Source organism: Chenopodium album, chromosome 1, assembly GCF_948465745.1.
Source record: "Chenopodium album chromosome 1, dcCheAlbu1.1, whole genome shotgun sequence".
Lineage (NCBI taxonomy): Eukaryota > Viridiplantae > Streptophyta > Magnoliopsida > Caryophyllales > Amaranthaceae > Chenopodium > Chenopodium album.
Window position 1 is genome coordinate 10397664 of NC_137834.1, and position 72089 is coordinate 10469752.

Sequence of the window (72089 nt, forward strand, 5' to 3'; positions counted from 1 at the left end):
ATTAGTTGACTTACATAAAATAATAAAAAATTATAAAAGAAAGATAGTGGGGTAGGTGGAATATTAAAAAATTATAAAAGAAAGATAGTGGGGTTAATAGTTTATTGAAAAGTAATGAATGTGAAAAGAAAGATATAATAAAAAAAAAGTACTAGTGGATTTGGGTGGGGAGCATGAGAGGAAAAAGATATACTATTTTAATGTAGCTTTTTACTATAAAAAAAAAAGTATAACACTTATTAAAACACAACCGGATTTGGTAAGTGTAACACTTATTAAAACATGGAAGGAGTAGCAGATTATGGGGCAGATGCATTTTCCTTCACTGACAATCACAAGAAGTTTACAAGAAAAAACAGATTTTTTTGTTTGTTTGTTTTTATTTATTTTTTTATTTTTTTTATTTTTTTTATTTTTTGGCAATGCTAGTGACTTAATGAGGATACTATCCAAAGAAGAAAAGAAAAGCAACGACAGAAAACAAAACTAAAAGAAATAACCAAATAAACTAAGCGAGGAAGAACAATACCTCATAAAACCTCATATGTAATTCTGCAAATACAAGGTCAATGAATCAACAAGCTCCTGCAAAATTCGATCAGGTTGAGTCACTCCTTGATCAGAAATTGATTTCATGTGCTTTTTTTTTTTATGATTTATACAGAAGTGATACTTCAACACTCAATACACTAAAATTCTCTACAAACGCTCTCAAATTAAGTGATTGTCTGTCCAACAAGATTCAGGTAGCAGCAATAAACAATGAGCTTATACATACGCCTCATACATAGCGAGTGGAATATATCAATATAATAGAATTGAACAAGTCCTTGAAGCTGTAGGACACATCAATAACTTCTCCACCTCTTCTTCGTCCAGTCCATAAGATTCAATCATCATTTGCTCCAATACTCGAGCATTTTTTAACAAATACTCTACTACTTCTACTTCGTCATTGTTTCCTGTATACCAATCAACTCCAATTATCCGGAGATTTTCTAGCAAACAAACAGGAACTTCATCGGGTGGAGTCCACACACATGGTTGACGTTCATCAGGGACACTATTCATCCTTCCCTGGAAGATTAAGCTTCATTTCAGCTTCAATATTTTTAAAGGACAATAGCAACAAGCGTACTAATTAAGCTTGTACCTACCAAATCCAAAAGAAGAACTTTTAAGTTGGGAGCAGAATGGAGCAATCTTGGAAAACAGGTCCAACCCAATGATTCATCGGTTAAACAGACTTCTAACATCATCAAATTAGAAAATGTGGGCCACGTATAGCTGAGAGCTGATCCGAGAACCTTCACACAGCAATAAGAGAAACTTGACTAAGTAAATACAATTAAACTTAATAAACCAATGCTTATAGCATAGAACATGCTGTCCTAGGTATAGAATAGAACGAACTGAAATACTGATTGCATAAACAAAGAATGGAAAGAATCTTACAGCTGTAGTGTGAAAATGTAATATCATCAGATCCGTAGCAGCAATCCCATTCAAAAGCTCAAGCAAGCTTTTTTTATGCTTAGGCTTTAAACCTTCAACACCCCAGGGGTCATACATGATATCAACATGATGGACTCGTGATAGATTTTTCACCACAAATTGAGAGCACGAGTTACCCTCTATTTTTAGGTATTCAAGATTTGGTGTATCAATGGTAATATCATACTCATCACCTCTTTTATACTCGAGAAACAGGCTTAGTCTTTTCAGAGTCGGAATGCATATATCAATTTTTCGTACTTTCCCAAAATCAAGGAGGCCAGTCAGGGACAGTTCTTCTAATAACGGACAGGAAGACAAAAGCTGATGCATAACCCTATCCTGATTAGGGAGTATAACATTGAAACCAAGTGACTTAATATGAGGAAAACAAACTATTGACTCGGGTATGCGTATATCAAAACATGAATCTAACTTAAGCACTACCAACGTGCTGCAATCAAGAATGCATTCTGGCAGGGGAGGTGCAGGTAAATCCGGAATCCATTTTTGAAAGTAGAGGAATAGCTTTTCAATTCTACAGCTAAGAGCAGTGGAAACCCAAGCATTCATATGTGTTAAGCCTATTTCATCTGGACTGGAAAGGTCAATTGAAAAAGAGTTGATAAATTTACAATTGTCAAGCACATGCTCCACAAGGTTTGCAAATCTATCAGGATTAGACTCACCACCCTCTAAGCAAATCCTGTGAATTCCTCTCCAAAGATACTTCCACTTCGAAGACAAAATGCTAGTTCTAATTGCCTCATCTGTCGGAAGGAAAGAAATGATGTGTGCAACTACATGGTCTGGTAAATTACTAAATATGTCTGATTGTTCGTCTTGATTTTCCCTTTCCATCTTACCTTTCCTGCACAAAAGACTGCTTGTATATCAGCTCTTGACACCAATAATAATCAATCATGAAAAATACAATTCATCAATTCACCAATAATAATCCATCATGTTCAAATCCAGTCAAAATGCTCACAAATTAAACCATAACAAGACGTATCAGTTCTTATAAAACTATATGAAGTATATCAGATGAATTTGCAAGAAATGAAACTCATAATTAAATTCCAACAATATGCTCAAAACAATTTGACAATGGCAACAACAAAGTCAGTTATCGGAAATCTATTACGATTCTCAAAAGTAGGAACATTTCAGTCTAATAAAATCAAATAAGGGCAGAATTTAAAAAAATAAATAAATAAATAAATAAATAAAAATGGTGTAAATTTCTTAGATTAATCATGTATTTTAACAAATATTAGTGAGCAATTAGAAGAATAATATGACGTAACGTATAAACAAAGTAAATTCATCAAAATGAACATGTTAATTGACTGGAAAAAATAAAATTGAATAACTGGATTGGATGAATTGTTCCCTAAATCAAAACCCTAACCTTTTAGACTTAATTTGCATGCATAAAACAAGTAGCAATAACATAAAAAACACAATTGGAAATATAATTAACAGAAAAGAAAAGATAAAATATAGAAGAATCATACCTGGGTAATTGATGAATGTAGATGATTTTTACATCAATGAACTTTCAGGTAATTTAGAAGTAAGAGTGAGATGTGTCTGCATATTTTACCAATTGGTGTTTCGTATTATACTTCCTTAGTGTTTTTAGTTGACATCGTTACACTATCGCTTTATATTTTATTAATATCCACTTTTTATAATTTTACAATGTTGATAATTAAGGATAGTAATCGTTTATAACATGCGTTGGCAATCGTGATACGGAGTAATAGATTAGTGTCAACTAAAAAAAACAAAGGAAGTATAATCGTGTAGTATATGACTCCATAATCAATATGCTTGAATTGTTTGGGAAATTCCTAATTAACTTATCAAGTGGCAAAAATGAAAATAAAATGAACTTTTGTATTGTAAAATAATACTCCGTAATAAAACAAAAAAAAATAAAAAACGAAATTACAAATGTACCCCTTAAACTGTTAAGTGAGCAAAGTAGGTTTTACTATGCAATTACAAATATACCCCTTGATAAGTTTTACGGAGTATAAAATTATCAAGATTATTTTCTTTAGACCTTGTGTTAGTTTGCTTAAAATTGTTAATTTTTTGTATTTAAAACCAACTTATGTGTTCTCATTCATTTGAGAGGATTAAATATTACATGAAATATTGTTAAGAGTATAGAATATTCAAATTAACACAAGAGCTTTATACAATGAAATGATCAATTTTGAATATAAAAACAGCATGCATGTATAAAATAACATGTTTATATATATATATATATATATATATGGAGTAAGAAATTGACATCAAAATATCATGAATTTTATAAACCTAGATTACCTTGTGCGTGGTACTCCAATAGTACAATAGAAATTGCGACTAGCTTAGCTCGAAATTTTCGTCCTTTAATATTGGGTTTTGCGCAAATTCTTAGTTGTATCATTATGCATAGGCCATAGAGTGAAACTAATACAGTTAAAAACCGAACTAAGCCGCAAACCAAATCAAACCAAGGGCCTATTCAGTTCAACTTAGACCTGGCAATCCTGACCCGACTTGATTGACCCGACCCGAATGACCTGACCCGTAACCCGAAAGTTGACTCGGAATTATTGACCTGAACCTGAACTAACCCGACTCGACCTGAACCCGACCCGAAATAGAGTTGACCCGGACATGACCTGATTACCCGAAGTGACCCGACCCGAATGACCTGACCCAAAATTGGCCCGAAACCCGAACTTGTCCCGATCCAAAATGACTAGAAACCCGAAGTGACCCGACCCAATTTTAACCCAAATTGATTGACCCGAATCGACCCGACTCGTAGTGACCTGACCCGAATCCTAAGTGAATACGGTGAAATAGTGAATTACTTAGTTTAGGGCTTCTTTATTTCCTACGTAATAGGTACTCATGATTTTTTTTCTATTTTTTTTAACAATTTAACTTTATTTTTTAACTATTATTTTAAAATGAATACACCCGACCCGAATTGACTCGATTCGAATTTGACCCGTCCCAAAATTGACCCAAAAATTGATCTTAAAAATTAACCTGATCCGAACAGACCCGACCCGAATTGACACGACCCGAACTTAACCTGACCCGAACTTGAAAACCCGAACTTGACCCGAGGTGCTGACTCGATTTTGACTTGAAACCCGAATCGACCCGAACCCGACCTGAACATTTGCTGACTCGAACTTGACCAGACCCGAACCCGACCTAAATGACCTGTTTGCCAGGTGTAGACACCCATTTGTGTCTCCCCAAAACCAAACCCAGTGATGAGTACCGTTTCGCGTCTAATCATAATCGAATGAAGTGAAAGTGTGGAAAGTCTAGTGTTGCGGATAGTTTTTATTCTTTTCTTTCTTTCTGTTTTTGAAAACCTATTTTAAGAAAACAGTCAATCCAATTTAGTTTGGTCCATGGCAAGGGTCCAAAAATAGTGTAGTTGGATGGGGCTTGAAAAGAGCTTTCCAACGATATATTATAAGCCCATCCAATTCCGATGAATAATGAGGAAGTTATGGCTAGATTACTAAACTGGGCCCGGTTTGATCTTTACGTGCGGCCCAATGATCTAGAGGAGGGCCTAATATGGATTTATCATTCCTAATGCAATTAAAATTGATTTTAGTCTTCTAGATTCTTCTAGAAGTTCTTTTCATTCCTAATTCAATTAGCATTGATAAATTAACTTTGGTTGACGTTTTAGAGTTTTAATCAGAATAAAAGAGTGTTTTTAAGGAAAATACGATTTTGCCCTTCTGTACGGCTAAATTTTATCAAAACTAAGAAAACGTGTAAAGTTAATTACTAGCGCCTAACAACAGGGATTAGCGCCTGGCGCTAATGCTTGGCGCCTGGCGCTAATGTCCAGCGTCTGACGCTAACTTGTTTCATTCTCGTCGAAACTCTGATTTGTTTTTCTATCTGTCCGGCTGATTTTCTCTATAAATAGCCTCCTAAAATCTCCGTTTTCGATCATTAACTCTCTAGTTTTCTAATTCTCTTTTCTCTCTAAGCTAAAGCTTACTCTCTCTCTCTTTTTCTAAACAACCCCTTTTGCATACACAATTCCGCATTCACAAGATCTAGAAACACCTAGCCAAGTTCGAAGTTGCCTTCGCCCTAGACGTGAAAGGTTTTAATTTCTGAGGGTTTGGTCCCAAATCTCTCTTTCAATTATTATTTAATTTAATTGTTTTATTTATTATTTTCCTTGAAGTTACTAACGAGTGTATTTTGTTATTAGAAAGAGATACGAGGCATCCAAGTAAGTGCTTTAATTGTTTGCATTGTTATTATGATATAGAAATCATGATTAGATTATTTTATTGATTCCTAGTATCATGTTTAGGGTAATTTCTAATATCAAGTATGATTAAAAGAATGCTTCCTAGTATCATGTCTAGGGTAAAGAATAAGTTTCTTAAATCAATTATGATTTCTATGATGCTTCCTATTTCTTTCCTAATAGCATGTTAGTATCATATTAGGGTTAAAGTTTTGATTTTTATTGTTTAGTGACATGCTAGGGTTTGTTATTAATCTTGTTAGTATCATGCCTAGAATCTTGCTATTATTATGCTTTAACATGATTATTTTTATAATTGTTATAATTATAATTTTAATTGTTATGATTATTATTATGTTGCTTGATTATATTTGTTGTTATTGCTTGATCACGCCTTTTATGCATGTTTAAAGATAATTAATAATCTTGTTTAGGGTTAATTTTATTATAATTCAAGTGATCGTCAATAATAGTTTTATTTATGCATTAATATTCAACCAACATAGATAAACAGGTTTAGGCCGGGTTAATCCTATTGATTGCATGTTAGTCAGAAAGCGCACATGAATACGATCAGAATAAAGTAGAGGCCTATTATTAGGGCAGGTTCAATCTCTTTTAGGTTGGATTTGTACCTTCATCCCCGAACTACCAGTCATGGTTCCAAACCTATTGGAGTTGACGATCTCCTGGATCGTTAAGGGGTGTAACCTTCACCTCGTAAACGGTTTACAAGTTCCTAAAACTTGTTGGCGGCTTTTTTGCTCTATTTTCCTTCCCTTTGGACGCCACCATGCTTAAGTGTATGATCACAGTGGGGTTCAAGCTATGGATAATGCTTGAAATATTCCCTATTGTTTTTTGGCGACTCCGCTGGGAGGATTTCTATTTTAATTCATGAAATTTATTTCGGCAATGATTTAGAATGAGTGGATGAGACTCGAAAAGTTCTAAGTATTTCATGTGCATAATTTTGATTAACATTATTGTCATATGCATAAAAAAGATTTCATTGGAAAGACCATCCGTAACGAGTTAAAACTTAGAGCTGTTCATGGACGGGTCAACCCACTAAATCCGCCCAACCCGACCCGTAAAATAAGCGGGCTTGGACAACCATTTTGAAAAAAATTGAAAATTTGGGCGGGCTAAACTCGACATGTTAATATAAATGGGCGGACACGGACAAGCCCAATATGTACCGTGGGCTAGCCCGCCCGACCCGTTTATTTCAAAAAGTAATAGTTTAATGATTTTTTAGTTAGTTGATTATGTAGTATATTTTAGAAAATAAATACAAAGTGACTATATTAGACTTTAACCTATTATTAGCTACAACTATTTATTTCAATTTTATATTTAATCATTATGCTTGTATTAAATAAGTTCATTCTTTCCTTTTTTTCACTAACATATGTCACAAGTTAAATATGTTTTTTTTCTAGTATCATTAGTGATCAAGAAATTTTTAAGATAACTAAATCGAAATAATATTAACATATGTAAATGATAAAAAATAATAACTAGTGTTAGATATATGTAAAACAAATATTTTAGGCCTATGAGCCCGTGGGAAAGCCCGCCCCGTTAATAGAGGGGGCTTGGATAATTTATGAAGCCCGCATAAAAGGGCTCGGGTTAGCTACAATTAGCCCGTTGGACAAAAAATGAAGTATAGGCCCGGCCCGTTTCCCGTCCAAGCCCGCAAACGATCACCTCTAGTTAAAACATAGGATTTTTACACGTAGGAAATTTGAGGAATATCTTTCACAACTAGGATCGAAATAATGCTGTGTGAAACTGAAAAATTTTATCGAGCACAGAAAGCTGCTGAGGCATGTAGGAACTAGCGTCAGAAAACAGAGTTTAGCGCCACTAATTTGACTCTGGCGCCAGGCGACAGTTTCTGTCGCCAGGCGCCAAAGCTAAATTGTTGGCGCCGACCTCTGTTTGTTGGCGCCAAGTTCTTCCAATACCGAGCCAGAAATATGCGTTCTAATTTCGACCAGATTTTAGCACTGTTTGCTCGATCCTACTTCCTGATTGAGTTTTTCTCACTTTTCTGAAACCCATATGTGTTCTACATATGGACATAATCCTCTGGGAATTCATGCTCCATCTACCTGATTGAACGCTCTGTGCAACAAAGGGTACATCCGAGAATGTTGAATTCAGCAAACCATGGAAGCGAGTTTTTGTTTAAATTCGCGGTGTCCCATCCACTTGCGCCAACCCTTCACAGTTAGGCTTCTACGCGGTGCATCCGGACAATTAACCATGGACCCTCTTTGACTAACCCATATCCCGAACTTTAGAGAACTAGAGCCATGGTTAGGTTGCAAACTCATTGCATCATATTGTGCCTACTTGACTAACTGTGCATTATTTGTTGTGCATACTCTATGTGTTTTTCCTAACCGTTTGTTTGACTTGTGTTAAGACTAAATAAACTGATTAATGACTAAAGGAATTTGCTTAATTAATTAATTAATTAATTATTTGAGCTAATAAATATGTCTAAAATCGAGTCATAGTTCCTTTAAGTCAACCCGGATTTTTATTCCCGTATACTGCACAAGAGTCAACTTGTTTTGGTCATAGCCGGAGCTATAGGAATAGTTACGAGTCGTAAAGCCTATGGATCTGTAGCCCCGAGTTTTATCTTTAATTTGGCGTTGGTTTCATCACAATCAGAGTCACAGATCAAAAGTTATGACTAAAATACCACAGCCTGTCCGGTTTAATGCATATACGCGAGGTCTTAACTTAGTCTTTGTTCGAGTCTAGTAACATAGTCTAGCCACATGGTCATGACACGAGTCTTAACATGTCACCTACACTCACTAGTCTTAGCACACACTTTGAGTATATGTCACCATGACCATGTCTTAGGTTCATGCATGAGTCAGTTTTTTCCGTCATTTGAGTTCGTTGGGGGTACATTCTATTCCTAATTTTTCACATCTCTCCACCTACATCACCTTTCCATTTTCTACATGATCCCTTCATATCACAACCTTAATTGTTCTTGACTTCTTCCATCTATGCATGTTGAATAGAGTTGAGTCAAATAATTAACAATAAATATCCCTAATTTCCTTTTCCACAGTACTTAGCTTGGTTAAGGAGAGAAGGGCGATTAATCAAGACAACACCTTTGTTCAGGTCTTACTTTTTTATAAACCGATTTGTCAAAAGAGGAAAGCTAAGAAGATAATGGTAACTCAAGAAGAAGTCAACGAACTTAGGAATCAATTGACTACCGTGACTGAGGCATTGAAGGCTCTAACCCTCAAGATCGATGACCCTGTGAAGCAACAACAGATGGACCTCATGCAAGAAAGCTTGAGCAAGTTGTCTAGTGACTACAAATTTCAAGGCATCAGTTCACAAGGGGTCTCGCTGGACAAGGACCTTCTTCTGCAGAAGTTCAATGCCATTGACATCCCGAAATTCAAGGCAACAGATAACCCTTATCTTCACTTAAGAGCCTTTGAAACTATAATGAACATTAAAGGTATTGATAAGAAAGTCTTTCATTCCTTGTTTTCCTTGTCTCTTGAAACCATTTTCCAATAATGGTTCTTCTCCCTTGACGAAGAGAAAACCTCTACCTGAGAATCGATAGTAAACACTTTCATTGATAGATACAAGTGTAACATTCAAGTCGAAACCGATTATAGACAACTCGAGATACTAAGACAAAAAGAGAATGAAGGCTTTACTTCTTTCTTCAATAAGTGGAGGGAAACTTCCGCTAAGATGATTGAGGTGCCCACCGAAAAAGAATCCGTGAGGATGTTTGTAAAAAATCTCCAAGAAAAGTATTTAAAGCATTTAAAATATCAACATAATTTGAATACTTTCAAGGCCGTTTATGACATCAGAATCAAGATCGAAGACGACCTCGCAAAGCAAAAAGCTACTAACAATAGTAACCACGGTGGCTGGAAAGGAAAGAAGAACGACAATCCTTCTTCTTCCGAAAATGCCCACTCTAGTAACAATGTTAGTACCTATGATATCAGTGAAGTTTTAGCCATGGATAACCAAGGACCTAAGAAGCAACTAAGGAAAGACTTCACCCCCATTGGGATGAGCTACGATACTACCTTCGATCGACTCAAGGGACTCATTACTCCCATTGGACCTATTCAAGATCCTACACCTGAAAAGAGATTGCCTAGTTGGAATCCAGATGCACATTGCAAATATCACTAAGGAAGGGTCATATTACTGAGATATGTTGGACGCTAAAGGAGGCTATCCAACATTTGGTCGACAATAATAAGCTTCCTATGCCTCCAGCTAGTAAGAAGAGCGAGTGATGATAAAGCGAACGACACAAGATAAGAGACGAGCTTCAACGACGAGATTTCGTGACCTCCTCTTTTCTTGTTTCTTTTATTACCCTTTCCCCAATAAGTCTAGCATAGACACCTTTCTTTTCCCTTAGATTAATTTTGTAGATTCTTTTTCTCTTTTAATAAAATGAGTATTTATTTCCTTGCATATGATCATTGCATTGCATTGCATTAAAAAAAAAAATCTATGTCGAACTAAGCACAAGGTATACCAATGATTTGAGGCACCCCTTGTAGCCACATCATATCACCTTTCACCCTTCAAATATGCAATCATTTTTTGGTAAACCACTTTGAGCCTCGTCTAACGACAAACCTTTCATTTTTTAACCCATATCTACCTAACCTTGGGATGGGATGGTGTGCAACTTATGCAACTTCAAAAAGCTTGAGTGACCAAAATAGCAAAAAATAAAAAATAATAAAAATAAATAAAAGTGTACAAAAGGGCAAGTGTTCCAATGTCTTTGACATGAATATGTCTTCGATATGAACACGTCTCAGATTGCGTCTCTTATCGAGTGCTCGGTACCGTGCCTGAGAAACATGAATACCAAGTGAGTGATAGACCGCATGATCAGGATTGTCCACACTTATAAAAATAAAAAAATGCAAAAGTAAAAAAAAAAGAAGAGAGCAAAAATAAATAAAGCAAAAAAACGAGAACTAAACCTCAAGCATGAAAATACAAATATTCTGAGCCAAAAGCAAAGTTGCACACCTTGGGGGCTTATCTAGGGTCTTGAGCCTTTTATCCCCTTCTCCTTCAACCTTTAGCCTAACCACGTTACAACCCTTAAAAAGACCTTTTTGAGGTATACACACACTTGTGCGAGGTTCGGCTAGAGCCTGATTCCTAACGGATACGTAGGCAACCTCACATCGAGGTGCGGCCGTAATAAACATGCATTCATATTCACATTCACACACCATGATCATATCAAGGGATCTCCAATGCTCATCCCTATCTACTTAGAGCTAGACTTGGGGGCTTGATCCTTACATCATTAGCTTACCTAGCCTAAGAGTCACCATCATTTGACTCTTCTTGAAATAATATCTTTCTACACACTTAGCCCTTGAAGCCTAACTTTAGTACCACTTTCACACACCGCACAGATACATGACCAAATATACTTTCCCTTAGGAACCCTTTGTCATGAAATCTTAACATAACGCTGAAGCATGCCTTGTCATATCAACATCAATCATCATTGCATCACAAAGTATGAATTACTTAGCCTGTGCGCCTAAGTTACCTAAATACTTTCATTATCGAGTCAACTAGGATAGTCTAAGATGTTACAATCCTTGCACTATGAGAGATAACATTTGATTAAGCTCATTCAACATGCACCTTCAAAAACTTCGCTTCTTTCTTTTTTCGCGTCTTTCTTTTTCGGGAGAAAGTCGGTACCCTCCACAAAAATGACGGAAATTTTTTGCATTTTTTTGCATTTTCGAGTCGAGCGATCACAATACAATGCACACACGGGTCATGATTCACACGTGTCATTTCACTTCGAGTCGAGTCAACCTCCAGTCAATCACAGCGAATCAAGTTTATACCTTGAGTCGTGTCAAGTCAATGAGTCAAGCGACATTAAACCTTAGGTCAACCCTAAAATAATTAAAGAAATTAGCAAAGTCCTATAGTCAAAGATAAATACAGGTTCATCACAGCGGCATCAAGAGCAGAATAGGGAAGACCCAACTCCAGCGCTAGACGACAACATCTAGCGTCTAGCAACATATTTCAGCGCCTGGCGACAGAGCAAAATCGCGGCGCCAGAGGCATTGCAGCGGCAACAAGACGTTCAACCACTCAGAATGGTTATTTCGACCTCATACAACAATTTCGGGTTCCTTGGTACGCCAGTTAGCCCCTATAAGCAATTTGACATAATTAAGTAATCGGCTCGGTTACAATCGCATTAAGTGATCAACCTGATGAATGATCGTCTCACTTAGCGTAAAGCGCCTAAGCATTAGCTCAGCAAAGGCACTGACATACTGGTTCAGAAAACACCAACATACTGATTCAAAAGACACTGACAACTGGTTTAGAAGCACCGACATACTAGTTCATAAACAGTAGAGGCACCGACATAATGGTTCACAAGAAGCAAAAGCGCCGACGTACTAGCATAGTGGAAGCAAAGTTCAAGCGAGCTTTAATGATCAACAAGCGTTGGTCTTCGGTAGTTTTCTTCGGAATATTATCGCAACAACTGAGGATGACTTCAAGAGAGGTTATTTTAGACAGCGTTCGCTAAGATTGTGGAGGTTGTCACCAAGATTTGAGAAGATAGTACGAGATGGGCGGTCTTCGACAGCATTCGCTAAGATTGTGGGGGTTGTCACCAAGATTTGAGAAGATAGCACGAGATGGGCGGTCTTCGACAACATTCGCTAAGATTGTAGAGGTTGTCATCGATATTTGAGAAGGGCGGTTCGTGATGAGGCGGTCTTCGGCGACTTTTGCTATGATTGGGAAGGTTGTCACTATGACTCTTTGTTCAGACACGCGTGGACACATATAAAAAAAGCTCTATTGTTCATAGACGAGTGAACATCAAAACAGCGGGATGACGTTCCCTGGCTTGCGAAAGGTTATCACAAATATAGCAATACATCAACAAATCGGTTACCCCAGATACGTGTGCTCGATGGTGCAAGATACGCGTTTCTTAACTCTTTTATCTGTTTGACTAATGCTAGTTTGCAGGTATCGGCATTACAAGAGTGATTTAGGATTGCAGAACGTTCTGAATCATTCTTCGTCCCTATCGCTACTTTGACTTTTGTTTTCGAAACTTGCGTTTCTCCAAACTCAGTCAAAGTGGGGGCTTCTGTAGACACCCATTTGTGTCTCCCCAAAACTAAACCCAGTGATAAGCACTACTAAAAATTAAGGTTTTTGCGACCGCCTCTAACGGTCGCAGAAAATACAAAAAACGGTCGTAAAGGGGGTGTCATTATTTACTTGGTCGCAAAAAAAAAAAATTTCGACCGGTTGACGGTCGCAGATTTTTTTGCGACCGTTTTTAATATTTTCAACGACCGTTAGGGGAACGGTCGCAAATATTAATAATTGCGACCGTTTTAATCGACGGTCGCAAAATTGGATTTTAGCGACCGCTTAAAGTTGTCGCTAAAAGTTATCAAAAAAACCAAAAAAAAAAGCACCCACAGCCAGCCTGTACTTCACAGCCATCCCTGTACTTCACAACCTCCCCCATCACCAATGTCCACCTAAAACACTACTAGCCACCACCGATACACCACCCAACCACCTCGAAAGCACTAGCCCACCCCATACAACTCACCTTGCCACTCTCGTAACTCCACCAGCCACCCCCATAAATCTCACCCAATAGAAAAAAAATAAAACTGAAAAAAATAACGTTCTTAGCAAAACAAATTATACCAAAAATCAAACAAAACCAAAAAAATCAAACAATAGCAAACAAAAAATCAAACAAAACTCACTAAAATTAACTAAATAAAAAATTCGAACATTCTTCAAAAAAAAAAAAAAAAATTCGAACAAGCAAAAAAAATCGAAGGACATTCAAACACACAAAACCCACAGAAATCCAGAAAACAAAGGAAAAAAAACAAGAAAATCAAGCTATAAAAATCCAGAAAATCAACCCCCAAAATATGAAAAAATTTACAAAGTAGACGAAAACTAAAATCAAACTCAAAATCAACAAAATTCGAACATCAACGAAATTGAAAATCAAACCCAATATCAACGAAATTCGAACAATATATGAACAAAAGTCATGAAAATCGAACAAAATTATCAAAAAAATATAATCAATCCCCAATAACTGAAAATCAAATAATATATGTAAAAATTCATGAAAATTCGAACAAAATTAACAACAAATCAGAATCAAACCCAAATCAAAGAAATTCGAATACAAACTCCAACAAAAATCACAAAAATCGATTAAAACACAAAACAAAACCACAAAAAATAGAAAATAAACAAAAATTTTAGAAAAACCAACATACCTTTCCCAATATTTCTTCCTCTTTGGGTTTATATGTTCAAATTCGACCATAAAAACTCCAGATCTGGAACTTTTATGGGCGAATTTGACCATGAAACCAATAATTCATTTGTTGAAGATAAACCCTTTTCCATAACTTGCTTGTTGACAAAAAATCCGAACACCAAAACTCAAGATCTGAAAAGAATGAAGAAAAAAAAAAGGAAGGTCGTGAGATCGAAGGAAAGAGGAAGGAAAGAATGAGGAAGGAAAGAGAAGGAGGAAAGAAAGAAGAAGGAGGAGGAACGTGAGATTGAGAAAGGAAAAAGTAGAAAGAGAAAGAAGAGAGAAGAAAGAGGAGGACGTGAGATGTGAGCGGCTATCAATATATTAGGGTTAGGAGTAGAGCTCTTTTATACCCTTTTTTAAAATAAAATAAAAAAATACTTTTGCGACCGTTTGAGAAGCGGTCGTAATTGTCGCATTTTGCGACCGGTATAACGGTCGTAATTTTGCGACCGTTTGAGAAACGGACGTAATTGTTGCATTTTGCGACCGCCACTAACGATCGTAACGAAATTTAATTTAATTTTGAATTATTTTTCACATGAATTTTATTTTAAAAATATATTAATACCTTTGCGACCGTTTTATAACCCAAAAACGGTCACAAAATTGCGACCGCCTTAAAAACGGTCGCACCTATCATATTTTGCGACCGTTTTCATGACGGTCGTAGAAAAACGGTCGCAAAACGACCGAATTTTAGTAGTGGAGTACCTTTCTCGTCTAATCAGAATCGAATGAAGTGAAAGTGTGAAAAGTCTAGTGTTGCGAATAATTTTTATTCTTTTCTTTCTCTCTATGTTTGAAAACCTAGTTTAAGAAAACAGCCAATCCAATTTGGTTTGGTCCATGGCAAGGGTCCAATAATAGTGTAGTTGGATGGGGTTTGAAAAGAGCTTTCCAACGATATATTATAAGCCCAATTCCGATGAATAATGAGGAAGTTATGGGCAAATTACTAAACTGGGCCCGATTTGATCTTTATGTGCGGCCCAATGATCTAGAGGAGGGCCTAATATGGATTTATCATTCCTAATGCAATTAGAATTGATTTTAGTTTTCTAGATTCTTCTAAAAGGTTCTTTTCATTCCTAATTCAATTAGCATTGATAAATTGACTTTGGTTGACTTTTTAGAGTTTTAATCAGAATAAAAGAGTGTTTTTAAGGAAAATACGATTTCCCCTTCTGTACGGCTAAATTTTATCAAAACTAAGAAAACGCGTGAAGTTAATTACTAGCGCCTGACGACAAGGATTAGCGCGTGGCGCTAATGCTTGGCGCGTGGCGCTAGCCTTAGCGCCTGGCGCTAATGTCCAGCGTCTGACGCTAACTTGTTTCATTCTCGTCGAAACTCTGATTTGTTTTTCTATCTGTCTGACTGATTTTCTCTATAAATGGCCTCCTAAAATCTCCGTTTTCGATCATCAACTCTCTAGTTTTCTAATTCTCTTTTCTCTCTAAGCTAAAGCTTACTCTCTCTCTCTTTCTAAACCAACCCTTTTGCATACACAATTCCGCATTCACAAGATCTAGAAACACCTAGCCAAGTTCGAAGTTGCCTTCGCCCTAGACGTGAAAGGTTTTAATTTCTGAGGGTTTGGTCCCAAATCTCTCTTTCAATTATTATTTAATTTAATTGTTTTATTTATTATTTTCCTTGAAGTTACTAACGAGTGTATTTTGTTATTAGAAAGAGATACGAGGCATCCATGTAAGTGCTTTAATTGTTTGCATTGTTATTATGATATAGAAATGATGATTAGATTATTTTATTGATTCCTAGTATCATGTTTAGGGTAATTTCTAATATCAAGTATGATTAAAAGAATGCTTCCTAGTATCATGTCTAGGGTAAAGAATAAGTTTCTTAAATCAATTATGGTTTCTATGATGCTTCCTATTTCTTTCCTAATAGCATGTTAGTATCATGTTAGGGTTAAAGCTTTGATTTTTATTGTTTAGTGACATGCTAGGGTTTGTTATTAATCTTGTTAGTATCATGCCTAGGATCTTGCTATTATTATGCTTTAACATGATTATTTTTATAATTTTTATAATTATAATTTTAATTGTTTTGATTATTATTATGTTGGTTGATTATATTTGTTGTTATTGCTTGATCACGCCTTTTATGCATGTTTAAAGGGAATTGGTACTTGTAACCATGCTTAATAAGATAATTAATAATCTTGTTTAGGGTTAATTTGATTATAATTCAAGTGATCGTCAATAATAGTTTTATTTATGCATTAATATTCAATCAACATAGATAAACAGGTTTAGGGTTAATCCTATTGATTGCATGTTAGTCAGAAAGCGCACATGAATACGATCAGAATAAAGTAGAGGCCTATTATTAGGGCAGGTTCAATATCTTTTAGGTTGGATTTGTACCTTCATCCCCGAACTACCAGTCATGGTTCCAGACCTATTAGAGTTGACAATCTCCTGGATCGTTAAGGGGTGTAACCTTCACCTCGTGAACGGTTTACAAGTTCCTAAAACTTGTTGACGACTTTTTTGCTCTATCTTCCTTTCCTTTGGACGACACCATGCTTAAGTGTATGATCACAGTGGGGTTCAAGCTAGAGATAATGCTTGAAATATTCCCTACACCAGTTCTAGTTCAGCTTAATTTTAGTTCAATTTAATTCAGTTCAGTTCCTAATTTCCTTCTTTCATAAAAATTCATTTCAGCTCTATTCAGTTCAATTCAACCCCAAACGGTTCAGTTTAGTTGTTTTTAGTAAATCAGAATAGGCCCCAAATTAGTAATGTGTTTCAATTTTTTATTTTTTTTAATTTTTTTTAATTTTTTTTTTTAATAATTATGATTCAGTAAAGTTTGGAAAATTTAAAAAAAAATGTTTGCCTTTTGGTATCGGTTTTAGGATTTGAAAAAACGAATACCAAACCACAATATAGGCCCATTTCTAATGTATAGCTCAAGTATGATTTTCAGCCCAACTAAATAAGGCCAAAAATAAGTTATGTTGAGTTAGGCCCCAAAAAGTTACAAATGCTCAAAACACTAGGCCCCAAAATTGTTGTGTGGTTTGGTTTTTATTTTTGAAAACCGATTTTAAAACGGTGTGGTTTTGATTTAGACCGAATAATCACATGGTGCGGTGCGGTTAGAAAAATCTCAAAATGAATTAATATGGTTTGGTTTCGGTTTGAGCTATAAACCACATCGTAAATCGAACTTTCACCCCCAAATTTATGCAGCTAAGCTAGTTGCATCACTTCTCAAATGCAGCTTGTTAATGAGATGCACTTGCCTTCTTCTTCATAAAAAAATCTTAACATTCTTAACATTCAGGCCTTGGTCCCTTTTGCCCAACTTGAATGGTAGCCACAACAACGTGAACAACCATCACCTAATATGAGGGCGTGGATTTCGTGATAAATTTGCCTCAATTTACTTCAAGATTGACTTCGTAACTCACACGGTTTTGCTAGTAGTCCATCTTCCTCCATTCTAATTCTGATTACTCCTCAGGTACTCCTTATCCTTTAGCACATTATAAATTGTGACAATTTTTTTAGTGAATTATGGAAGATTCTTCTTACAACAATTGTGGTGAAGCTATAAAGTATGATATTTGACAGCAATCTATAAAAGAAGTTCAGTCTTTACATGACAATGGCAAATTGACCTTGAGATATTTTCCTCTAGGTAAGCAAGCTCTTGAAAGTCAATGGGTGTACAAGACAAAGTTTTTGTCAAATGGAGACATTGAACTTCTCAAATCTGGATTGGCTATATTGGGCAATCATAAACAAGCGGTCATTGATTATAATGAAATTTTTGCCCCAATGGCGAAGATGACAACAATTCAGTCTTTTCAAGCCATTGCAGCAGTCAAAAATTGGGAGCTTCAACAAAAGGATGTTCATAATGCCTTTTAGCATAGTGATCTTAATGAGGTGTACATGATGTAGCCTCTCAGTTAAGAGAGCTCGGATCCTTATTTGGCGTGTCCCCGGTGTAAAACTATGATATTCTCACAGTTCAAAAGACATATGAATGAGAATGGTTAACTAAATGGTCAGTCATCCACAAGTTTAGAAAACAATATAGAGCACAGAGCGAAAAACTTCTACGACATTTTTAAAAAACGAAATTAGCCATTCATGCATCCTCCAAAGCAAGATGTTGCATTCTTCCAGTTTAACAATCCGTAGAGAAGTGATACTTCCAACACAATACAATTACAATAAAACTCTCAGCAAGCGCTCTCAAATTAGGTGACAGTCTGTCAAGCACAATTCAGGTAGCTGCGATTTTTAATAACCCTCCCAACTGCAGCAACCATTGCAGATTAATAATAACATCTTACTAAACAATGAGCTTATGTGCCCCAAACACTGATCTTAGTGAGTGGAATATCAAAGAATACTTTCTCATAGAATTGAACATCACAAGTCCCTGAAGCTGTAGGACACATCAATAACTTCTCCATCTCTTCTTCGTCCAGTCCACGAGAATCAATCATCATTCGCTCCAACACTCTAGCATTTTTTAACAAATACTCTACTGCTTGTATTTCATCGTCGTTTCCTGCTAAGCATTTAACTCCAATTATTCGGAGATTTTCTAACAAACAAAGAGGAACTTCATCTGGTGGAATCCACACGCATGGTTCACGTTCCTCAAGGTCACTATTCATTCTTCCCTGGAAGACCAAGAATTAGCTTCTTTTTACCTTCAAATATGAAAAAGGGCAATAGCAACAAGTAAGGATACTGACCAAATCCAAAACAAGAACTTTCAACTTGGGAGCAGAATGGAGCACTCTTGGGAAACAGGTCCAACCAAATGATTCATCGGTTAAGCACAAATCTAACATCATCATGTTAAAAAATGTGGGCCAATTATAGCTGAGAGCTGATCCGAAAACCTTCACACAATTAATTTTTTTTTAAAAAAAAAAAAAGTAAATACAATCAAACTTAATAACCAATGGTACCGACAATACTCATACTCTATTCATCTATTGAACATAACAAGAGGAGCTAACTTAAGAATAGAGCTGAAATACTAGGTGCAAAAAGAAAGTATGGAAAGAATCTTACAGCTGTAGTGGGAAATTGTAATATCATCAAATCCGTAGCAGCAATCCCGTTTAAAAGCTCAAGCAAGTTTTTTTTGGGCTTAGGCTTTAAACCTTCAACACCCATGGGGTCATACGTGATATCAACATGATGGACTTGTGATAGATTTTTCACCACAAATCTAGACAACGAGTTATCATATATTCTCAGGTGTTCGAGATTGGGTGTATCAATGGTAATATCATACTCATCAGAGTCATCACCTCTTTTATACTCAAGAACCAGGTCTAGTTTTTCCAGAGTGGGAATGCATATATCAATTTTCGGTACCTTGCCAGCATCAACTGTTAGTAATTTTCCAAAATCTAGGAGGCAAGTCAGGGACAATTTTTCTAATATCGGACAGGAAGACAAAAGCTGATGCACAACCCTATCCTGATTAGGGAGTATAACTTCAATACCAAGTGATTTAATATGAGGAAAACAAACTATTGACTCAGGTACGTGTATATCAAAACATGAATCAAGCTTGAGCACTACCAACGTGCTGCAATCAAGAATGCATTCTGGCAGGGGAGGTGCGGGTAAATACGGAAAAAATTGTCGAAAACAGAGGACTATCCTTTCAATTTTAAAGCTAAGAGCAGTGGAAACCCATGCATTCATACGTGTTAAATCTATTTCATCTGGACGGGAAAGGTCAATTGTAAGAGAGTTAATTGATTTACAATTTAAGTACATGCTCCACAAGGTTTGCAAATCTATCAGGATTAGACTCACCACCCTGTAAGCAAATCCTACGAATGTCTTTCCAAAGATACTTCCACCTCGAAGACAAAATGCTAGTTCTAATTGCCTCTTCTGTTGGAAGAGAAGAAATAATGTGTGCAATTATATGGTCCGGTAAATTACTAATTCTGTCGAATTGTTCGACTTGATTTTCCCTTTCCATATTACCTTTCCTGCATATAAGACTTCTTGTATATCAGCTCTTGTCACCAATAAAAATCAATCATGAAATTACGACTAATTGATTAAATGATACAAGTATATGTTGAATAAACAACAATCTATCAACATTTAAAATCCAGTCAAAATTCTCACATATTATCATCTACTCGGAAAAAAAAACTATAAATAGCAGATGAATTTGCAAGAAATGAAAATCATAAGAAATTAAATTCCAACAATATGCTCAAAACAATTTGATTTTGGAAACAACACAATCAGTTATCGGCAATCGTGGAGTACAATTCTAAGAACATTTGAGTCTAATAATACTCTTATCAAATGAAAAAAACATAAAATTGGTGTAAATTTCTTAGATAAATCATTTATTTTTGTTAAATATCAGTGAGCAATTTGCAGAAAATTCTTACATGAAACAGAAACAAAGGAAATTCAACGAAAAGAACATGTTTATTGAACTGGAAAAAATCAAATTGAAAACTTGATCGGATTGATTATTCCCCAAATCAAAACCCTAACTCTTTAGACTTAATTAGCATGTATGAAACAAGTAGCAATAAATTCAAAAATACAATTGGAAATATAATTGACAGAAAAGAAAAAAATGAAGATTCATACCGGATTAGTCGATGAATTTAAATGATTTTTACATGAATGAACTTTGATGGTACTCGTAATTCATAATTACTGAGTTGTAGTAAAGGTTTTAGAGACTAAAGTCAGAGAGTGGGAGTAATCGCCGAGTAAGGTTTAAAGTTTTAAACATGACAACAAAATGGTTCAGCCCAGCACTAGCCGGTTGACAGGCTACAATGCTTTGTTGCTTTTTCACATCAATTTTTAAGTTACAACTTTGAGCAATAAAGTGTTCTAATGATAAGCTATAATATCTTTTATTTAGCAGAAAATAAATTTTATAAAATAAATAGATAATTATACAAATATTATAATATGAGTGGAGTTTTTTTTTTAATTTTTTTTTTCAATCAAGCACGTAGCTTGTTTGGGCTACATTATAGCATCTCTAATGACAAGCTACAATACATTGTAGCTTGTTTTGCCACGTCAGATTTTAAAACTACAAAGGTTAGAGTTACAAATTTTGACATTGGTTGGCTACAATACTTTGTAGCTTGCGTTATCAAATATTTGTTAATTTTTTTTATATGTTTAATATTTTAGTCTATTGTTTAAAAAATAAATAAATAAATAAATAAATAAATAAATAGTCTACAGATAATATGTTTACATTTTAGTCTAAAAATAATACAAAAAAAAAAAAAAAAAAAAGCAATTTATGACTGAGAAAAATTAAAATGTTTTGTATTAAAAAAAAAAATTAAATTGTTTGAAAAGATCATGATAAAGATCAGTGGTAACTCTCAGGAGTCTCAGCTGTGAAGGTAGCTGTCAGCTGTGTAAGTAGCTTTTAGCTGTCAACAAGTTGTTAGTTGTGAAGATAGATACTTTAGGTATGAGTGTTCGGTAAAGTAGCGGTTGACGAGATATTACATTTGAAAATCAATATTTTATAATTAATACCATAGATTAAATTTTCAAAAGCTACCTCTAACTTCAAAAGCTAATATTTCTAACTTTTTATAAAAGCTACTTTCACCACTAAAAGCTACGTAAAAGCTACTCAAATTCTAATGCCAAACATGCCCATAGGCCCCTACAAAATTGAAATACATCATACACATCATGGTATCAAGTATTGTATATTTCATGTCAATCTATTTTTAGTAGTATTTCATCAATTGTTGGAAATTGATTTGCATTATATTTTAAATAATTAAAAAAAAATTGTATTTGCTTTAACTTTCAAGCAGTGTTGCTCATCCAAACAGGGCTACCAATGTTGTTCCAATGGTCAACTTTATATTTTTTTTTAATAATTTTTAAATTTACAAGCAAGTCCTTTTTAATAAACCAATGGAGATACTCTTATAAGTCTAGCAGACCAGCACAAGAGGCATGCCGATGAGCTAGTCAAATTTTATCACTTATTCTGCACAAGCACAACAAGCTGTCTCGCATTTTGGCCTGCTTATTTTTGTCCTATTTACCAAAATATATCATATTACTTCATATATACAGTATATGGAGTACTCCCTCCATTTTTAAATACTTGTTCCATTTCTCCATGCGTGAGTTTAAGGCGAATATAAAATATGGAGGTAGGGTGAAGAATAAAAAAAATTGTAAAAAACAAAAGTAGTCAAGAGAATTAGAGGAGAAATAATATGAAATTAATAAAATATGATTTATGTTGGGTCCACTAGGTGAGAGAAATGAATTGAATATTGTATAAGATTTCAAAATAAGGAAATGGAACAAGTATTTAAAAACGGTCGAAAAAGGAAAGTGGAGCAAGTATTTAAAAACGGAGGGAGTATATTATTAGGAAATTAGGTATTTAGGTGGCCTGTATGGACTATATTGTGTAAGAGGTCTATTTGTGAAAGATCAGCACAAGCCTGACATACAGGACACAACTCTTTCTTGCTCGTTCTTGGTACGGACCACTTAAGTATGAGACATGCTAGCACGACACAATTTGTACCTATCTTGGCTCATGAAATACTGAATGAAATAGAGGTGTCAAAATTATAGCATGACCGAAAAAAAAAAAATCTAATTCTTTTATGACAACCCATTATAGCCATTAATGACGTGCACAAATCATGTCCCTATTATAATACTAGCTTTTAATGACAGTCTTATAGCCTGTCATAAAACATCCCCAACTTCTTACAAAAGACCCAACCCAACTCTTATGACTCAACTAGCTAGAATCTCAAACAAACATTCTACCTTTGATTGGCTTTTGCGAGGAATTTTTTCCTGTCGTAATTAGCTTTCACGGCAGGAAATTAATCTACGACGACCCCCTTCTAGAACGGCTCAGACGGAAAATCCTATTATAAATGATCTTTTATGACAGGTTTATGACGAGAATTCTCGTTGTTAGTTGGCTCTTTTCTTTTAGTGACTCTCCAAAATAATGTGTCGTGATCCAATTGTCAAAGTGACTAGATATGTACTTTGATCTACATAGATTAAGTAATTTAGTACCACATGATTCAACACCGAAAACAACCCAACTAAATTAGATCCAACCCAAACTGATAACTCGAATTAACACCTCTTAAACATTTTGGTAAAAAAGAGAATGCGCATAAATCCTTCTAACCCAAAGAATTTCTCTCATTATTTATTTATTTATTTACTACTACTACTACTATTATTATTATTATTATTATTATTATTATTATTATTATTTGACAAGAGAAGAACATAGTGAAATTGTTAACCAACATTATTTTCTTTCCAAAAAATACCAAAATTAGCGATATTGCCAGTACATACTGTTTCTGGAATCAGAATTCTCCTTGGGTTAATGTAATCAAGATGTCCTAGAACTATGTCAAAGTATGTCCGAATTTCTCTCCACTATGCGTTGCTGTCCGAGAGCTAGGCCTGCAAAAGAGAAAGAAGGTTAACTGCCCCGAGGGTGTGACCCGGGAAAGCCCCTCCGATGCTTAAGTCAGCAAATGTACTTTCTAGAGATAGAAAGTAGAGAGAGAAAGAGTTTAGAGAGAGAAAGTAGAAAGAGAAGGTTAGAGAATTAGGAAAAAGTTACCATCATTAATGATTGGAGAGCTATTTATAAATGTACTTTCAAGTGGCAGAATTGTACTTAATTGGATAGATTAGGGGTAAATTTGTACTTTGCTCTGACTAATGATGGGCTGGATCATGGAGGGGTATTCTCATAATTCCAGGTCTATAGGACAATGGACTTGGCCCAAACATTAAGCCCCACGCGTGATGTGGGAAAGAGATCGCATGAAGTTCGGATGTCAGGCGGAATGAACATAATTAAAGCTGTCATGAGCCAGAATGGATTTTAGGCGTACCCAAGGGTTAAAATGAGTCCCAAGTGTACTTGGGGGCTAAAAAGAGCCCCAAAGCGACTTGCAAGGGTGAAGACCAGCCCCAAGCAATGCATTAGAAAATATTTTAGCTACTAAAGCTAAGTTATTGTGAAATAGTCTGAAGAGTAAGTATATTTATAGATGACGGCTTGTATGTAGCTGAGAGTTATACTTTACGCCTAGCCGAGAGCTTGATTTGTTTTGATAATATTCTAAGAGATAAGTCTTACACTTAGTTGAGAGCATAACTTGTCTTATTTTTTGGCTAATTTGAGAGTTTAAGTTATGGTGATTAGATTATGAGTTTGCTTTGTGAGGTTTGGCTGAATGCTTGACCGAGGGAGGAGGGAGAGGACAACTAGGTCGAAGGGGTTATTAGCCCAACTGAGGGGGTTGATCGCTCAGATCCTTATCCGAGCTGAGAGAGGAGTGAGAGATCGAGCGCATGGCAGCCCCATGCCGAGGGCCTGTCTTGTAGTCCGAGGGGGTGCAAGCTCGGCTTGGTGCTGATTTTTGGGTAGGGGTACTCGAATTTTGTACTTAGGAATTTTTTGTGAGTAAATCTAGGCCGAATTTCTTGTGTTTAGGCTTAGCCGAGAGAGATAAGTGAGCTGCTTTTGGGCTGGCGGAGGTAGCAAGAGCCCAGCTGTTGATTTTTTTATTTTTTTTATTTTTAGGAGTGAACAATTGTCGGCATAGCAACAGGCCGAGGGCATGGGGTGCTTCTATGCCGAGGGGGGTGCTGATGCGGCTTAGGGCTTGTCTTAGCAAGCCGAGGGGGTGTAGATACAAAAGATGGGTAGGCCGAAGGCTTAGCATACCCTATGCTAGGCCGAGGGAGTTGTATATCTATCAGAGGGAGAAGCTTTGAGTGTTATAACTTGGTTTTATTATTTTAAGTTTGGAGTTGGTGAGGTGGGGCAAGCCGAGAGGGCTTACAAGCCGAGGGGTTTGGATGCCAGACCGAGAGCTTAATATGTGGCCATGCTGAGGGAGGCGAGAGAAACCGAGGGGGTGAATGTTGCGCAAGGCTGAGAGCTTTAGAAAGGCTGGGCGCTCGACATAGCCATCGAGTGACTTGATGAGATTTTTGCGGGCTAAGTGGGGGTGATTGACGACTTTTTGGTTGAGGTAATCTGGGGGACTTAAGAGAGAGAAATGTGATGCGGAGCGGAGGGTTTGACTAGCTGAGCGGAGAGACAAGAGCCTGGGGTGTGAACTAGGTAGCAAGGCCTAGCGGAGGGAGACTTTAGCCGGGCGAAGATACCTTTAGAAAACCCAAAAAAGCATTTTTACCCCAGGTTATGCATTGCGAGGTAGCATGATTCGGGCCTAGGCTATGCTTGTGCAAGACCAAATATGTCGAGGGAATGATGTGAGAGCTGAGAGAATTTCCAAGCGGAGGAAGTTTTCTTTCTATTATGCGGATAGACTAAGAGCTTGGGTGTTGGACGGGGAGAGAGCCAAGAATTTTTATACCCTGACCGGAGGAACTTTGAGAATAAAAACCCAAGAAACTTTGTACCCCGGGCGGAGGTGCTTTGACAACAAAACCAAGTGCTTCATACCCCTAGGCGGAGGTACTTTTGAGAACAAAACCAAGTGCTTTATACTCCAGGCGAAGGTACCTTGAGAAATAAACCAAGTGCTTTATACCCCCAGGCAAAGGTATCTTGAGAAATAAACCAAAGTATTGTATACCCCTAGGAGGAGGTATCTTGAGAAATAAACCAAGTGCTTTATACCCCCAGGCAGAGGTATCTTGAGAAATAAACCAAGTATTGCATACCCCTAGGAGGAGGTATCTTGAGAAATAAACCAAGTATTGTATACCCCTAGGAGGAGGTATCTTGAGAAATAAACCAAGGGCTTTATACCCCTAGTTGAGGTATCTTGAGAAATAAACCAAGAAGCTTAATATCCCGGGCGGAGGGAGGCTGTAGGGAATAATTTCAAGCGTTAAACCCCTTGCTTGAACCCCACTGTGATCATACACTAAAGTACGGTGGCGTCCAAAAGGGAAGAAGATAGAGCAAAAGAGTCGCCAACAAGTTTTTTTAGAAACTTGTAAACCGTTCACAGGGTGAAGGTTACACCCCTTAACGATCTAAGAGATCGTCAACTCCATAAGGTCTAGAACCAAATAAGGGTTCGGGGATGAAGGTACAAATCCAACCTAAAAGAGATTGAACCTGCCCTAATAATAGGCCTCTACTTTGTTCTGATCGTATTCATGTGCGCTTTCTGACTAACATGCAATCAATAGGATTAACCCTAAACCTGTTTATCTATGTTGGTTGAATATTAATGCACAAATAAATCTATTATTGGCGATCACTTGAAATTATAATCATTTTAACCCTAACAAGATTATTAATTATCTTATTAAGCGTGATTACAAGTACAAATTCTCTTTAAACATGCATAAAAAGGTGTGATCAAGCAATAACAATATATCAAGCAACATAATAATAAATTAATTATAATCATCATAAATAAAATAATCATCATCAAAATAATAATAATAATATTCATAATAACAATCATAATCATAATCATGTTCATGTTAATATTAAAACATAATAATAGCAAGATCCTAGGCATGATACTAACAAGATTAATAACAAACCCTAGCATGTCACTAAGCAATAAAAATTAAATCTTTAACCCTAACATGATACTAACAATCATAAATATTAGGAAGAACATAGGAAGCATCGCAGGAATCATAATAAGCATATTTGATATTATAACCTTTTCCCTAAACATGATACTAGGAATATCATAATAACAATATAAACATGATTTCTACATCATAATATCAATTAAAACCATTAAAGCACTTACTTTGATACTTCGTACCTTTTTCTAATAACAAAATACACACGTTAGTAACTTCAAGGAAAATAATAAAACAAAACAATTAAATTAAATAATTGAAAGAGAGATTTGGGAACAAACCCTCAGAAATTAAACCTTTCACGTCTAGGGTGAAGGCAACTTCGAATATGGCTAGATGTTTCTAGATCTTGCGAATGCGCAATTTTGTATTTGAAAACAAAGTTTAGAAAAAGAGAAAGAGAGATGAATGAATGATTTAGAAGAGAATTAATGATTGCGAATGAAAACTGATTGTAGGTGAATATTAATTAAAACTGATTGTTGATGATTGAAAACGGAGTTTTTAATACGTTATTTATAGAGAAATCAGCCAAAAAAGATAAAATTAACAAAACAGAGTCTGGCACACGCAAAATGAGGTTGGCGCCAGCCATTGGCCATTGGCGCCAACGTCAGCGCTAGGCGCCAATGCTGGCGCCAGGCGCCAATGCCTGGCGTTAGGCGCCAATCTTGTTTTTGACGCGTTTTCTAAAATCTGATAAATTTTGCCGTACAGGAGGATAAAATCGTATATTTTCCTCAAAAATGCTCTTTGATTTTAATTAAAACTCTGAAAAGTCAACAAAAGTCAATTTATCAATGCTAATTGAATTAGGAATGAAAAGAACCTTCTAGAAGATTCTAGCAGACTAAAACCATTCCTAATTGCATTAGGAATGATAAATCATATTAGGCCCTCCCCGAGATCATTGGGCCGCATATAAGGCTCAAACCGGGCCCAGTTTAGTAATTTGGCTATAACTTCCTCAATATTCATCGGAATTGGGCTTATAATATATCGTTGGAAAGCTCTTGTCAAGCCCCATCCAACTACACTACTATTGGATCCATATCATGGACCAACCAAACTAGATTGGCTGTTTTCTTAAAATAAGTTTTCAAAAAACAGAGAGAAGAGAAAAGAAATTAAAACTATCCGCAACACTAGACTTTCTACACTTTTGCTTCATTCGATTATGATTCGACGTGAAAGGTACTCATCACCGGGTTTGGTTTTGGGGAGATACAAATGGGTGTCTACAGAGGCTGAGTTGAGAGAATGATTGAATAGGCCAAGTGGAGGGAGGTCAAGCTGAGAAGGTGACTCAATAGGCCGAGTGGAAGGGGTAAAGAGCCAACTCTAGGTTGAGAGACGTGAGGGCCTAGCTTGTCATGTTGAGGGTCAAGTCTGCTCTAGGCTGAGCGGAGGGAGGCCAAGTTGAGAGGGTGACTCAATAGGCCGAGCGGAAAGAGTAAAGATCCAACTCTAGGCTGAGAGATGCCGATGGCTTATCTTTGTCATGCTGAGGGTCAAGCCCGCTCTAGGCCGAGCGGAGGGAGGCCATGCTGAGAGGGTGACTCAATAGGCCGAGCGGAAAGAGTAAAGATCCAACTCTATGCTTAAGATGTCGATGGCTTAGCTTGTCATGCTAAGGGTCAAGCCCGCTCTAAGCCCGCGGAGGGAGGCCATGCTGAGAAGGTGACTTAATAGGCCTAGCAGAAGGAGTAAAGAGCCAACTCTAGGCTGAGAGATGCCGATGGGCTTGACTTGTCATGTTAAGGGTCAAGCCTCCTCTAGGCCGAGGGCCTGGCTTCAAGTACCAAGAGCGTGCTCGAGTTGGGTCTATTAGCCAAGAGCTATGCATGCATTATCTTTGCTAAAAATTACCCAAGGTTGAAGGGGTGATATAGATAAGCCGAGAGCTGAGCCTTATATAGCAGCGCTGTGAGCCTAGGGTATGCCTTACTTTTGAGTTTGTCAGTTGTCACAAACCCAAGAGAAAATTCTTTTTCTCCTAATTGAAATATGCTGAATGTTTTGCCGGCTTGACTTGATGATTATTTCAAACTTTTGAATTTTGTTGATGTTGTAGAAGCTAGTCCCCGGGGTGCGCTTGACTTGCATTGAAGAGATCTTCCGGCCGAAGTAAGCCTCCTAATAATTATAGATGAGAGGTATGCTATTCCAATTATAAGGATAGGCTGGGGGCTAAACGAGCTCTATGTTATTGTTATAAGTGAGGTACGCTCTCCCGAACCTTGAGATAGGCTAGGGGCAAAAAGAGACCCCTGTTATAGATGTATGAGAGTTAGTTCATCCTAATTTTTGGGATAGGCTGAGGAGAAGTACGTTATCCCAAATCTTGAGATAGGTTGAGGGCTAAACGAGCCCCTTGTTATATATGTATGAGAGATAGGCTATCCCAACTTTTAGGATAGGTCGGGGGCTAAACGAGCCCCAAGTTATAAATATATGAGGGGTACTGTAGACACCTAAAAATGTCTCCCCAAAACCAAACCCGATGATGAACAACCTTTCACCGCCATTATTGGTCGGGTTGAGTATTTAATCTTGGAGTGTTTAAATCCATATTTTCATTTCATAAACCAACCCAATTCCTAGCCCATTTCCCAAAACCATAACTTATTTTCCTCTTTTCGTGCCTTTAAACCCAAAATAATTCATTTCGTGTCCTTTAAAATCATTCATTTCGTGTCCTTTTTATAAAAACGTTTGATCTAGTTTATTTTGGTCTATAATATGGGTACAATGATTAAAATAGTTGGATGGGGTTTGAAAAGAGATTTCCAACGATATATTATAAGCCCAAATCCGAGTTATAACGAATAAGTTATTGCCAAAATATTAAACTGAGCCCAAACCGAACTTAAGCCCACCTTACCTACGACCCAATGATCATGTGGAGGGTCCAAATTATTTAATCCCATTCCTAAACCAATTAGGATTAATTAGAAGCTTCTATAAGTTTCTAAAAGATCTTAATTATCCTTTTTGAAAAGATAAGATTAAAGAATTTGAAATTGAATAAAACTCCTTTTTTTGAAAATCCTATTTATATCCGAATTGAAAGACGTTCAAAGATAGACAGATATTATTCTCGTACCTTATAGTTTTTATCCAAATTTTATATGGTTGGATAGCCCTTGAAATTATATTTCCAATGATATATTATAATATCAATTCCGAGCTATAACGGAAAAGATATGAATAAAATGTCAAACTCTATCCAAAACTGATAACATCTCACTATTTCGGATATATCTTTTGTTCTAAAAAATATTTTAATCTGATTCTAATTGAGTTAGAAAGTAGACTTCAAGATCTTTCCAACAATATCTTATTTATCTTATTCCAATTTCTGGATCAAAAGATATGATAAAAACAAAAACCGCAAAAACTGCAGTCTATCGAGTTTTATTCCGATTTAATTCGGATCTTATCTTAATTTTTCGACCCTTCTTTTTTCTCTATAAATAGAGGTCATATCTCCCCTTTTTTGAAACATCAACAAGCTTGATCATAAAATAATTCTCTTCTCCCTCTTTAGCCTAAACACTAACCTCCCTATTCTTCCATAATATATACTTTCCCTAAGCACTCCAAGGAGTCCATACAATACCCGAAGTTCTATACTTAAACCAAGGCGTGAAAGGTATAATTGACTGAGGGTTTGGACCAAATCAACTCTACTTTAATTTAATTTTCATTTGATTTATATTTTTATTGAAGTTACTAACAGTTTATTCATGATGTAGCAATTTAAAGGAACGCGCAGAATGTGAGTAATTAATTAATTTAATTACTCTTATTTTATTTTAATATTGCTAGTATCATGATTAGGGTTATTTTATATTTGATTTGACTAACGCTATTATTGTTGAATTGATTCCAATATTGATGTTTATTCTATTGTTATTATGATCACCATATTGCATATTAAAGGGAATATGTAATTGAAAATCACGCCTAATAAGATAATTTGGACAACCGGTTTAGGTTCCTTTTTAATCTTGTTATTTAATTCAAGTGATCACAAATATTTTAGAATTATATGTTGCATTAATATTCAACCAATTTAGCCTAATAATAGATTGGAGAAAATTGAATATTTTGTTTGCATGCCTTTGAGATCGCAGGAATTACTTTTCACTATAAGAATCGAGTAGAGGCCATGACTCACTTCGTACCATCATCCCCGATCCTCCTTTCGTGGTTCCGAACCATATGGAGTTAGTAATCTCATGGATTATGAATGAGGTGTAACCTTCACGGGTCAATCGTTGTTGCCTTCGTTGTCCCTTTATTCGTGGTTGCCTTTTATGATCCGTGAACGGTTTACAAGTTCCTTAAAAACTTGTTGGCGGCTCCCTATTTTCCTTGTCCCTAATCGTATATGTCAATTCCTACTTCCTAAGAGTGCCAAGCATATTCACACATGATTTAACGTAGGCGCACTTCGAGCAATGCCTACAGGTACGCTATCCCAACTTTTGGGATAGGCCGAGGGCTAAACGAGCCTTTTGTTATTTTAGCGATTCGCCAGGACACTATCTCAAACATTGAGTATAGGCTAGCATCTTGCCCTAAACATTGGAACAAACTTGTTATTGATAATGTCAGTTAGCGACCTAGGGTGTCTTGTACGAAGGAAGGCCTGGTGCTTTTTGAGAAGATAATGAACTCCCAAGATTTTAGAGCTTTAGGCATCTATGTAGATAACCAACCCGAAAAATGAAAATGATGGACTATTAAAAGAAATATCTTCTAGTATAAGCTCTTATTGCCCCTAGGGCATCATTGTCATTTGAGAAGTCTCTCAGACATAACGTCTTAAGTCCGCATTCCAAGCATATCGGTTGTAGGCTCCACCATAGACGGGGAAGGATAGCTGAGGACCTTGCTATTTGGAACTTATGAGTGGAAGACCCTCGAGTGAATGACCTCCTTGATCTTGTAAAGTTCATCTTCAAGAGGGATGCTTGCACCTTAGCATTACCCTTAGCTAGGCATGTTAAGTCGGCTTGGCATGCCGAGGGCTTGATAGAAGCATATCCCTCGGCTAGGCATGCCGAGGGGATGATAGAAGCATAGCCCTCGGCTAGGCATGCCAAGGAGACGATAGAGGCATAGCTCTCGACTAGGCATGCCGAGGAGGTTGATAGAAGAATAGCCCCCGGCTAAGCATGCTGAGGAGATAATGGAAGCATAGCCTTCAACGGTGGTTGATAGAAGCATATCCCTAGGCTAGGCATGCCGAGGAGATGATAGAGGCATAGCCCTCGGCTAGGCATGCCGAGAAGGCCGAGGAGATGATAGAGGCATAACCATTAACTAGACATGCCGAGATGGTTAATAGAAGCATATCCCTCGGCTAGGCATACCAAGGAGATGATAGAAGCATAGCCCTCGGTTAGGCATGCCGAGAAGGCCGAGGAAATGATAGAGGCATAAACCTTGACTAGGCATGCCGAGGAGGTTGATAGATGCATATCCCTTGGCTAAGCATGCTGAAGAGATAATGGAAGCATAACCTTCAACGACAGTTGATAGAAGCATATCCCTAGGCTAGGCATGCCGAGGAGATGATAGAGGCATAGCCCTCGGCTAGGCATGCCGAGAAGGCCGAGGAGATGATAGAGGCATAACCCTTAACTAGGCATGCCGAGATGGTTAATAGAAGCATATCCCCCGGCTAGGCATACCGAGGAGATGTTAAAGTTATAACCCTCGGCTAGGCATGCCGAGGAGGTAGTCAGGCAAGCCGAGGGGATATGCTTGCAGGCCGAGGGGTATTCTGGCAGGCCGAGGGAGTATGCTGGCAAGCTGAGGGGGTATGCTGGTAGGCCGAGGGGGTAGCCAGGCAGGCCGAGGGGGAATGCTGGCAGGCCGAAAGGGTAGCCAGGCAGGCCGAGGGGGTAGCCAGGCAGGCCGAGGGGGAATGCTGGCAGGCTGAAAGGGTAGCCAGGCAGGCCGAGAGGGTATGCTGGCAGGCCTAGATGCCGAGGACCTTGATGTTCGGTGGGGCATGCCGAGAGCCTAATGTAGACTAGTTGGGGGCTCGGCTTGCCCATGATTCTTGAATTGTTCATTTCATTTGAGTGAGTTGTAAAATGATGAGAGCTTAGCTTGTATAAGGGTTTACCTCTAATATTTTCCTCGACTTCATGCTAATGCCAAGCTGAGAGATTCGGAGCTTCTCTAGTAGCATCTTGATATGTGCTGCGAGGACGCCTAGTGTTCAGCATGACTTTTTGTTAGCAATCCCCACAGACGGCACCACCTGTTTCTGGAAATAGAATTCTCCTTGGGGTTAAGGTAATCAAGATGTCCTAGAACTATGTCCAAAGTATGTCCGAATTTCTCTCCGCTATGCCTTATTGTCTGAGAGCTAGGCCTGCAAAAGAGAAAGAAGGTTAACTTCCCTGAGGGTGTGACCCGGGAAAGCCCCTCCGATGCTTAAGTCAACAAATGTACTTTCTAGAGATAGAAAGTAGAGAGAGAAAGTAGAGAGAGAAGGTTAGAGAATTAGGAAAAAGTTACCATCATTAATGATTGGAGAGCTATTTATAGATGTACTTTCAAGTGGCAGAAGTTGTACTTAATTGGATAGATTAGGGGTAAATCTGTACTTTGCTCTAACTAATGATGGGCTAGATCATGGAGGGGTATTCTCATAATTCCAGGTCAATGGGTTTAGGACAATGGACTTGGCCCAAACACATACCCCTCAACCCTAGTCGATCTAGACTAATTCTATTGATTTTTTTTTTAAATAAAAGAAACAGTACTAAGTACTTGTAAAATCTAATGTAATCAACATTTTTTATATGCACCAAAAAAAAAAAAAAAAAAAAAAGTTTAATGTTATTTATGTGATTAAGGGTATAATATATAAATAACAAATAAATTATGGAAATTCTAATTTTAAGATGTATAACAATGAAAATTAAATTTTAACTAATTAGCAGCCAAAAAAAAGAACCTTCTATGAGAATGCAATTATGCAAAGATAATAATATAATATACAATAATACAATGTCATAGTTTCATAAACTTGACTGTGATCCTAACATCCTTTCTTCACCTCCTTGATGGCAAATTAAAATTCGAACCAATTTATGCACTGTGAGACAGTGTTGGCAACCTCATTATTAACAATATACTATTATATCTTTAAAAATAGGAGGCATTTTTAAATATTGTCATACTAAGAAATAACACAAACGCAAATTTATTAATAAAGAATAATGAAATTTTTTCGAAAAAGAGATGCAAAAGTTATGGTTGTTTCTTACGTTCTTGTTAGTCTTTTTATTTTACGTGTGGTTGAAGGAGAGAATTGTGGAAGTTCTTCATTTGATTCAAGGCGTACGACATTCGATGGAAGCCCTTCGAACTCTCATGCCACCCCGACGATGCTAGGGTCTTCGAATGCTCATACGAGCATTCGAACAAGCGATCCTAACCATGGAACAACAACAACAATAATATCTCCAAGTTCCACTGCTTATCAACAATCTGTTAAGCTAGTTTCATTTGCTTTTGCTTTTTATACATTTTGGTTTTTGGTGGTATTAGAAGATCTACATAGTCAATTGCAAATTGTTATAGATATTTTGTTATTATTATTTGTATATCTAACATACGTATATGACTTATGATGTTAACTGATAAATGTCCAATAATTATGTACATATGTTATGAACCATGGAGTATAAATCAAATGTATAACAATTATGCCTTAAAAACGTTTAAATGAATTTGTAATCTTACCTTTAGTCTAGCTAATAGTTGGTTAAACAGTTTTAGCTGAATTAGTATTGATTTTTGACAGCCAATATTTAGCCTAGCTTACAGCTGATAAAACAAATACTCTTTATTTTGCCCCACTAAGGTTGTCCCATACATCTTAATTTTTTTTTTTTAATTTTTTTTTTTTTTTTTTTTTTGAAATTCTATGCAGTAGTAAAGCAAAAAAAAAAAAAAAAAAACCGAATTGAGCACAAATGCACAATACTGCCTACAATTCAAATTTGTGATAGAATTGAATACTAGGCAATTCCATCACTTCCATTTTAATATTAATAATCTGTGTCAAAATTGTCTATCAATTCAATTAATGATTAATTAGCTTTAATATTTCCATTTTTAGCTCTCTTATCTAACATTATAGAGGCGCTTGCTACTTGTTAGCTTTTGCCTATCATTATTATAACCTTTTTTTTGCTTTTAACATAAAAACTACTCGTAGTTTTTAGGCCCGGGCGATGTCCCGGATTTTGTAAGTTGTGATTCAATTTTTTTGTAATTAGATTTGTTACTCATATTGTCATTGGTTGCATATTAATATTTTGTATTCAAAAGATTGCATAAAAAATTGCATAGCTTGGTGATAATTAGTTGTAGAATTAGAGGTGTGTTCAAATTTTATGGAGAACATTTTTTTTTTTGTAAGTGACATGGCGACATGGCATAGTGAGCATGTGGCATGGGTGACATGGCGTAGTGAAATAGGTTTACGTGACACGTGGTCATTCTTAGGAACATCTTTTAATATATAAGTATAGATAGATGTTATTTCTTTTAATTACCAGCATGAACATAAATTTATTTTTATTGTTTTTTTTTAACTATTACTGTAGCATTTTTGCTCTACACACAAAAGAAATGGAAGCAGTGAAGGGGTATAATATTCTTTTCCAACTAAGCAGCAGGCCGGAGTGATTACCGAAGCTTTGTTTGACTACAAGATCAAAATGAAGGATTCCACATGGACAATATACACATACATCAATGTATGTGGTCCCAACATACATTACCAATTAAAAATTGACAACTCATCATTAGCTAAAAAAACGAGAAGGAAAATTAAGAGGGAAATTTTTTGGTTTTTGGCGCCATTTACCATAAGAAGGCGGGACAAATTTCATTTGAGCCAAGTAATTTTTCTTTTGTTACCAAAAAAATATTTTACGTTACTAAAATATACAATTTTGTTACTGAGAAAATAACATCCTAGTCAACGTCATTAATGAAAAGAGATGTTTATTATAAAAATCGAATAATACTTTATTTGACGATATTATACATACTATAAATCATAAAATTATTATAAAAAAATCAATGAAATTATTTTTTAAAGACCTTTTTATAGACATCCGTATCGATATATTTTCAAAAAATTTATAAAGTTGGATAATTTTAACCTTACTATATTTGTTAAATTTTTTAAAGAAGTGTTTGTAATTTATCATTATTGTTACTACAAAAATTTCAAACATACCAAAAAAGAACAGTTTATATTTTTATTACATATAAGGAACTATATAAAATTAAATAGGTGTTAACTATAATTACACAATTATCAAGTGTTGTACGGATTAATTCATACATTGGAGGGTTTTATTCCTTTCTTGAAGGTTTTTAATCAAATAATTGAGAGTTAACATGAAATCACAAAAGCTAAGGTTACACACAAACTTTTATCACTTATTGCTAAATACTCCCGTGTGTTTATAACTTATCTTTTTTATTTGCGTTACTAAATAAGTTGGTTTAATTTTTTTTATATAATTTTATCATATTTACGTATACTAGTTTACTCGTATTATGTTTTAAAAAAAAAAATTACTCATATTAAATATGTGGAAAAGACTAGTTTGCTTATAGTATCAATGAATACAAAGTGTTAATAAAATCAAGTAGTGTTAAATACAAAGTCTTAATAAAATAAATACAAAGTGTTATTAAAAAAAAGGATGTTTTTTTTTAAAAAAGGATGAATTATATGCTTGTAAACATCAAAATTGAAACATTACTGAGGCCTTTGAGAGTTACAATATAAGTGTAATAGATTTACTTTATAGCTTTGAAGATTTAAATAAATTAATTAAGAGTTTAAGGGCATGTTCCCTTTAGCTTAATTTCAGTTAAGTTCAGTTCAGCCCAGTTTAGCTTCAATTAGTTCAGTTCAGCTTAGTTCAACTCTTAATTTCCTTCTCTCATAAAATATTCATTTAAGCTCTATTCAATTCAGTTCAGTTCAATTTAGTTCAGCTAAGCTCAGTTCAGTAAATATGTCACTTATTACTAAATATTCCATGTGTTTACGACATATTTAATTTTTTTAATAATAAGTTATTACTTTTCATTTTTTTTTAAAAAAAAAGGTTGTTTCTAAAAACAGTGTCATATAAGAATAAAATATATAGTTTCGAATATTATATTTAATTTTTGTTTTGAATTTGTGTTTAAAACTGATGATCTACCACATACGTACATTTTGTCTAAATAAGGATATCACTTTATTTAGGACGAAATTGTATATAATGAATAATTTCCTTATAAAAACTAAAATAAAAATACTAGGTATTGAATAATATTTAGAGGACTTGTTTCAAACTCTATCTTTAGACATTGTTCAACTACTAATTAATTATATTGGGATACCAGTTAAACAAAACGTGTTACCAAACAAATACAAAATGTTGCTCCGATTGTAATTTGTACTGTAGTCAATTTTACCGTGGTTACCAAATATACTTTTATTGTTGAGAAGTGACTTTTATGTCACTTTTAGGGGTGTTTTTAGAGTCGTTTTTCGGCTTATTTTCCAATAATTTAGCTCATTTTATTCTTTATTTCTCTTATTCTCGTCTCTTGTCTCTTAATTCGAGTATTTTCGTAGTTTTCAATAGTTTTTAGTTAATAATTCTTAATTTCTCTCATTTTCTTATTTTATTTTAGTTTAACCTTTTATTTTACTTCATTCTATTTTATTATTTTAGTCTTTGTCCCGATTCTCCCTCGTGTTTGTTTTTGGTTGTAGGTGTTTTCGGATCCTTGGTCGAATTACAAGTTCAAATCGAGTTCAAGGTACGAGGTTGAGGCAAATGCTCTATGCTACTAATTGCCCTCTTGCTAGCAGCTTATCCTACACCCCGCAATCACCACACCTTTCACTATCCTACACCACACCAACATCACCAATTCCCCTGCATTTTCTCCTCTCATAATTCCCCTGCATTCATCAATCGCCCAACTGCAACCACCTCTGCCCCAGCCAACTCGCAACATTAGCCACTAATTGAATTCGGCAGCCCTTCAATTCACAGTCACCACAACGCATTCTCAGCTCACCAATTCGCACCTCCTACCACTTCGCATAACCGTCCAAACCACCTCCAATCACCACCGCAACAACCACTACAGCAGCATCAATTCGCTCCAATTCATCTCCATTCACCATCGCAACTAAACTGCACCAATCGCAACGAATAGGCAGCAACAGAGCAGCGGCAGCCTCGCCAATTGCAGCGACCCAGATAACCACAGGCGCGGGGCTCTGTTTTCCAGCCTTGTCCAAATTTCGGTTGATTTCTTGGATGAGAAATCACTAGAAAATAAGATCATGAGAAAATACTGTTGATTTCTCCTCTGCGCTGATCATCGAGTGTTGCATAAATGTTTTTTTTATTTATTTTTTTTTTTTGCAAAAAAAATATTAAATTAATTGCATTGGAAATGACAATTAATTTAAAATTCAAACCTCTAAATTTTTATTCAAATTTGAATGAAAATTGAAAACTAATGGATTTTGGGCCCCTTCAAAAGAACCAATAAAATGCTACCATGTCACAATGTATGTGGGAGCCACATACATTCAATTCATGTGTAGCTTTTTCGTTCGTATATATATCTACTTCTCTCTCTGGAGTAAGATTAAAGCTGACTTAATTTTCGGAGGGGTTTCCCTGAGGCCACTCTTCCATCAGGAGGCTAACTCCAATGCAGCCGCAGGTTCGTACTGTTCAGTGTTCACAAGCATTAAAATTGTTCTTTACAGTATGTTTGTCAAAAATACTCCCAGAATTCACAAAGAAACACTCCGCAGACATCAGAATTCAGTGGAAGACATGCACACCTAGCTCCTGCGTAGACTACTGTAGAATTTGCAATCTCTTTACAGTATGTTTGTCAAAAAAAACTCCAGCGGATTAACACAGATCAGAGACTTAAAACTGGTCATTATTTTTTTTTTTTTTTTTTCTTTTTTTCTTTGAAAGAGTCATTGTTTCTTCAATGTACACAAGTAGCACATTTATGTCTGAATTGTGCAGGTGTGAACATTCATACCGCGAACTATTTAGGTTAAAAAAGAAGCTCAAAGTTTCACGGGAAAGGAAGTAGGGGTGCTTTTGTAGAGGCATTCATGTTCCAGGGCAGAAACACAAGAGAAAGCATAAAATGAACATAATGTGGTATCTCAAAAACTACATTGTACAAAACTAAACAGCTTTCAAAGTCATCAGACATAGAGGACCATTGACAGTATGCCAACACCAACTAGCATTGCATGATAAAGAATTCTGATTTCAATTAGTATCAACTACAATAATCAGCTTCTCACAAGATAAATAACAAAAATATACTTATCTTCAAGATTAGGTAAAAAAAAAGGCTAGGAAAAATGAAGCATTTGACCCGTTCAGCTTTTTACTCCATAGGCATGAAACTTGTACAAGATAGCCAGAAGGAAAGTTAATAAATTTGCACCTTTCTGAATGTTGAGTGACCGCATGAAATGACGTGCCAGGCACAATTTGTCAAAATCTGGAGCTGCAGCTATTTGATGCAAATGTGTAGAGCCTTAAGTTTTCAAGGTTACCTCCAAAATTAACCATAAGAATTATCTCCAACTGGCTGAAGCCTTTGAATTTGAATTGCTTCGAGAATCCTTTAGGCTCTAATTAACAATGGAAATCAATGATCAGGGCAAAGTTCTAATTTGCTGATACTATCATTTTATGAACAAATGAAGCAGCAAAGGCTTACCAGTCGCTTAAAGGATGTTTTAGTCCCAACTTTCTTTGTCTTCTCTGGATCTGATTTGGCACGATCAAGTGCCTGAGACACAAAAGGTAGATCCTTTAGATGTTACTATGCATGCGGGAGAGAGAAACTAAACATAACTGATTACTTTCTTAAGTTGTTGTCTAAAAAAGAACCAAAATAATTACAGAACAAGTATACAGCTTTACAACAGGGTCTACAAATTTTCTCCCCTTCTGTTCTGGGTTTTTTTTTATGAGCACTGCACTTGCAGAAGCAAGGGTGCATGCATCAAGGCCATCAACTCCTTTCTGGCTTTGTGCCTCAACATAGGTGCCAACATGCCAGGTGGTAACTTCGTAAGAGAAACCACTCGGCAATACGCAAAGCTAGTATGCTAATATCAATATGCTATTGTGTACTCATACTCTTTATATACCTCAAAAATCTGTCAGATTCTCAACACTCCAACATCGGTACGGACTGTTGAGCACGTCAACAGTTCATGTTAGGCCAAATTTAATACTTTCTCCGTTTTAATTAACTACAGTTTGACTTTCACACTCATCAACACATAAATTTGACCGTCAACATATTTAATTTTCTTAGTAAAAACTAAAAAGTTTTAAAAAGCTGGTATTCTAAAAATATACATTGTGACTAATCCAATAACATTACATATTCACATTTGTTTTATATGCTAGTAAATAATATGGTCAAAACTAAGGCAAGTCCGACACACATTGTTTTCTGATATGATTTTTCAAGTCCTGGTAACATCGATCTTTGTACACCATATCCAACTTATAAATAAAATTTAGCAAAGAAGATGCAGGGACATGGAATTAATTAATTGCCTATTAATTCCAACAGAATCCAGTATTAGTTGGTAATGACTCCTCATACTATAAAATTTAAGTAAAATAACATACTACCACAATGACTTGAGGAGATAAGTGGGACTACTAAAGTAACAGGAGAGCTACATTAAAAGGATACCTCAATCAAAGATTCCACGCGACGCCTCATTCGAGTATGCATGAATCCTTCAGAGCACTGGTGGCAGAAATGTGAGATTCAGTAAGATGCAAGTCACGGCATTCCAAGACGAATCATTAAAAATAAAAAATCAAAATGAAAGTCACGTGAGATATGGAGACTTGTAAAACAACATTAAACCAAATATAAAATTTGTCCAACTTGGTTGTTGGATCAGTTATTTTGACATCAATAAGACAAAGTTACACAGCTATATAGTATTCCCACATCATTGGTTTATGCAAATATGCATCACATTACAGTATTGAGGCCTGAAAATAATTTTTCTTAGTAGCAACTTTTTTTAGGGACTAATGAAGAATTATAGCAACACATTTGTTAGATCATGCACAGGACAGTACAAGGCTTCTCAAATGTATCCTAGTGCTTCTGCAGAGATGATGACAACTACTGTTGGTAACGACACACTTGAAATTTTCCATTAATATACAGAAAGGTAGTGAAAACTAGGGGCACAAAAGAAGATAGAATTGGACTTGAGGAACTGAAAAACATTACCTTGACATGGTAACTAACATATGCATGAAAGGTTGACAAAAGCCATACAGTTCTATCTATCTTCTTGCTGTCGACATGACGCGGGAAAATGACTGAGCATAATAAGGAATACAGTTAGATATAAATACATGTAAGAGTGAAAGGACACATGTTATGCAGCTAATGTGGGCATTACCAAAAGAAACAAAGCCAGCATTTGCAGATAACGCTTCTGCAGGCACTCCCGCAAGTTCTTCAGGTGGTGAAGGTGACCACAGACACGAAGGAGCATTATTAAGTCCAGCACTAGCACTACGACGTGCTTCAACAAATTCCTGAACAAGATCAAAGAGTATCAAACAAGAACGTCAAGAGAGTCCAATACACTGTGGCAATGTTGTAGTAAACCATGACGTCTCCAACAGCATGTACATTCCAGCATATTGTCTTGATCATATAATTGTGCACACTTGACAGAAATTACTAATAGCAATACCTGCAGAAAAGAAGTGGCCAGACATGTATCTGTGGAATCTTTAAATCTCATAGGATATATGACCGTCACTTTTTCAGTCTGCCACAAGAAAATGGCTAATTGAAGTTACATTTAGAAAATTTGTAACAATACTATAAATGAAAATATAGCCTCTCATATTATTTGGTTGTGCAACCGAACAGCTCAAATTCAAACTTTTGCCAAAAATAATGAAACAAAACTCAAACCTGAGGAATAAGAAAGAATGCTTCATTAGGCCGATGCACTAGAGCAACTAATTGATCCATATCAGGAGCAAGTGATCTTGAAGCAAGATGTTTTAAGATCACCCTTAAAGGTGCACCAAGCACCACTTCCCTAACAGAGGCAACCTTCATCAACAGAGCCTGTCTAGTTTCTGAAAATGACAAGCATACAACTGTCACAAGAGTGTCGCTGAGAAGATGGCAGAAAGAAAAAATCATTCCAGATGGACTTGGAAGGCAAAAGTTTCAGCCAAGTCATTGACGGTAAATGTTTACAGTTGACTGAATTTTGAACAATATTCCACATTTAAAGTCGAGACCAAAGCATGTTAAAACAATTATTCTATTTCATGATGGTGTTCATTGTTCAATATATTTGTGCAAGCAGGATATCATTCTCATTGCTATAGACCAAACACACATATTCTACATTCTCCTCTCCACTCCCTCACTCCCCTTTAATCTTTCCAACCAAAACTAGTAAAGTGAAATTAGCGTTGAATTTTCTGTCCACATACCACAAACCTTTTCTCTTTATAAAGGCTTTAAGACCATATCCAAACATTATGCATGCAATTACTTCTTAATTGAAACAAGACATGCACAACCCAAAGACACGCATATATACGAGTATTGTAAAACATAGCACATCAAAAAAAAAATCAGGCTTTGCAATTCTATTCATGGTACAGTCTGTAATAGACTGATATTACTCAAGTTAATAACAGTAAAATAAAGAGAAAGGTTGGTTCTTTGATTAGCTAAATAATCTGATTTTTTTGGTAAATTGATTTATAAAGAAGAAATAAGAAGGATGGAAGCTTAACTATTGATTGAAAAAGGCAAAAGGTTTACAACAGGATAGGTTAATAGCTTTAGGCTATCACTCTCAAAATGGCTTTAGGCCATGACTCTCTAAGGTTTCCCTTCAATACAAATTTCTGCCTGTCTTACTTCTACTCTACCTTTTTATACTACTTAGCTAAAGAGTACAGGTTTAATTACTAACTTTACTACCCTTTGCCATTATCCCAATGTGCCAACTAGTGGCTGCAGCTTTAAGTTGCTGTTGCTTGGTGTGGTTGTGCTTCACCACCTTGATTGAGATAATGCTCAGAGGTCTCAGACCCTGTCCTTTCCTCTGCTGGCTGTTGTTTATATAAAGCGTAGGTGTCTTGCTCTGATTCGTCTTGCCTACAAAAACAATTTCTAATAGCTGTTTCCTCTAGACCAAAATCCATTACAGCCAGGTTATATAAAGTGATTAGGAAAAGAACAGAACCAGTGTCCTCTATCTCTCCTAAGAAGCCTCTATGATTATAAAACTCTAGCATAAAAGTAAAGACGAAGGGGCACACTATCCAACCTAAAAGGGTAATTCTTCCCTAATGTAATCTAAGTTGCTGTGAGATTTGAGAACCTTAAGCAAGAAATTTGGATGTGACATTTGAGTAATGTACATAAATGCAATAAAATGTTTCTTTTTTCTCAAATTTCTATACATTATCAACTCCTTGGGACCAAGAGACTTTATATGGTGTTAAAAACCAGCTTCCTGATAGCAATGAGGCACTTTGACGAAAAAAGTGAAGAAATTATAATCTCAATTAAGCAGGTCAATACGCAAAAGATATTTCGATAGTGAATTCACTGAAATGTAAGCGACCATATGATTCAGCTAGTCACAGCAAAGATCATAATGACCTTAGAAAGAAGAACTCGTAAGACCTTCATCAGGAGAAAGCTTTGAGAAATTCAGCCTCAGTGTGAGATTATATCCATCTTTTGGAGGGTCAAGCATTTTCACCACTGTTCCATATGCAGCTTTTATAGCTTCTATAGATCCACTAGGTAGTCCTCCAACAAACATAGCTCCAGGAGGTGGTGTTGGTAATGATACTGACAACAACAAGATGAGTGGATTCTTCATTGAAGTCTGCAAAGGCAGCACATATTACATAGTGAAACAAGAAGCATAAATAAGACATAATTTCTCCTCACCAATTGGTATTCTGGTAAACAAGATAGTTCACTATAGACAGATAATATAATACAGTAATAGTCAATGTCTGACATATTTTCTATCTAAACACGTAAGGCCTTAAAGTAATAAACTGTAATGAAAGACCAAAATATACCTGGACGTTGAATCGCACATCATCAAACTCAATCCATTGGCAGTCCAGTTCAACACCTTTGTCAAGACTGTAGAGCACACAATAGATATTAGACAGCATGAAGGCAAGACAATACAGAAAGAGTCATAAAGTTTGAAGTTCAAATTACATGGAAAACATATATTAGGTTTAGCCCCTGCTTTACCCTTTCCATGCCCAGCTGTAATATAAGAATTTCAGCTAGCAGTTAATTCATGGGAAGACTATTGGTGTTTTCAAAACTTAAACTACAATCGAGCATAGAAGGGCATGGTACTATATATCGGCCACATCACTGCTTTATTTAGTTTGCAACAACCGCAAACCATCCAGTCCACAAAATAGGTTCTGCAATCGTTATTGTGATTAAGACTGCATCTGCATCTGAGATTTTAACCATGTCCAAGGGCACAATCAGCTATCTTTGTACAACTCTTAATGTTCTGGTCTAATTTCACCATCTCGTATCCAAGTCTCTAGGGTTTCAAGCGATGTCCATATCAATGATATCATAATTTTCATTAGGTTACAGAAAAGTACGCAATTACAATTTAGGGGTCATAAAACAGATAATAGTGATCTGTTCAGAAAAAAAAATTAAAAAAAAAATAAAATAAAAAAAAAATTAATAGGAGCCCATATTTGTCTTATTGTCTAGTAAAACCAAAAATTGCTGAAGATAAAGTGTATGATCTTAAAATCAAGGAGGAGCAATTACAACTTACTTTTGAAGACGATTTGTGAGAAGTTGGAGAAGATACTTTGAATGGGATTGCAAGAGTATCATTTGATTACAACCACTACCACTTGTAGCTCCCTCAAAAGCAGAGATAGAGGATCAAAAGAGGTCAAGCTTGCAAAATTTGGCTTCAATAGGCTAATCCTCTCCTAACAAGCAAGCTTATTTATGTTTGTCACCACAACTTCATAGGTTAAATTATCAAATTTACAGCCCTAAAAATTAACAAAGTTTGCAAAGGTCAGTATAACTCTTATATTATGAGCATAGAAATTATATTTATTCTAATAGCATATCGTAATATATACAAATACCACAATAATTGTTTGCAAAATTTATGCGTGGCTTTACAACTGTCTAAATAAAAATTTCGTAATGCTACTTAACTTTTTGGTGCCCAATCCAAGTTCATACCACAGCCATTATAGAATTCTATCAAAATCATATATATTTTTTATTTTCACCACTATCTATATAAAACATCTATAATCCTATAATATAAAGGCTCACCATGGTATTTAATCTAGGCCGTATTACCATCCACATTGCTCACAAAAGTGGTTGCATCCGAAATTTAAACCAATGATCCTAATTATTAGTACTGTCAACTGCTGATAAATAACGACAATAAAGCAACATTTCCATCTAATTGAGATTCAGGGATTTACACAGCCAATGTAGATGCTCTTAGTAACATACATAAAAGACCCAAAATTTGAGGCAAGAAAATAATCGCAAAATTTCTTTCAGCTGAGGCGTGCATTCTAATTTATACAGAGTATGAATTTGATCTTGCCACACTCGAATATTCAACTTGAAATGGAACCTCAATCTGATAAGAGTGCTTCATCGTCATGTTCAAAATCAGAACCAAGAGTGTTTGAACTCTCACTTAAATCACATTTTCAGATAAAGTTTCAGCTCGATAGAGCTAAAGCTCCCCTAAATTCAATTTTTCAAATAAAATCACAACCATTTCTTCAAATATAATGCTTGTTCCATAACAAACAATTATAAACAGCCCATTTCAAGAGATATAAATAATAATTACCAGAATTTCACATGCCCAATTACAATTTTTCAGCCCAAGTATAATCATAATTAATTCACGATTCAGATATAATCATACTACAAAAACTCATTGTGAATCCCACAAATTAATCTGTCAATCATCTAAAAGTCTAAATGCAAGAACCCTAATTTCGGATGTACATCGCAATTCCCCTGCATAAATTAGTCAAAAATTGAAAACCCTAACACCCAAATATTCTATCGATTAAGCCAAATTAGCAAAGTATAATTATCCCCAATTCACCTTCGAAATCAACCAGAAACCAAGTAATCAACACGTCAAATGATCAAGGAATCAAAATTGAAAATGTAATCGATAAAAAGAACGTCACATTATTATTTTCTTATTAAACAAGATAAAAAAAAGGAATTATAATGATTAATGAACAGAAAAAACAAGGGGCTTACCTTGGGAGAAGCAGAGAGGTTGTGAGAAAGAGATACGATGAAGTAGAAATGATGAGGTATGACTCGTATGAGTAGAGAATTAGAGGGAAATGGGTCGAACCAGCACAAGGACTGGTTAAGTACAACACGAAAATAACTCGGTCTAGTACAAGTCTATAAGCCAAGCATGACCCGCATGACACAAGAGACACACAGTACGCTTTATATTTAGAATCAGGCACAAACCTGGCACTAGCATTCGAGCACGATGGGCCAGCCCACACGTGGGCTCGCTTTTTACTATTGTAACAATGTTATTTAGCTTATTTGTGTGTAATATATACTTAGGGGTCGTTTGGTTTACACGGGGTAAAAGAAATGGAATGAACAAAGGGAAAGAAAGAGAATGGAATGAAATTACCCAAAATTATGTAAGTTGTTTGTTTTAAAAACAAAGGGAAACACTATCACCAACTTCACCACCACACAAGCACCTTACAACCACCTTATTTCTTCAATTCCCACATTTCCCAGCCACCACCCAGCCCCCCACCAACTCGCCGCACATCCCCAACCACCACTCACCGCCCTTTGCCTCCCACCAAACGCTCCCCTGCTGCTTGTCGTCGTTGCTCTCTACCCTCGTCGCTGCTCGCTGCTGCTCTCGGCGAGGGTGTTAGCAGTGGTGGGTTTGGGTTGTGGGGGTCTCGGGGATGGTGAGTCGATCTGGGGTGTCGACGATGGTGAGCTTCGATCAGCGATGGTGGGTTTGGGTTTGTGAAATTGTGAGGGTGTCAGATCTGGGTCTTATCGATGGGCGGCGGTGGTCGGGGAAGGGGTGGAGGTGGTCGGGGAAAGGGCATCGATGGCGGTGGAGGTGTGACTGGTGGCAGTTGGGTGGTGAGGGTAAGGTAAAAGGGTGGTGGCTAGTGTGGGTGTGGTGGTGGGTGGGTGGCTAAGGAAAAGGAATGGGAAAGTCTAGGGGGGTTTGGGAATGAAGTTAGAAGGATTTAGGGTAATGGAGGGGGTAAAGGGAATGAAAGAAAGTGTCTAACAAACAACAACAAAGGGAATCGGGTCAGTTGATTCCCATTCCCTTTGATGAATACCCCCAACCAAACGGCCCCTTAGTATAAATAATTTAATCAACACCTAATAATTTGAGAAATTAATAAAGAGTGGAAGCCCCAATTCATATACTTCGTAATCAGTATAAAATATACGAAGTATGTGAAAAAGATAATATTTATAAGAAAATAAAATAGTCTGATCTTCCTTTAATTTTTACAATCTTAATTGCATAATTAGTCAATTTAAATATAAAATATGTTAGGAAAATATATAATTAATATATCATTTTTAATTTTTTATTTATGTTGAAAAAAAATAATGATGTCATTATTAGTTTTGATGGGAAATTTTTTTATAAGAGGTTGACATGTGAAAAGTAATGATATTAGCGATAATTACTTTAGTTACATTTATAAATATATAATTACCAATTTCCCTATCACAAATGTTTAATAACATCCGATATACAGTATACACTAAAGGCTGCAAGCCTGCAACAGGAAACAAAATTTTGTTTCCTTTTTTAAATCACACGTGCTAGAAATTTTTTCAAAATTTATCAAAACAAATATTTTCTCTCTCTTCCTCATTTCTTCAGCAACTACTTTCTCTCTCTTCTTTCTTCCTAAACTTGTCATTTTCTCTCTCTCTTCTACCTACAGTTTTCGCTCTCTTCAATCTCTCTTCTACAGTCGATTGTTGCTCTCTGCGTTTCAATTGCGAAGTTTATTTGCTAATTTTAGGTTTGTTTACTTAATTTTTTGAGATTTTTGTTAGTTTTAGTTGTTTTTGTTCTTCTATTTTTAGGTTTTTTGATTTGATTTTTGTTTTCATTTTTTGTAGTGTTTGATTCTGCAATGGTGAAGAAGAAGAGTACAAAGAACTCTTCAGATGCTGAAGAAGGTGTGTTTACTTAATTTTTTCATCATACTTTCGATCAAAATTTTCAATTTAATTTTCACTTATAAATGTGTTGTTATATGTCGAATTACTAGTGCATGTTATTTTTAGAGTTTGCACTTGATTTTTTATGCAGATTATGATAATTGGAATTGAATTTTGAGTCGTTTGGCATTGCTGTGGATTTCTGTTTTTTGGTTTTTTGTTGTATAAAAGTAAATGATATATGTTACATAATAAATAAAAAATTATTTAAACTTATTAAAATCGTAATAATTTTACAAACTAACAACAAAAAAGTGAAAACACCTTTTTCTTGTTTCCTGTTTTTGATTTTTAGTTTTTTAAAAAACAAGAAACTAAAAACCAAAAATGATGCCAAAAGTTAATGTATTTAATTTTGCTTTATATTATTGTTCATTGTATATAATTGGTTAAAAATTGGTTATACATGTGTTGTTATATGTTAAACAACTTTTGCATGTTATTTTTTAGAATTTTGGTTTTGATTTTTTGTTTTTTTTTAAGAGAGATTAAGATAATTTGTATTGATAATTGTGTTTACTTGTTTATAAATTGCTTATTATTCTTCAGAAGTTGTTCTTTGTTATTTTTTGCTTAGGTTTTAGGCAGAGAATGCTAATTGGAATTGATTTTGGTTTTAGTTAGAGTATGAGAATAGGCATATGTGTCATTGTGTTTAGAAATCAAAGTAAAGGGGAGTAATAGGCATATGTGTCACTTATATGCATGACAAGGGTCACTTTATGCAGTTAAAATGGTCATTTTATGCAATTAAAAGGGTCACTTTGTGTAGTTAAAATGGTCACTTTTTGTAGTTTATAATTTCGCTAGGGTAGCTTATGAATTGGTAATTTGTGGTAATTTATGAATTGCTTATCTATGTTAATTTTTTCCTGTATTAATCAGATATAGGTGGTTCTATAGGTGGATATTGCTATAAAGAGTCTGCTACGAAGGCCAAAGCAGTACCTAAGAAAGCAAAAGCAGTATCTCAGAAGGCTAAAATAGTGCCTCAAGAGTCTCCTAAGGGTAAAATAGTGCCTAAGAAGGCCAAAACTGTGACTGAAGAGGCACCTAAGGGTAAAATAGTACTTAAGAAGGCCAAACCAGTGCCCGAAGAGTCTGCTAAGGAAAAAAAGTACGTAAGAAGAGAAATATGAGTCCTCAATTAGAATTGGATTCTAATTCTGACCCTAATACTTCACTGTAAGAGAGTTTTTCAATGATTCTTGATTTGCATTTGTTTATAATATTGTTTTATTTACTTTTAAAAAAAAATTATATAGGGACCAGAGACCTTTGATTAAAAGGTGTAGACCATATACCTAGGAAACCTTCGGATTTAAAGACTATTGCTCCTTATTCTATCAAGTAAGCAAATAGGATTTACCTTTGATTGGTCTTTGCTCAGAAACAGGATGAGGGATTAGCTTCGGTACGTCCATAGGTAGTGGAGTGTCGCGAATTCACCGGATGTTTCCTTAGCCTTTAAAGGCTAAGATCTTCGAACCTGAGCCTGATGCCCTGGCGATTCCACAGCCTAGCATGTCCTCCACCAATCCAAGGCACCGTTTTTTAGGCTGTTAATGCTTGGTGCAGAGCTTTAGTGTTAATAAAAAAACATGTTGTTGAAGAAGTTGATTTTAGTGGTTTATTACATTTAAAGTTGAAAAACTCTCTATCGTAAAATGCTACCTTGGCTTGTTAAAAACTTTAATGGTGGTAGCTGCATGTTTATTATTTGTAGTGGTAAAGAATTTGTAGTTACTAGGAATGATGTATGTGACGTGTTTTGTTTGCCTATGAGTGATATTCATGTTCCTGAACTGAAGAAAAATGTTGAAGATGCAAGTGTAGACAACCGTATTATTCAGGCATGGAGATCTGATTTTGATACTTCTAATAAGCAAGCTATTCCTTTGTCAAAATTAGAGGCTTGAATGAAGGCTTTGGTTGATGGAGGGGAAGAATTTAAGAGGTATTTTGTGGTTCATGCTATGTCTAGCTTTTTAGCTCCTACTACTAATAGGACTGATTCATTGAAGTTGCTAAAGGCTGTTGAAGAAGTTGATGAAATCAAAACTTTTTATTGGTGTTCTTATGTTTTGAAGAAGGTAAAGAAGGCTGTTGATAACTATAACATTGATTTAACTGCTCAGAATGCTAGTGGATGTTTGGTGGTTTTGCAAATTCTGTATTTTCATCGTCTAAATTATAAATGAGTAAAGGAGAGTTGTAGCACTCCTTTGATTCAGCATTGGGCAAATGCTAAGATTAAGAGTCAAATTAATTTAGAGATTAAAGCTGGTGCTTTTGGACAAGGACAATTGGAAACTACTACGTATCCTGTGTCACAGCATGCTATTAGCCAATTTGTTGTTGAGCAACCTCTTATTTTGGGATCTGGTCAGGGTGGTTTAAAAGTTGGTGGAGCTTCTTCAAGTGGTACAATTTGCCGCTTTGTTCAATTTGAGCTTCCAAAAGGTGTGATGATTGATGATGAAATATAAGAAATTTCAACAGACGTAAGTGTTTATATATATGTGTGTATATATATGTGTGTGTGTGTATATATATATATATATATATATATATATATATATAGTGACACGTGGCCCAGTTATAGGTTGACACGTGTCACTATGGGAAGATGCCATGTATCCAGCTCAAGAGCACTCAAAGGTTCAGGCCAATCTCGTAGCGACACGTGGCCCAGTTAGAGGGTGCGTGACACGTGTCGTCACGGGAAGATGCCACGTGTTTAGGGCATGTGTTCTCCTTAAATCAGCACGCAAAAGAGGCCTGACAACGTCAGGGCCCAAATCTCGAGAGATATCATTGAAACCCGCAAAGCGGCGCCCCCAAAGTAATACGTGGCATTCACTGATTGCGCAGCTAATCACCTCACGCAATTCTAGGGTACAAACCCTAGAATGGGGCACGAGTCCCACCCCTATAAATACCCCAATCATTTATGATGGGAGAGGTGGATTGAGACATTACAACAAAAAGAGCATTTAATAGCTCCAACTTCTCTCTACTTTCTTTCTCTAGCCTTTTCCGTTTCCGATCACTAACTTGATCGTCGGAGGCGAATATTCCGACAACCGGAATATTCGTTGTTTTGTAGGTCGGACCGTCTCGTTGCCAGGAGAGCGTGACCAGTATCCAAGGAAATCCAAAACACCTGAAACATTTGGCGCCGTCTGTGGGGATACTCGTACGTTATGGCGATAGACGGTCAGACACCTAATCCAGGCGAGGACGGACATGTAGAGGATATAATCCCTACAATCAATACCAGCGATCCGCTGATAGCCACATTTCAAGAAGCTGATGACCCTCCTGTTACCGCAGCCTCTCTTAAGGCCACGCTTAACAAACTCAGGAAGGAGATTGAGAGCAATGGAGCCTCTACCTCTAGGCAGCCGCCCAAGAGAGAGGAACAGAGGGCTCCAAAGAAGACGCACAGCAAAGTAGTCCATACAACGGACACTGGAAACACTCCCTTTCGAAGGCCGACTGGAAGGTCCCCAAGGGTACCACGGACAAATTTCTCTGATTTGTTGGCGAAAACACAGTCGGCTGGGGAGAGGGGTAGGCAGCCTCGAAGAGAGGAGCCTGAGCCGTCTAGACGGTGGAAGGACATAAGGGATTACCTTCGGCATAAGCAGCGGGAACGTGTCGCCTACTCGGACACGGCCTCAACCCCAACTATGCCGGATGATTTTTCATATCATTCTCTCTCCCAACATACCAACACGGCCATATTCAACAGAAGTCAGGCGGTCCGCACCCCAACTCCTATTCCAGTTGTCCATACTCCAACTCCTATTCCAGCCCAAGCACTTCAATATCAACCTCCTCAGGGGTTCAATGGCTTGATGCAGCCGAATTCCCAAGTCTTCGGACAATATGGGCCTTACGGACAGGCTCCCTACCTGGCTGGACCGTCCGTGCAGCCACAACCCATCGATTGGCAGATTCGCCTACTGACTCTGGAGATAAGCCACCTCCGTTTTCACAAGATGTTTTAACTGCCCCTCAGCCGCCAAAGGTGAAAAGTGTACTTGTGGGAGCCTATGATGGTATGGGAAACCCAGAAGAACACATCACCTCGTACAGGAACCTGATGTACCTGCAAAGTGTAGATGATGCTACTTGGTGCAAATGCTTTCCGGCCACTTTGAAAGGTGTGGCGCAGGATTGGTTTAACAGTCTGTCGGCCGGATGTATTAATTGTTTTACTACCCTTAGTCTGCTGTTTGTGGGAAATTTTTCATACAACATACCGCCTCGAAAGACTAGCCTTAATTTGGCGACAGTCGTCCAAGGGAAGAATGAGAGCCTACGCTCGTACGTCCAGCGATTTAACCAAGAAAAAGCCCAACTTCATAATCTGCCGGATGAAATGGCTTACTCTGAATTTCTTCGGGGATTAAGGCACAATGGTTTTAAATTTGACCTGGTAAGGAAAAAGATTCGGACATACGCAGGTGTTTTGCGGGAAGCCGAAGCCTATATTGAAGCGGCGGAATTTTGTTCGCTCACAAAATCAGAAGCGCCGGCCAAGGGGGATGAGAAGAAACTTTCTCAGCAAGACTCGGCCGACCAAAAGAAAGAAGGAAAAAAGAGAAAGGAGGTCTGGGTGGCTGATGCCCAGCCATAGAAGTCCAAGAAGGTCAAGACGTACGAGCCTTAGTTTGAATTCAACAAGGACTGTTATTCTATCTTGATGGAAATCAAGGATAAGTTTGAGTTTGAAAAGCCACAGCCGCTGAGAGGCCCGGCTCAGTACAAAAACAAGAACAAGTACTGTCATTACACAAACGATTGCATCAACTTGAAGAGATTGCTGGACAAGCTAGACGAGAAGGGCATGTTGAATTCTTATGTGATGAAATCCAAATTCACTTACACACGGACAAACAACACGTTCGAGCAAAGACAGAAGAATGATAAGAATAAAGACAAGGAAGATGATGGGAATAACACTGACTCAGGCTTTGTGGCCGTAATATCAGGGGGATTTGCCTCAGGCGGCCCAACTATGAAGGGGATCAAGCAGGACGCCCGGAACTTGGGAAAGGTGATGCAAATGGACTCAGTAAAGGTCGAACCCTTCCCCGAAGTAATCATCAGTGAGGCCGATCGGGGGGAGGTCAAAGCTCTGCACAATGATCCCATGGTATTCATTATGAAGATAGCCAATTTGAAGGTCGGACGAATATTGATTGACACGGGTAGCGCGGCTGACATCATCAGCCTGGCCGCCTTGAAGAATCTAATCTTCCCAAAGGATGCTCTCCAAGACATCACTCACCCGTTGGTCGGATTTGGGGGGAATGTTATCCACCCGGTGGGGCAAATAGATTTACCCGTCCGCTTTGGGCAAAAAGGGGAAGGAAGAGATATGGTTGTCCGCTTCCTAGTTGTGAAAGAGCTGACTGGATATAATGTCATACTCGACCGTCTTACACTGATTGCAGACAAAGCAGTCATCGTACCTCACCTAATGCTGCTAAAGTTCGAGAGGAAGGACGAAAAAATAGGGACAATCCAAGGGAGTCAGAAGATGGCAAAGGAATGTAATCTATTGGCCATTAAGCCTACAACGCGCGGACCAAAGGCGTCCGAGCCAAAAGAAGAAGGAACCCCACTCCTAGCACACCAGGTCGGCCAGATGCGTAAGGCGGCCAAGATAGAACAAGCACAATAGCTAATGACTGTCGGTCGGCCAGAAGAGTTACGACCCCAGCCGGCCGGCAGTCACCAAGATATAACGCTTGACCCCGATCAACCAGGTCGGACGGTTAGTGTGGGCACTATAGCCTAGGGTGTGCTTGGGGATGAGTTAATTCAATTGCTGAGAAAGTTCAAGGATGTATTCGCATTTGATGTTAGTGAGAGGCCAGGAATAAGCCCTGACCTGGTCGTGCACAAGCTGGCTGTAAATCCAGCCATTAAACCTGTCCGCCAGAAGAAAAGGAATCATGGAGAAGAGAGGAATCAGGCGGCCGCAGCTGAAGTAAAAAAGCTGCTGAACGCCGGTTTCATTCGGCAATGTTATTACCCAGACTGGGTAGCCAATGTGGTTCTCGTGAAGAAGCCGAATGGAACTTGGAGAATGTGTGTGGATTACACCGACCTGAACAAGGCATGCCCTAAGGATAGCTTTCCCTTGCCCAAAATCGACCGCCTAGTTGATTCAACGGCCGGGCATGTCCTGATGAGTTTTATGGACGCATACTCCGGATTCCATCAAATTCCATTATGGGAAGAAGATCAAGAGAAAACAGCGTTCGTAACTGAGCAGGGGTTGTACTGTTACAAAGTTATGCCATTCGACCTTAAGAATGCCCCAGCTACCTTTCAACGACTTGTTGATACAGTCTTCAGAGATCAGCTCGGCCGGAATATGGAGGCGTACATTGATGACATGATTGTCAAGTCAAAAGAGCCGGCCGACCATCTGAAGGATCTGCGAGAAACTTTTAACGAACTCAGGCGGCATAAAATGACGTTAAATCCAAAGAAATGTGTCTTTGGTGTTGAGTCCGGTAAATTTCTCGGATTTTAAATTGACCAGCGTGGAATTGAGGCCAACCCTGAAAAGATTCAAGCCGTCCTGGACATGAAGTCACCAAGGACGATTAAAGAAGTACAAAGATTGACCAGCTGTTTAGCAGCACTTGGTAGATTTCTGTCAAGATCAGGGGATAAGTGCCGTTATTTCTTTCAAACCATCAAAAAGAAAGCCATGTTTGAATGGACAGAAGAGGCCGAGGAAGCATTCGTATAGCTAAAATGCCACCTTCATACATTGCCTCGGCTCGTCAGTCCACTCAAGAGTGAGAAGTTATTTATCTATCTCGCCATCTCTGAACACTCTCTAAGTGTCGTCCTGCTTGCTGAACGGGACGGCCACCAGATTCCAGTCTACTTTATCAGCCATGTACTTCACAACGCTGAGCTGAGGTATCCCCCTATTGAAAAATTTGGCTTGGCATTGTACATGGCATCAAAAAAGCTGCGACCATACTTTTTGACACATTAAATTGTGGTTTACACGGACCAACCCCTGAAGAAGCCATTTACAACTCTAGAGGCAAGTGGCCGTATGCTCAAGTGGGCCTTGGAAATGAGAGGCTTTGACATTACGTTTGAGCCAAGAAAAGCAATCAAGGGGAAAGCCTTTGCTGATTTCTTAGCTGAGATGACTCGGACGGATCTACAACCGGCCGGTGACCAGGTCTGGAAGGTGTTCGTGGATGGTAGTGCAACAGCTACCGGGTGTGGTGCAGGTGTCATATGTCAGTCTCTTGAGGGAGATAAGTTTGAATACGCTCTGAGATTTCAGTTTCAAGCCTCCAATAATGAGGCCGAGTATGAAGCCCTCCTGGCCGGCCTTAGAATGTGTAAGGCGGCAAGAGCAACAAAAATTGATGTAAGCTCAGACTCCCTACTTGTCGTCGGCCAGGTGAATGGAGACTTCGAGGCAAGGGAGCCGGCTATGATGAAATACCTGAAAATTGTAAAAGAGGAGGCCAAGGGCCTAGATCATTTTACTTTACAACAAGTTCCCGTTCGTCCAATAATCAGGCGGACGCCCTCTCTAAATTAGCATCCTCAGCATCATGTGTTACCCCCAGGTCGGTATTTTGGGAGGTAAAGGAAAGAAGGAGTATTGATGCCGAGCCGGTACATATCATTGATAGAAGCTCCACTTGGATGGACGGGATCATATCTTATCTAAAGGATGGATTACTCCCAGCCGATCCTAAAGAGAGCTGGCTGATGAAAAAGAGAGCGGCCTGGTTCGAAATGAAGTAGGGGAAGTTGTTTAAAAAGGCATTTGTGAAGCCGTACCTGAAATGTATCACTCATGAGAAAGGGCATGATGTCCTGGACGATCTTCACCAGGGGCAGTGCGGCTCTCATATTAGAGGATGAGCCTTGGCTGAAAAGGCTGGCCATCTAGGCTACTACTGGCCGAGCTTAAAGTCGGACGCCATGAAAATGGTAAATAAATGTGACAAGTGCTAGAGATTTGCAACCTTGATCCACCGCCCCGCCAATAGTCTGTCGGCCATCAGTAGTCCGCTCCCCTTTGCCAAATGGGGGATGGATATTTTAGGACCGTACAAAACAACATCTTGTCAAAGGCGCTATGTGTTTGTAGCAGTAGACTACTTCACAAAGTGGGTGGAGGCCGAGGCTGTACGGGGCATCAAGTGGACGGATGTTTCAGCCTTCATATGGAAGAGTATCATTACACGCTGTGGCGTACCTCAGTCTATGGTGTTCGACAATGGACCCCAGTTTGAAACGCCTCAACTCAAAGAATGGTTGGAGGACCAGGGCATAGCTCATTGCTTTGCTTCAGTCGGTCGACCATAAGCCAATGGCCAAGTAGAGGCATACAACAAGTTGATCTCCAATGGAATTAAGCGCAAGCTTGAAAGGGCAGGCGGCTTATGGGCTGATGAGTTGGTTAATGTGTTATGGTCCATACGAACCACGACCAAGAGCTCCACAAGAGAAACTCCATCTTCTTGGTCTATGGCGCCGAGGTTGTCCTCCCAATTGAGATGTATGAGCCCACCCTTAGGGTGATGCTATATGATGAAGCGGCTAATTGGGAAGCCATGAAGACCGCCCTAGACTTCCTTCCTGAAGCTAGGGGCAACGCGGCGCTTAGACACGAAATCTATCGCCTAAGGATGACAAGGGCATACAATCGCCGAGTGTCAAAGCGACCGCTAAAATTGGGAGATCTGGGTCCTAAGGAAGATGAAGGCTGTGGGACGAGCAAATGAAGATGGAAAGCTGACCCCAAACTGGGAAGGGCCGTATCGAATCAGGGAAGAAGTCCGAGATGAGACTTACCGTCTCGAAGCCATGAACGGCCGACCAATTCCGCGTACATGGAATACTGACAATTTGAAGAAATATTATGTTTAGTACTTAGCCAAAAGCTGTATATACAGCTAGGTCTGTTGACCGAGCAATGTAAGCCGTACGACCACAACAATGTAATTTTGACAAATTAATGAAAAGTCAAACATTGTTATATTATTTTCCATCCTATTTATGCTTGTTTGCACGGTCATAGTCTACACAGAAATGCCACGCCGCGTAAAATTTGTGATTAGGTTGCTTGCAACACAGCAACCTGGTCGCAGAAAAAAAATAAAAAAAAAATAAAAAAAATAAACGAGCGACTTGACCTTAAGTCGTATGTATACGTTCGTCCCTCACCGAGGCGGACGGGAAAGGTAAGGTACCCTATGAAACCCCTCTAATGGGGTAAGGGCATACCTAGGTATTCCAGCCCAGCCCAAAGCTTAGAAATTTTAAGTTGAGATCATACTTGAAATTTTTTGAGTGCGTCCGAACGATAGTTTCAACGGACAAACTCGCATAAAGCCAATCGGACGACCAAATAATGTGTTGATTCGGGGTACCACCTAGTCCAAGGGCAATCATTACTATGATTTGATTGACTTGCTAGTAGTCATACCCCCCAAGCTATAAATTCTACCAAGTCAATCAAACCACTTGAAATATGGACTAGACGAATGCCGAATAAAGGGGCATACCCCCCCAATTGTACGAGGATACAAAAACGTAAAAAAAAAATTTGCAAATTATGAAGCATAATAGAAAAATTAGATTAATAAAAACACCGCTCAAAGGGCGGCAAAGTATCTTACATAAAACCGCTCGAAAAGGCGGCAGATAAAGAAAATAGAAATTAACTAAACAAGGCAGAAAGAGCTGAAATCAAGGGGCGGATGGGGTAGAAGCTGGACTCTGGCCTAGGCCGGGCTCTTGATCGGCGGCAAGGGACGCGTCCTTAGTAGGCGTCTCCTTTCTCTCCGCTTCACCGTCTTTGCTGGACGCCACTTCTTCGTTTTCCTCCTCTTCTGAGGTAGTTGGCATGACGTCCAGCTCAGGAGAAGGCTGCCCGACCTTCTTAGCCTCTTCTCTGAGGCAAACAAAGTTGAGGCGTTTGGTGAAGCGTTCTTGATAAAAGGTCGTCTCCCCCTCGTCCACCATTAGCTCAAAAGCCTCAAAGAAGTGGCTCTTCAGCCTATCCTCAGCAATCTGCTCAATGCGGACGACCTCATCCGCTCTAGGGGCCCGAGGTGTTTGCTGCTGTAGAGTTAAGTCCTCAACGGACTTCTTTAAACTTTCCACCTCGGTCTTGAGAACGTCCGCCTCGTCCAAGGCCTCCTTCAAGTGTTTTTGGGCTAAGGCCACATCACTTCTAAGCTTTTCGGAGGCCTCGAATCCTTCTTTCCAGCGCTGGCCGTCCAGGAGGGCCTGATCCCTCTCCTATCTCATGGCGTCTCTGGCCACGGACTCTTGCTCCAGGGCTTGGCCCAGCTTCACCAAATCTTCAGCTTGCCGCGCCGCTTTGGGTTTCGAAGTATCGGCGCTGGACGGCCGTTTCCCCAGTAATGGTATCCTGGGTCTTCTGTATCTGGGCCCAGGCATGCTTCAGCCTTTCATTCTCCTTGTCCTTCCATTCAAGGAAGGCATTCAATCGCAGGAAGAGCTGCGTACAGGGAAAACGTGTTAGCAAAATAAGAATGAAAAATTGACCAAGTATGACAGTTGAAAAAGAAGTTACCTCAGCACTGCAGTTGATCATTGGGCCAAGGAAGCCCTCATGGATCCCTCGCAGCTTGTCTCGCTGCTCAGCGGGGACTGCCCTGGCCATGGCCTCCCTTATGGCCTTCCTGTCCGCGCCCGTAAGGGATTGGGTTTGGCAGCTTCATATGCAGCTCCTTTGCAATGTCTGTGCAAGGGCGCAAAAATAAAGGTTTATTTCAGGTTCAATCGGACTTATAAAGAGCAAAGTAAAAGATTCAAAGTTACTCGGACTGACCGTCAGAAAAGCTTGGAGGGGTAGGAAGATTGAAGGTGAATGACGGGGGCGGCGCAGGATCGTCACATTCCTCCCCCGTCTGGCCAGGCTGATCGCCGGCCGACTGAGAGGCTTCAAGCCAATCAGATTCGTGGACTCTTTGTACGGGCGGAGTCACTTCTGGCCCGGTCTGTTTTGCCGGGGTCGACTTACCCCTATCGTCCGATTTCTCGGACTTGTCATGAACCGGCATGGCGGCAGGATCCATGGACTTGGAGGCCCCGCTATCACTCAGCCGGGGTTGTTCTCCTTTGGATTGCTTAGAGACAGCCTGCGACGTGGTCTTGACCGCAGTGGTGGAAGTGGTCTTGGATGCGACCGTCTTCCTTTGCTTGGACGCCCTACCGTCCTTGTCCGTCTTGGAGGTAGGGGACGACTGCTTCCGTTTGGACCTAGGGGTCGGAGTTGACAACTGAAGAGGTAAAAGTTGGCTAAAAGAGAACAAGATAATACAATTGATTGGCCGTGTTTAGTTAGGAAGAAGATCTTTTCCGTAATGCCTACACGGACGCAGGAATACGTCCGTGGGAACCCAGAAGGGAGGACCTTCCAAGCATCCCAACACGGACGAAAAGGAGAAATGGAGGTGGATATACTTACTTCTTTAGATTGCTCGTACAGCTTCCGACGAGCCTTGTAGTGGGCCAAGTCAATCTACGACATATTCACATCCCCTTTCTGCTCTGAGTCCAGCATCTTGTACGCCTCAGCTGTAAAAGAAAGGGAAGAAGTGTTAAAAAACCCTTCAATTTAATATAACCTATGTATGTGCAAAAATATATGTCCATGCGTCCACCTTGGGGCAAGTTGTTGTACAGGCCATAGGCGGACATGAACGTGGGATCTCATAGCGAACTAGATAAGGGGACCCAGTTGCTTGGAACGCACTCAGTTTTGCCGTTCCTCTTCACCCTCTTGACTTTGAAGTATTCAAGCTGGTGCTCTTGGCTGGGGTGGACGGGTGGCATTGAACCGATTCATCCGCAGGTTGAATTCATCATCTTTGGTCTTGATGTGGTAGAATCGGTGCTTCCAGTCACGCCATTTGGAGACGCGGTCAACCACCATCATGTAGTCCCTACTGGTACTCAGAATAAGCCAGCCGTCTGTTTCGGCGTCCAACTTGGTCAGTGAGTGCATCTCACAGAAAACTGCAAATTCCGGCTTGAAGCTTTTGTAGATGCACGTCACCAAGTACCAAGAAATGTTTAACCAGCTGTTCGGCATCAGCTGGAAAAGAGCAATGTCGTATTCGTCCAGGGTGGTACGGACGAAGGGGTGGAGAGGAAAGCGCAGTCCGACGTCTAGAGCCGCCCTGTAAACGCTAAAAGACCTTTGGCGCAGCCTCTCTTCCTCCCAAGCGGCCATAGCATGTGACTTCCTTGGGGGTTGAATTTCAAATCCCTCCCTAAGGTGGAGGAATGCCTTGTACTCCTCAAAATTGTCATTTAGGTAGTCCAAGGCCGTGCTACCCACCGTACAGGCGTACGGGTCCTTAAAGTTATCGGCGTTGGCGACGTCTTCCTCGACCGCCGCCTCGCTCTGGGCTGCTTTCTCGACCTCTCCCTCCTCTTGTTGAGGAGCACTCCCAAACTCAGAAGACAACACTCTGTCCAGATCGGCTGCCTCCGCTGAGCTGCGGCTCCTAGAGCTACGGCCGCCCCTTGGAGAGGTAATGTCTTCATTAATTAGGGGCCTTTTGCCTTTGTCTTTGGCATCGGCCGCCTGACTCCCAGTAGGAGGCGCTCTGCGAGGGAGCAGGTCGGACGGTTCATTAATTGAAACCCCAGTCCTTGGCCTGTCCGACCTGCCATATCGGAGATAGAGTTCTGAGGGAGTGGGGACGGACGGATCATCGTCCGCCCGAGAAGAGGAAGGAGGTCCTTCACAGAGTAGCAACTTGGCCCCATCCATGACCGAGCTGGCATATTGGGGGAACATTAACCCCGGATTTCGCCCGGACGATCCCCCCGCAGCAGAAGTGCCCTGAGTTCTTTGGCACTCCTAAAAAGAAGAAGTTACTTCCACGGCCAAGCAGTGAGTGCCCGTGGAAGCGGTCGTAGGAGTAGAAGAAGGGGTCTCTAAATTAGTATTGTTAGGGTCATAAGGAGGCCTAGGGTTCACCAGACTACCGTCTGGATTTCTGGCCGCATGACGATAGTACGTCTGCATCGTCCTTGCCATGTTCGACTGCAGGGATAGAGAAGAATGGGTGGAAGTGAGTTGGTACGCACTAGAAATAGACCCACTCCATGAAGGAGACAACTCGTCTCCGTCCACTCTAGACTCCTCAGTCCCAGGCGAACGGCCGACCTCATGAGGAGAAACGGACGAAGCCGAGTGTTGAGCCAGATTTTAAAATGAAGAATAAAGAAATAAAAATGCAAGAAAAAGAAAACAGGCGGCCTATCTCTGTACGTGTAGAAAACTTGAAAGCCTTGAAGGTTGACCGGAAAACTCAAGGAATGTGCCCGGAAAACTCAAAGGCACGGCGGAGCTCTTGAAGATTAAAAGGAAAAGGCACTTTCTCTCTCTAAAAGCTCTGACTTCTCTCTAGAAAATGAAAGTTCCAAAGTGTGAAAATGAGGCCACAACCTTTGTATATATAGACAAAATTTATGGGGGTAGGATGGTAACTTCAACTTTCCCGCCTAAAGAAGTTGAACAGTTATAATTCGAAATTTTAACCTAGAATTTGAAGGGTTAAGGGACAATGCCGTTAGAATAGGCGGAAAAGAAGACGACCTAATAAACGGCACGTCCAAAAAATAAGCTGACGGAGCTAAAGCTCCCTCCGCAATGGCAAGACGGCCGCTATTCCAAAAGCGAGACGGCCTACCGTTGTCCGCGCCATTCGTAAAGATAGGCGTTCGCTCTAAATTTTCAGGCGGACATAAATCTGTCAAAACCCTAATACACTCGTACGCCCCAAGGCTATTTGAAGTCAGAGGAGTCGGCTTGTAAGCGTATGAGCTACCCCCCCTGAGGGGCAAATGTTGAGGGTAAAAATACCCCGTATACCCCGTAGTGACACGTGGCCCAGTTATAGGGTGACACGTGTCACTATGGGAAGATGCCACGTATCCAGCTCAAGAGCACTCAAAGGTTCAGGCCAATCTCGTAGCGACACGTGGCCCAGTTAGAGGGTGACACGTGTTGTCACGGGAAGATGCCACGTGTGTTAGGGCATGTGTTCCCCTTAAATCAGCATGCAAAAGAGGCCTAATAACGTCAGGGCCCAAATCCCGAGAGATATCTTTGAAAGCCGCAAAGCGGCGCCCCCAAAGTAATACGTGGCATTCACTGATTGCGCAGCCAATCACCTCACGCAATTCTAGGGTACAAACCCTAGAATGGGGCACGAGTCCCACCCCTATAAATACCCCAATCATTTATGATGGGAGGGGTGGATTGAGACATTACAACAAAAAGAGCATTTAATAGCTCCAACTTCTCTCTACTTTCTCTCTCTAGCCTTTTCCGTTTCCAATCACTAACTTGATCGTCGGAGGCGAATATTCCGGTTGTCGGAATATTCATTGTTTTTCAGGTCGGACCGCCTCGTTGCCAGGAGAGCGTGACCAGTATCCTAGGATATCCAAAAAACACCCGAAACATATATATATATATATATATATATATATATATATATATATATATATATATATATATATATATATATATATATATATATATAAAGTGTTTTTTTATATGTTTAGTAGTTACCCTTTTAAGTTTATAAAAGTTACCCTTTATGTGCACTAAAATCACCTTAAATGTTCAGTTTCGGTTACTTTTTTTTTTTTTTTTATTATTTTTCTTTGTTTAATTTTTTCTTTATTTCTATGTTTGTAGGCTACCTATGAGTCATTTCTTTTTCTTAAAAGAAACATGGATGTTCTATCAAGTGTTCAGGCATATGGTTTTAAAACCTTGAGTGATTTGGTTTCCAATGTTCTTTCTAAAAGAACTGTTTCATTATCTTCTGAGGATCCTATTGCAATTTCTCAAACTCAACAGTTACTCTCTTATCCTCATTACCATAAGCTTGTAGATGGTATAATTGAGGAGTGTATTAAGATGAAGTCTGCACATGAGTTGTTTCGTGAAGTGTATGGTTGTAAACAACGAAAAAAGGATGATGTTCCTGAAGTTAATGATGATGTTGGTGGAGTTAATGAAAATTTTCCCGTTCCCAAAGTTAATGATGATGTTGGTGGAGTTAATGAAATGTTCCTGGACCTAATGAAGTTGTCCCCGGGCATATTATCTGATTCAATAAATCATTTTGCTCACTGGACTGTGGGCCAGTAGGTCAGAAAGTGCTTTTTGTTACTCTCTTTTTTTAGGGGTAATGCTCGGATTTTCAACATTTGCCTCAGTTACATTTGGAAGTTCTTGATTAGTGTTTGCTGAAGGATGAATCACTGCATAGGAAGTTAAGTGTCATTTTCTATGATTATTATTGTTTTCCCTTTTTTTTTCTTTTTATTTTTTTTAATGTTGATCTTATTTTTTTTTATCGTTGTAGTGAGAAACTTGTGACTATTGGAATGAATTTTCTAGTTCCAAGAGAAGATATGGTGTCCCTTGCTGCCCCACTTAGGATTTGATTGTGCATTATTGATTGCTTTGCTCTGTATTTGAATGAGAGAGCATGTTTTGAGTCTTCTGGTCCTCGAAGATTTTATTTAGGTATGAGACAAAGTGTAAGTAACTTGATATTTTTATATTTTAAACACATTGACTTTATATTTGTATATAAACAAGATCTTATACTTAAATAGTTTGCATTATTGTATGTTTGTGAAAACATTAGGCAAGGTGACATTTCTAGCGTTCTTAAGAATTTGACCGATCTATGGGAAGGGTGGGTCAGCTCACTAGTAGAAAATACTAAATGACAAATGATTCAAACCCCCTAATGGGAAGCGGTTTTGAACCGCATGCGCTTAGGGGGGTTGCCATTAGCCATTTAAATGGCAAGCGGTTCAGAACTGCTTGCCATTTATAGTGAAAGGGCAGCGGTTTTGGCGCCAAACCGTTGCCCATTATGGCTATAAAAAATATATATTTTTTTTCACTTAAATTACACAGAAACACCAAACAAATGTATAAATATCGATATTTTTATTAATAAATTGTTATAATATTACATTTTTATCCAAAAATAAATGAACTAATACTACAATTAATAAGGAATAATAATATGTCTTTCCCTTAGTCATATCAGCAACACATTGACAACTTAAATCCAGTAAACACTTGATTTCCATGTAATTGCATCCTGCATATACACATATAACTAATTTAATTTAGTTGTACTTTATAAATCAATCATAAAAATGTATAAAAAAATTAAACGACCACCACTACGCTACCCCCACCCACAATCAGATCTAACCACCCCCACCCAAACCAGACCCCATCCCCACCCATCCTAACCCACAATCAAAACCCACCATCCCCACCCATCTTAACCATGAATACCCACATTGGCCCACCATCACAACCCTAAAACCACTGACGACCACCCAAATTCACCACCTAAAAGCCTAAAAATAAAATAAATATATATATATATAAAATCAAAAATAAAAGAAAAGAAAAATTTAGATCTAGACACCAACCACAACCATTAGATTAACGAGAACAACTGACCATTTTTTTTTAAAAAAAAATACAGCAAATTCAAAACCAAAATTAAAAGGAAAAAAATTAAAAGAAAATAAAAGAAAGAAAAAAGGGAACATACCTTGAATTCCACCAAAACCCCAAAATTAGCTTGAATGTGGGTTTTAAGGTCAAATTCGACCATGAAAACTTTAGATCCAAAGTTTTCAGGGTTGAATTTGACATGAATAGCCTATAATTTAGGGTTGATGGTACTTGCTCGGTGAGTCGGTGATGCTCGATGTGCGATGTACTCGCTGTGGTTGTTGTAGACGGTGGTTGTGTGTGGACTGTGGTTGTTGTGGGCGGTGGTTGTTGAGAGGGGAGAGGAGAGAGAAATGAAAGGGAGGAAGAAAGGGCAGGGGAGTTGCGTGAGAAAAATTGAGAACTGAAAACGAAGAAAGGAAAGATGCGTAGGAGGGGAGAGGAGAAATGCATGAGACTAAGAAGGAGGAGAGGAGGGAGAAAGGTGAAAGTGGAGAGGAGAGAGAAAGGGAAGGTGAAAGTGGAGAGGAGAGAGAAAAGGAAGGTGAGAGTGGAGAGGAGGATATAGAAAGAGGGCGTGAGAAATCTGAGAAAATGGAGTGGTGGGAGGCGTCTAAGTATAAAGGTAAAGGCCCAATATTATTTTTAGGGTTTTTTTAACTAAATGGCAAGCGGTTTAACATCAATCTGCTTCCAATTACAATATTTGGAAGCGGTTCAACCCCAAACCACTTGCCATATGATATATGATGTTTTTTTTGGTGGGTTTTTCGAAGCGGATTTAATAATGGATGCTGAAGTGGTATGCTTCATGCTAAACTAATATAATACCATTAAAAGAGTTATGTCTGTGAAATGCTCTATCTAAATCACTTTTAATTTTTCTGTTTCAGATCTATATTCCTATTCTTATTTAAAATCACTATGTTGTGTTTGTTCTTGATCATTCAGCAGAGTTGATGTATTATTTTGACAATATTATTTGGAGTGATTCTAGTCTCTACTACTTTAGAAATTTGTCTTCTCAAGTGGTACGTTTGTGGCGGAAAGGGTAACTTTTTATAGTTAAAAAGGTCTCTTTTTGCATTTAAAAGGGTTACTTTTTTACTTTACAGTTTAACTCCCCATTTTTCTTTGTATTCAATTTATTTTAAACTTTTATATTTTTTTATCAGTGTGATCAATTGGGTGCTTTTCTTGGCAAAAGAAATCATCCAAAGAGTTCTCAGATACCTTCGTATCGGTTTGAAATTGTTGAGTTGGAATGGAGAAAGGATAAGATTGATAAGTTGGACTATGGGGTTGTAGACACCCATTTGTGTCTCCCCAAAACCAAACCCAGTGATGAGTACCTTTCGCATCGAATCATAATCGAATGAAGCGAAAGTGTGGAAAGTCTAGTGTTGCGGTTAGTTTTTATTTCTTTTCTTTCTCTTTGTTTTTGAAAACCTATTTTTATAAAACAGCCAATCCAGTTTGGTTTGGTCCATGTCAAGGGACCAATAATAGTGTAGTTGGATCGGGTTCGAAAAGAGGTTTCCAACGATATATTATAATCCCAATTCCGATGTATAATGAAGAAGTTATGACCAAATTACTAAACTGAGCCTGGTTTTATATTTATGGGTGGTCCAATGATCTAGAGGAGGCCTAATATTGATTTATCATTCCTAATGCAATTAGAATTGATTATAGTCTTCTAGATTCTTCTAAAAGGTTCTTTTCATTCCTAATTTAATTAGCATTGATAAATTGACTTTGGTTGACTATTTTGAGTTTTAATCAGAATAAAAGAAGTGTTTTTAAGAAAAATATGATTTTGCCCTTCTGTACGGCTAAATTTATCAAATTAAGAAAACGCGTGGAAACTATTTTCTCGCGTCTGACCAGCGCCTGGCGTCTGGCGCCAATTCGTTTTATTCTCTTCGAAACTCTGATTTGTTTTTTTATCCATCCGGCTGATTTTCTCTATAAATAGCCTCCTAAAACCTCCGTTTTCAATCATCAATTTTCATCAAAAATCAGTTCATCTCATCAACTCTCTAATTTTCTAATATTATTTTCAAGATTCTCTTGATTACTCTCTCTCTCTCTTTTCTAAAATAGCTTTTGCATACAAAATTCCGCATTCACAAGATCTAGAAAAACCTAGCCAAGTTCGAAGTTGCCTTCGCCCTAGACGTGAAAGGTTTTAATTTATGAGGGTTTGGTCCCAAATCTCTCTTTCAATTATTTAATTTAATTGTTTGTTTTATTATTTTCCCTGTAGTTACTAACGTGTGTATTTTGTTATTAGAAAGAGGTACGAGACATCCAAGTAAGTGTTTTAATTGATTTATTGATATTATGATATAGAAATCATGTCTAGGTTGTTATTATGGTTCCTAGTATCATGTTAGGATGCTTGATGTTTTTAATGACAACAATGAATTGCTAGTATCATGTTTAGGGAAAAGGTTATAATATCAAATATGCTTATTATGATTCATGTGACGCCTTTTATTGTCTTTCCTAATAGTGTCATGTTAAGGCTATATATTTGATCTTTGTTGTTTAGTGACATGCTAGGATTTGTTATTAATCTTGTTAGTATCATGACTAGGATCTTGCTATTATTATTATTATACTTTAACATGATGATGATTATGTTTATGATTCATGATTATTATTATTGTTATTTTTATGATGATCGTTATTATGTTGCTTGATTATATTTAGTGTTATTGCTTGATCACGCCTTTTATGCATGTTTAAAGGAAATTTGTACTTGTAATCACGCTTAATAAGATAATTAATAATCTTGTTTAGGGTTAATATGATTATAATTCAAGTGATCACCAATAATAGTTTTTTTTGTGCATTAAATTCAACCAACATAGATTAAACTGGTTTAGGGTTAATCCTATTGATTACATGTTAGTCCAAAAGCGCATATGAATACGATCATAATAAAGTAGAGGCCTATTATTAGGGCAGGTTCAATCTCTTTTAGATTGGATTTATACCTTCATCCCCGAACTACTAGTCATGGTTCCAGACCTATTGGAGTAAACGATCTCCGTGATCGTTAAGGGGTGTAACCTTCACCTCGTGAACGGTTTACAAGTTCCTAAAACTTGTTGGCGACTCTTTTGCTCTATCTTCTTTCTCTTTGGACGCCACCGTACGTTAGTGTATGATCACAGTGGGGTTCAAGGTAGGGATAATGCTTGAAATATTCCCTACAGTTTTTGGCGACTCCACTGGGGAGGATTTCTATTTTAATTCCTAAAATTTATTTCGGCAATTATTTAGAATGAGTGGATGAGACTCGAAAAGTTCTAAGTATTTCATGTGCGTAATTTTGATTAACATTATTGTCATATGCAGAAAAAAAAGATCTCATTGGAAAGACCATCCGTAATGAGTTAAAAACATAGGATTTTTTACACGTAGGAAATTTGAGAAATATGTTTCACAACTAGGATCGAAATAATGCTGCGCGAAACTGGAAAATTTTATCGAGCATAGAAAGCTGCTGAGGCATGTAGGAACTAGCGTCAGAAAATAGAGTCTGTCGCCGCAAATTTGACTCTGGCGCCAGGCGACACTCCTGTCGCCAGGCGCCAAAGCCAAATCGCGGCGCCAGTCTTTGTTTGCTGGCGCCAAGTTCTTCCAATACCGAGCCAGAAATATGCGTTCTAATTTTGACCAATTTTTAGCACTGTTTGCTCGATCCTACTTCCTGATTGAGTTTTTCTCACTATTCTGAAACCCATATGTGTTCTACATATGTACATAACCCTCTGGGAATTCATGCTCCATCTACCTGATTGAACGCTCTATGCAACAAAGGGTACATCCGAGAATGTTGAATTCACCAAACCATGGAAGCGGGGGTTTTTTTTTTAAACTCGCGGTGTTCCATCCACTCGCGCCAACCCTTCAAAAGGTAAGGCTTCCATGCGGTGCATACGGACAATTAAACATGGACCCTCTTTGACTAACCCATATCCCGAACTTTAGAGTACTAGAGCCATGGTTAGGTTGCAAACTCATTGCATCATGTTGTGACTACTTGACTACTTGTGCATACTTATTATGTGACTAAACTAACCGTTTGGTTTGACTTGTGTTTGTAAATAAGTCTTAATAAACTAATTAATGACCAAAGGACTTTGCTTAATTAATTAATTTGAGCTAATAAATATGTCTAAAATTGAGTCGTAGTCCCTTTAAGTCAACCCGGATTTTTATTCCCGTATACTGCACAAGCGTCAACTTGTTTTGATCATATCCGGAGTTCTAGGAGGAACTACGAGTTGTACAGCCTATGGATCTGTAGCCCCGAGTTTTATATTTGATTTGGTGTTGGTTTCATCCCAATCTGAGTCACAGATCAAAAGTTATTACTAAAATACCACTGCCTGTCCAGTTTAATGCATATACATGAGGTCTTAACTTAGTCTTTATTCGAGTTTGGTCACATGGTCATGAAACGAGTCTTAACATGTCACTTGAACTCACAATAAAGCACTCACTAATATGTATATACACCATGAACGTGTCTTAGGTTCATGCATGAGTCAGTTTTTTTCCGTCATTTGAGTTAGGGGTACATTCAATTCCTAAATTTTCATATCTCTCCATCTACATCATCTTTCTCCATATCAAAATATTCATTCTTCTTAACTTCTTCCATCTATGCATGTTGAATAGATTTTGAGTCAAATAATTAACAGTGAATATCCCTAATTTCCCTTTCAAACACTTGGTCAAGGAGAGAAGGGCGATTAATCAAGGACAACACATTTGTTCAAGTTCAACTTTTTTGATAAACCAGTGAGTCGGAAAAGAAAAGCTAAGAAGATAATGGCAAGTCAAGAAGAAGTTAATGAACTTAGGAATTAATTGACTAACGTAACTGAGGTGTTGAATGCTTTAAACCTTAAAATCAATGATCCTGTGAAGCAACAACAAATGGATCTTATGCAAGAAAGCTTGAGCAAGCTATCCAATGACTATAAATTCCAGGGCATCAGTTCGCAAGGGGTCTTGGTGGACAAGGAGCTTCTTCCGCCGAAGTTCAATGCCACTGACATCCCTAAATTCAAGGCAACATATAATCCTTATCTTCACTTAAGAGCCTTTGAAACTATAATAAACATTAAGGGGATTGATAGGAAAGTCTTTCATTCCTTGTTTTCTTTATCTCTTGAAACCGTTTGTCAACAATGGTTCTTTTCTCTTGATAAAGAAAAAACCTCTACTTGGGATGCTATTGTAAACGCTTTCATTAATAGATATAAGTGTAATATTCAAGTCGAAACCGATTATAGACAACTCGAGATGCTAAGACAAAAAAAGAATGAAGGCTTTACTTCTTTCTTCAATAAGTGGAGGTAAACTTCCGCTAAGATGATTGAGGTGCCCACCGAAAAAGAATCTGTGAGGATGTTTATCAAGAATCTCCAAGAGAGGTATTCGAAGCATTTAAAATATCAACACAATTTGAATACTTTCAAGGCCGTTTATGACATCGAAATTGAAATCGAAGATGACCTCTCAAAACAAAAAACTACTAACAATAGTAACCACAGTGGCTGGAAAGGAAAGAAGAACGACAATCCTTCTTCTTTCGAAATCACCCACTCTAGTAATAATGTTAGTACCTTTGACCATAATGGTGTCTTAGCCATGGACAATCAAGGATCTAAAAGGAAACCCAGGAGAGAGTTCACACCCATTGGAATGACCTACGATGCTGCTTTCGATCGTCTCTATGATCGAGGATTAATCAAACCTATTGGCCCTACCGAGGATCCAACGCCAAAAAATCGATCTTCGAGATGGAATCCAACTCTTATTGCAAGTACCATCGAGGACGCAGTCATAATACTGATGAATGCTACAGGTTTCAAAATCTCATTCAAGATCTCATAGAAGCAAATAATATCCCATTGCCTCTAGCTAACGAGAAGACTGGGTGATGATGAAGCAAACAACACACGACAAGAGGCGAGCTGCAACGACAAGATTTCATGACCTTTTTTTCTATTTATTTTTCATTTTTTCCTTTCCCCAATAAGTCTAGCATAGACACCTTTCTTTTCCCTTAGATTAATTTTGTTGATTCTTTCTTTTTCCCCTTTTAACAAAACGAGCATTTATTTCCTTGCATATGATCATTGCATTGCATTGCATTTAAAAAAAAATCCATGTCAAACTAAGCACAAGGTATACCAAAGATTTAAGGCACCCCGTGTAGCCACATCATATCACCTTTCACCTTCAAATATGCAATCCTTTGTTGGTAAACCACTTTGAGTTTCGTCTAACAATAGACCCTTCATTTTTTAACCCATATCTACCTAACTTTGGGATGGGATTGTGTGCAACTTATGCAATTTTCAATTTCATAAAAAGCTTGAGTGACTTCAAAAGATTAAAATAGCAAAAAAATAATAAAAAATAATAATAATAAAAGTGTACAAAAGGGCAAGTGTTCCAATGTCTTTGACATGAACATGTCTTTGATATGAACACGTCTCAGATTGATTTTCTTATCGAGTGCTCGGTACCGTGCCTGAGAAACATGAATGCCAAGTGAGTGATAGACCGCATGATCGGGATTTCCCACAGTTATAAAAATAAAATAAATAAAGCAAAAAATAAAATAAAAAAGAGAGCTGAAAAAGAGTAGAAAGCCTTAAGCATAAAAATATAAAGATTCGAAAGCAAGGTTGCACACTTTGGGGGGCTTATCTAGGGTCTTGACCTTTTATCCCCTTCTTCTTCAACCTTTAGCCTAACCACGTTACAACCCTTAGAAAGACCTTTTTGAGGTATACACACACTTGTGGGAGGTTCGGCTAGAGCTACGTTCGGCCTGATTCCTAACGGATATGTAGGCAACCTCACAAAGGGGTGCGGCCGTAATAAAAATGCATTCATATTTACATTCATAATTGATCATATCAAGAGATCCCCTATGCTCATCCCTATCTACTTAGAGCTAGAATTGGGGGCTTGATCCTTATATCATTAGCTTACCCAGTCTAAGAGTCACCATCATTTGACTCTTTTCAATATATTTTCCATACTTAGCCCTTGCAGCCTAACCTTAGTGTCACTTTCACACACTGCACAGATACATGACCAAATAGT

General features: G+C 37.9%; 3 protein-coding genes across 4 annotated transcripts; all 3 read right to left on the bottom strand.

Moving 5' to 3' along the window:
- Positions 1-522: 522 nt before the first annotated feature.
- On the bottom strand, positions 523-2374 carry LOC145561472 (F-box/FBD/LRR-repeat protein At5g56420-like). 2 transcript variants are annotated; one of them, XM_081621863.1, is made up of 4 exons: positions 2184-2374; positions 1456-2092; positions 1158-1307; positions 523-1077 (listed from the first exon to the last, which is right to left on the bottom strand). In XM_081621863.1, exons 2-4 carry the CDS (start codon positions 2065-2067, stop codon positions 805-807), a joined length of 1035 nt encoding a protein of 344 aa, XP_081477989.1. In that variant the 5' UTR covers positions 2068-2092; positions 2184-2374; the 3' UTR covers positions 523-804. The 2 variants fall into 2 exon arrangements, with proteins under 2 accessions (XP_081477989.1, XP_081477981.1); XM_081621855.1 differs by having other exon boundaries at positions 1456-2374.
- A 15979-nt stretch (positions 2375-18353) lies between these two features.
- Positions 18354-20005, bottom strand: LOC145561736 (FBD-associated F-box protein At4g13985-like). Its single transcript, XM_081621883.1, has 3 exons — positions 19322-20005; positions 18997-19146; positions 18354-18921 (listed from the first exon to the last, which is right to left on the bottom strand). Exons 1-3 carry the CDS (start codon positions 19964-19966, stop codon positions 18598-18600), a joined length of 1119 nt encoding a protein of 372 aa, XP_081478009.1. The 5' UTR covers positions 19967-20005; the 3' UTR covers positions 18354-18597.
- Positions 20006-39121: 19116 nt separating this feature from the next.
- On the bottom strand, positions 39122-46479 carry LOC145641976 (actin-related protein 2/3 complex subunit 2A-like). The gene is made up of 11 exons (XM_081693018.1): positions 46376-46479; positions 44883-45111; positions 44140-44206; positions 43730-43937; positions 41984-42153; positions 41757-41834; positions 41457-41595; positions 41282-41373; positions 40724-40780; positions 39728-39799; positions 39122-39638 (listed from the first exon to the last, which is right to left on the bottom strand). Exons 2-11 carry the CDS (start codon positions 44942-44944, stop codon positions 39582-39584), a joined length of 1002 nt encoding a protein of 333 aa, XP_081549144.1. The 5' UTR covers positions 44945-45111; positions 46376-46479; the 3' UTR covers positions 39122-39581.
- Between the last annotated feature and the right edge of the window lie 25610 nt (positions 46480-72089).

Bases quoted from the DNA above. Each gene is read 5' to 3' on its own strand.
- LOC145561472 (XM_081621855.1), bottom strand. From the start codon at position 2,355: ATGGAAAGGGAAAATCAAGACGAACAATCAGACATATTTAGTAATTTA. The intron at 1,308-1,455 runs GTAAGATTCTTT...TGCTGTGTGAAG, and splicing joins TACATTTTCACACTACAGCT to GTTCTCGGATCAGCTCTCAG. The intron at 1,078-1,157 runs GTAGGTACAAGC...TTAATCTTCCAG, and splicing joins AAGTTCTTCTTTTGGATTTG to GGAAGGATGAATAGTGTCCC.
- LOC145561736 (XM_081621883.1), bottom strand. From the start codon at position 19,966: ATGAATGCATGGGTTTCCACTGCTCTTAGCTTTAAAATTGAAAGGATA. The intron at 19,147-19,321 runs GTAAGATTCTTT...AATTGTGTGAAG, and splicing joins TACAATTTCCCACTACAGCT to GTTTTCGGATCAGCTCTCAG. The intron at 18,922-18,996 runs GTCAGTATCCTT...TTGGTCTTCCAG, and splicing joins AAGTTCTTGTTTTGGATTTG to GGAAGAATGAATAGTGACCT.
- LOC145641976 (XM_081693018.1), bottom strand. From the start codon at position 44,944: ATGATACTCTTGCAATCCCATTCAAAGTATCTTCTCCAACTTCTCACA. The intron at 41,835-41,983 runs GTTTGAGTTTTG...TTCTTGTGGCAG, and splicing joins CATTCTTTCTTATTCCTCAG to ACTGAAAAAGTGACGGTCAT. The intron at 39,639-39,727 runs GTAAGCCTTTGC...ATTGTTAATTAG, and splicing joins AAACATCCTTTAAGCGACTG to AGCCTAAAGGATTCTCGAAG.